This window comes from Musa acuminata, chromosome BXJ2-5, assembly GCF_036884655.1.
Source record: "Musa acuminata AAA Group cultivar baxijiao chromosome BXJ2-5, Cavendish_Baxijiao_AAA, whole genome shotgun sequence".
Taxonomy (NCBI): domain Eukaryota; kingdom Viridiplantae; phylum Streptophyta; class Magnoliopsida; order Zingiberales; family Musaceae; genus Musa; species Musa acuminata.
This window is the reverse complement of record NC_088342.1, coordinates 38594272-38664118: the sequence shown is the minus strand read 5'-3', so window position 1 is coordinate 38664118 and position 69847 is coordinate 38594272. Positions and strand designations below refer to the sequence as shown.

General features: G+C 41.3%; 7 protein-coding genes across 14 annotated transcripts; 1 reads left to right on the top strand and 6 right to left on the bottom strand.

Annotated features, from left to right (window-relative positions):
* Positions 1-14485: 14485 nt before the first annotated feature.
* On the bottom strand, positions 14486-16610 carry LOC135612714 (ferredoxin C 2, chloroplastic-like). Its single transcript, XM_065109320.1, has 6 exons — positions 16207-16610; positions 16029-16092; positions 15636-15724; positions 15197-15265; positions 15026-15070; positions 14486-14721 (listed from the first exon to the last, which is right to left on the bottom strand). Exons 1-6 carry the CDS (start codon positions 16498-16500, stop codon positions 14677-14679), a joined length of 606 nt encoding a protein of 201 aa, XP_064965392.1. The 5' UTR covers positions 16501-16610; the 3' UTR covers positions 14486-14676.
* Positions 16611-16983: 373 nt separating this feature from the next.
* Positions 16984-18224, bottom strand: LOC135612712 (germin-like protein 5-1). The gene is made up of 2 exons (XM_065109318.1): positions 17761-18224; positions 16984-17677 (listed from the first exon to the last, which is right to left on the bottom strand). The coding sequence occupies exons 1-2, from the start codon at positions 17870-17872 to the stop codon at positions 17130-17132; spliced, it is 660 nt and encodes a 219-aa protein (XP_064965390.1). The 5' UTR covers positions 17873-18224; the 3' UTR covers positions 16984-17129.
* Positions 18225-18796: 572 nt separating this feature from the next.
* Positions 18797-29852, bottom strand: LOC135612713 (uncharacterized). The gene is made up of 5 exons (XM_065109319.1): positions 29377-29852; positions 29150-29227; positions 28485-28696; positions 19090-19195; positions 18797-19010 (listed from the first exon to the last, which is right to left on the bottom strand). The coding sequence occupies exons 1-4, from the start codon at positions 29692-29694 to the stop codon at positions 19168-19170; spliced, it is 636 nt and encodes a 211-aa protein (XP_064965391.1). The 5' UTR covers positions 29695-29852; the 3' UTR covers positions 18797-19010; positions 19090-19167.
* Positions 29853-31443: 1591 nt separating this feature from the next.
* Positions 31444-37523, top strand: LOC103985840 (pectin acetylesterase 12). Of its 3 annotated transcripts, XM_009403694.3 has the most exons (13): positions 31501-31835; positions 31912-32181; positions 33385-33467; positions 33661-33790; positions 33913-33986; positions 34860-34946; positions 35015-35139; positions 35272-35332; positions 35521-35574; positions 35662-35739; positions 35892-35997; positions 36091-36236; positions 37172-37523. In XM_009403694.3, the coding sequence occupies exons 2-13, from the start codon at positions 32016-32018 to the stop codon at positions 37286-37288; spliced, it is 1227 nt and encodes a 408-aa protein (XP_009401969.2). In that variant the 5' UTR covers positions 31501-31835; positions 31912-32015; the 3' UTR covers positions 37289-37523. The 3 variants fall into 3 exon arrangements, with proteins under 3 accessions (XP_009401967.2, XP_009401969.2, XP_018682249.2); XM_009403692.3 differs by having other exon boundaries at positions 31444-31835; positions 35521-35739; XM_018826704.2 differs by lacking the exon at positions 31501-31835 and having other exon boundaries at positions 31909-32181; positions 35521-35739.
* Positions 37524-37594: 71 nt separating this feature from the next.
* LOC135611566 (uncharacterized) lies at positions 37595-38038 on the bottom strand. Its single transcript, XM_065107201.1, has 2 exons — positions 37759-38038; positions 37595-37683 (listed from the first exon to the last, which is right to left on the bottom strand). Exons 1-2 carry the CDS (start codon positions 38036-38038, stop codon positions 37595-37597), a joined length of 369 nt encoding a protein of 122 aa, XP_064963273.1.
* A 2886-nt stretch (positions 38039-40924) lies between these two features.
* LOC135612711 (transcription factor MYB34-like) lies at positions 40925-42753 on the bottom strand. The gene is made up of 3 exons (XM_065109316.1): positions 42490-42753; positions 42282-42411; positions 40925-42206 (listed from the first exon to the last, which is right to left on the bottom strand). The coding sequence occupies exons 1-3, from the start codon at positions 42620-42622 to the stop codon at positions 41195-41197; spliced, it is 1275 nt and encodes a 424-aa protein (XP_064965388.1). The 5' UTR covers positions 42623-42753; the 3' UTR covers positions 40925-41194.
* Positions 42754-54361: 11608 nt separating this feature from the next.
* On the bottom strand, positions 54362-58267 carry LOC135584156 (transcription factor PHYTOCHROME INTERACTING FACTOR-LIKE 15-like). Of its 6 annotated transcripts, XR_010487064.1 has the most exons (9): positions 57851-58267; positions 57293-57681; positions 56239-57169; positions 56054-56161; positions 55910-55975; positions 55774-55839; positions 55240-55704; positions 54841-55132; positions 54362-54741 (listed from the first exon to the last, which is right to left on the bottom strand). XR_010487064.1 is itself a non-coding variant. In XM_065109313.1 (8 exons), exons 2-8 carry the CDS (start codon positions 57391-57393, stop codon positions 55049-55051), a joined length of 1821 nt encoding a protein of 606 aa, XP_064965385.1. In that variant the 5' UTR covers positions 57394-57703; positions 57851-58267; the 3' UTR covers positions 54745-55048. The 6 variants fall into 6 exon arrangements, 5 of the variants coding, with proteins under 5 accessions (XP_064965385.1, XP_064965386.1, XP_064965383.1 ...); XM_065109313.1 differs by lacking the exon at positions 54362-54741 and having other exon boundaries at positions 54745-55132; positions 57293-57703; XM_065109314.1 differs by lacking the exon at positions 54362-54741 and having other exon boundaries at positions 54745-55149.
* Between the last annotated feature and the right edge of the window lie 11580 nt (positions 58268-69847).

Here is a 69847-nt window from a genome sequence, read left to right as displayed (position 1 = left end):
CACTCTACTTGTGCTTTTGTGAGTCACTTCGAGTGTGTGCCAAATATCAAATGCGGTTTCACAAGTCGAAACACGGTTAAACTCTTTTTTATCAAGTGCACAAAATAAGGCATTCATAGCCTTTGCATTAAGAGTGAAAGTCTTCTTCTCCAATTCATTCCAATCGATCACTGGAAGAGAAGGCTTTGAAAATCCGTTTTCGACAAGATTCCAAAGTTCAAAATCCATAGAAATAAGAAAGATCCTCATTCGGGTCTTCCAATAGGTGTAGTCCGTCCCACTGAACATGGGTGGACGTGTAATAGAATGGCCCTCTTGGTTTCCGGCGTATGCCATCTCTCTTGGGTTTTAATCCGTTAGAGAGTTAACCACGCTCTGATACCAATTGTTAGGATCAAGAGCACTAAGAGGGGGGGGGGTGAATTAGTGCAGCGAAAAACCTTCTGCGATTAAAATCGAAAACTGCTTTCGTTCGATAGAAGTGATTTTGGTAAGAAAGTCGATTCGTAAATCACTTCAACTTTTGACTAGGAGAGATGCAGCAAAGATATGAACGCAGTTTGCAGTTATGAAGGAAATCAGAATATAAGCGCAAACTGAAATACGATGTTCGTACGATAAAAGCGTTTTCGGTATAAAAGCTAATTCGTAAACCACTTTAACTTAAGATAAGGCGAGATGCAGTTAAAGCAAAGATATAAAGGTAGTTTGTAGTTATAATGGAAATCAGAACGTAAGCGCAAACTGAAATACGACGTTCGTACGATAAAACTGATTTGTGTTTTAAACCACGATTCGGAAAGCACTGAACTTTGAAACACGTTCGTAAAAACACATAGCAGTAAGCTATTGAGGAGGTTTGCAGTAAAGATAAGATGCTCAAAGTAAATGCAAACCGAGATTTAGAGTGGTTTGGTCAATCTTGACCTACTCCACTTTTGGCTTCCTCCACCGACAAGGTCACCGACGTCAACTAGAGGCCTTCCTTCAATAGGCGAAGGCCAACCACCCTTTTACAGTTTCACTCCTTTTGACGGGCTTAGGAGACAACCCTTACAGAATTTTCTCTCCTCTTTTTACAACTCAGAACTTGGAAGAACAGAGGGAAAATAACTTTTGGCCTTTACAACAATTTTGAGCTCTAAGAATCATAGAAAAGATCAAGATTTCGGTGTAAGTTCATACCCTTTCAGTGCTGAATGGGTGGGGTATTTATAGGCCCCAACCCAGTTCAAATTTGGAGCTTAAAACTATCAATTCCCGAAATTCTGGGATCAGGCGGTTGCACCTCCTGACTGGAGCGGTTGCACCGCTTGGCAGAGCTCGAAGACTGAGCCTCTAGGCGGTGCTACCTCTTGTCAGGGGTGGTTGCACCTCCTAACAGAGCTCGAAGACCGAGCTCAGGCGGTTGCACCTCCTTACTGAGGCGGTTGCACCGCCTGGCAGAGCTCGAAGACTGAGCTCAAGCGGTGCCACCTCCTGTCAGGGGAGGTTGCACCGCCCAGTCTCGCTCGGAGACTGAGCCCCAGGCGGTGCCACCGCCTGGCTGGAGCGGTTGCACCTCCCAGTCTCGCTCGGAGACTGAGCCCAGGCGGTGCAACCTCCTGCCTTGGGCGGTTCAACCACCTGGCAGAAATCAGGGTCCGATTGGATTGATCCATTCGGCCCAATTTGGGTTTTTCAGGGGCCCAATTGCCCCAAGATTAAGTTAATGGGATCACCTCACATTTTCAACTTAATCAATGTGCTAACTACGATTTTTCCTAAGACATTTATTGCAACTTGCTCCGGTGCGTCAATCGCTTCTTCCGGCAAGCTTCCGACGAACTTCCGTCGATCATCCGATGAACCCACGGTGATGCTCCTGCGAACTTCCGGCAAACTCCTGGACTTGCGACGATTCACTTGGCGAGTTCCGACGAGCTTCTTTGGCAAGCTTATGGACTTCTCGGATTTGTTCCCACAGAACTTCCGTCGAACTCTCGAACTCCCAACGTGATCATTGTCTTGACTCCAGCGTAACTCCTACTGCATGTCTCACTTTCATCGTAGTTAATCCTTCACACTTATCTCAACATATAGATTAGATAACAAATGACAATTGACTTCATCATCAAAATCCGAGATTCAACAGAAGTCACCTTACGATTGTTTGGTGGAGCTCTTTTAACATTAGATGCTTGTTATTTTATTCTTTCAATTATTAAAAATATTATTTTCATTTGTTGTTTGATAAATAATGGATATAGATTAGGTTTTTAGAACAATGGTTATTTATTAATCCTAAATGATGAGATCATCGATAGAGGAACATTAAATAATGGTTTCTTTATATTAGATGATGCTCTACATATCATGAATGTAAGTTGTCTAAGAGGAAGTGAGATGAGGTAAATAATGCATACCTATGGCGTTGTAGGCTAGGTCATATCCACGAAAGAATAATTTAAAAATTACTAAAGGATGGATATTTAGATCCATTTGATTATGAATCATACGCAACCTATGAGTCTTGCCTTCAAGGGAAATTGATCAACTCTCTATTTAGTAGAACTGAAAAGAGAGCCACTAAATTGTTGCAACTTAAACATAGTGATACATATGATCCTATGTTAACTCAGGCCATAGGTGATTATTCTTAATTCATTACATTCACCAATGACTTCTCAATGTATAGACGTGTACTTAATGAAGTACAAGTCCGAGACCTTTGAAAAATTCAGAAAATATAAAAATAAGGTAGAAAACTAGACTGAAAATAGTATTAAGACTCTTCGATTAGATTGATGAGATGAGTATTTAACTATAGAGTTCACCTAGTTCATCAAAGATCATAGGATCTTGTCCCAATGGACCCCTCCTTATACATCTCAGCTCAATAGTATATCAGAAAAGATGAATCGCACGCTGTTAGATATAGTGTGGCCCATGATGAGTTTCGCTGACCTACTCGTTTCATTCTAGGGATATGCCCTAGAGTTCGCAGCTTAACTTATGAATAGAATTCCAACTAAATCATTAGTATCTACATCATATAAGATATGGAAAGGGAAAAAACCCTATCTTAAGTTTGTTAAGATTTGGGGTTGCACTACCTACGTTAAGAGATACAACCCCGATAAGTTGGAATCAAAGACGGAACAATACAAGTTCGTGGAATACCTAAAAAAAACTTGTGGGTATTATTTTTATCATCCTGAAGACCAAAAGGTCTTTGTTGCCAAGATAGCAGCACATTCTTAGTGGAAACAGTATGAGTTGATAGATATGAGTGAGGTTGGAGAACCTATGTCAAGTACTATTCCGCAAGCCGAGTCTGTTCAGATACCTAGCATATAAGTTCCAACTTTACGTCGGTTTAATGAGTGCCCCACACTCCTAAGAGATATGCAGGATATCAGAATTGAGGATATTAAAGATGTTGATCCTCACACCTACGAAACGGTTATTACAAGCATAGACTCCAGGAAGTGGCAAGGGGCCATGAGTTCTAAAATGAATTTCATGTACTCCAACAAGGTTTGCAACCTAGTTAATGCACCTTCTAGTCATAGGTGCCCTGCAAGCCAATCACATGAGTGATGACATATGTGACATAACACACACTCTTTTTGTTTATTATATTATTTGATATTTTATCACTTTATATTACTTATTATATGCATATATATATTATGATGTCCATGGATATGTGCAATGAGAATCGAATCATGATGAGATCATAATAATTGGATCGATTCACCTTTAAATAGAGACCTTAAATAATCCTTGTCATATGTTACTCGAGAGGGACATCGAGATAACCGGACCGACTAGTGTGCTGTATACCCATCCATATGATAGAGGCAACTGGTCTCATAGCTACTCATGTGGGGACACTAGGGATATAGTGCATGTGCTCATTAGAGAATAAGTTCACTGATTGATCCGCTCATGGAATGCTAAATGGTTGATGATGCCTTATTATCATACGGTGATTCCGTCTTTCCAATGGTGTATATGGTCCTTAGACTGAGATACCAAAGATATCTTGTATGAGTACTCCACTCTTTGATACCGGACTTATAGGCCTGGAAGTTCCAAATATTGCACAACCGGTCATCGAGAGTAGCAGTCAACCTTACAAGGACTATTAACTGTTGATAGAGGATCATCCACTCTTGGTGTCATGAGAGAAATATTACATGTGTTCCTGCTCAGACAAATCCCTAGCCAGGGTCATTCGGATTAAGAGAGAAAAAGTTCTTCGGGAGAATCTGATTAGAGCGAGACTCGAGTAGAAATTGTATGAGCCTGAGAGTACTATACCTGGTATATGGTCTCTGGGATATTAGATGGATGAGAGAATATAGATATATAGTAACTGAAGACAGATAGGTCTAATGGATTGGATTCCCCTATATCATCTAGAGACTGCAGCGTAGTGGCCTAGTACATCCATAGTCGATGAGGAGAGTGAATTATTATGGAGATAATAATTCACTAAGTCAAAAGGAGTTCTAACAGGTATGACTCATGGCCAGCTCGATATTAGGCCTAGAATGTCATACACATATGGTAGGTATTGTGACAAGTAAAGATTCGAATATGAGATATCTATCGGAGCCCCTATCTTATTGGATATCTAATAAGCCCCTGAATTATTGGATTATATGGATGAGATCCAATAAGAACCAATGAGAGATTATTGGATAGAGATTCACTAATCTAAGAGACTTGGGTAGTTGGATAAAGATCTAATACACAATAGGGCACAATCCATTAGGGCTAAGTAGACAGAGGACCTCTATAAATATGAGGGAACCAAATACTCATAGGCTAGAGGCTCCTAGTTCCCACCTCCTATTTTCCTCTCCCTTTCTCCTCCTCAGATAACAGGTGTGGAGTTTTAGGTAGCGATTGGAGGAGCATCATCATAACCCTGCTTTATATATCACCACTAAAGAGGATGACGCTTGACCTCTTTCATCCTCTCCTACAGATCTGTAGGGATTTAGGGATATATGATCTCTCTAGGTAACACAACTATCTCACGCATAGTTTTAAGTTTCATAGGTTCTTGCGCACTAATCTTCGCATGACGATGAATACCTTTTTGAAAAATTTGGAGTTTTTATTTTCTATTCTTCCGCTATGCATGTGATGTCGTCCCTAGATTTTCTTATAGCACCTAAGGGTATCATACCCATTGATTATAGGTGGATCTTCAAAAAGAAGATCTGAGTAGATGGAAAGGTTAAAACCTATAAAGCAAGGCTAGTGACAAAATGGTATCGTCAAAGGCAATGAGTTGATTTTAATGAAACCTTCTCACCCGTAGCCATGCTGAAATTCATCCGAATTCTATTGGCTATTACAACATACCATAATTATGAGATCTGACAAATGAATGTGAAAACTATGTTCCTCAATAGCAACTTTGAGAATGAGGTATATATGATACAACCTAAGGGATTCGTGTCCAAGGAGAGTCCAGATAAGGTATGCAGATTGCTTAGATCTGTTATTCAATGGTGCCCTATAAACCAATCACGTAAGTGATGGCACGTATGACATGATATGCTTTTTTTTTCTTATTATTTATTTGATATTTTTCTTACTTTATATTGTCTATTACATGTATTGTGATGTCCATGGATCTATGCAATGAGAATCAGATCGTGATGAGATCACGATAATGAGATCGATTTGCTTTTAAAAAAAGACCCTAAATAATCTCAATCATAGGTCACTCGAGAGGGACATCGAAATGACCGAATAAACTAGTGTGTTGTATACCCGTCCATATGATGGAGGCGTTTGGTCTTATAGCTGCTCATTTGGGGACACTAGGGATACCGCGTAGGTACTCATTGGAGAATAAGTTCACTAATTGATCCGCTCACAGAATGCTGGATGGTTGATGATACCACATTGTCAAACATCGATTCTATCATCCTAGTAGTGTATCTGGTCTTTAGACTTAAGACACAAAGGGTATTCTGTATGAGTATTCCACTCTTTGATATCAGATTTATAAACTTGCAAGTTTCACATCTAGCACAATCGGACATCAGAAGTGGCAACCAACTTTACGAGAGCTATTGAGTGTCGATAGAAGATCATCCACTCTCGGTGTTATGAGAGGAATATCTCATATATTTTTGCTCAAGCAAATCTCTAGCCATGGTCATTCAGATTGAGAGAAAAAGTTCTCCGAGAGAATTCGATTAGAGTGAAACTCGAGTAAAAACCATATGTGTTTGATGGCACCATGCCCGATATATAATCTTTGGGATATTAAATGGATAAAGGACTATAGATACACAGTAATTAAGGATAGATATATCTAATGGATTGGATTCCCTTATATCGTCTAGGGACTACAACGTAGCGGCCTAGTATGTCCGTAGTTAATGAGTCGAGTGAATTATTATGGAGATAATAATTCATTAAGCCAGAAGAAATTATGATAGGTATGACTCACTGCTAGCTCGATATTGGTCCTAGAGGGTCACACATATATGGTAGGTGTTCCGACGAGTAAAGGTTCAGATATGAGATATTCACTAAAGCCCCTACATTATTTGATATCCAATAAGCCCCTGAATTATTAGATCCTAAAGATGATATCCAATAAAAGCCAATAAGAGATTATTGGGTAGAGATCCACTAATCTAAAAGGCTTGGATAGTTGGATGGAGATCCAATACTCAACAAGACAATATCCATTATGGTTAAGTTAATAAGGGGCCTCTATAAATAGGAGGAAACTAAAGGGTCATATGCTTATCTATTTTAGCTACCACCTCCTATTCTCCTCTCTCCCCCTCATCCTCACTAGCAGCCCCTGCTTAGGGCATGTAGATAGCAAAAAGGGCTAACCCCTTATTAATTGTGTGATGCGCGCAACGAGAAAATTTGAGCGGCAATTTGAGGAGCATCTTCATAACCCCTGCTATATGGATCACCGCTAGAGGGGAGAATAGTTGACCTTCTTAATCCTCTCTCACAGATCTATAAGTTTTTAGGGATATACGTGTTATGATCGAAATCAGCACTAAGAGGGGGGGTGAATTAGTTCTTTTGGAAAACTTTCGTCGATTCAAAATCTCGTTCGATGAAAACCAATATCAAATGTGCTTGACTTAAAGTAAGTGTAAGGCAAACTGAGTAACAAAATTAGTAAGCAATAAAGATAAACAACAAAGAAGAAAGCGTACCGGATTTATAGTGGTTCGATTGTCGTGACCTACGTCCATTCTTGATTCCTATTCTGTCGAGACCATCGACATTCACTATCAATCATCTTTCAATGGACGAAGATCAACCACTCTCTTATAACTCTTTCTCATTTCACAAGTTTAGGAGATAACCTTTACAAGTCTCACACCTCTCTTAGAATGATCACAAAACTTAGAGCTAAAGAAGGGAAACTCTTAAGGGAATTATAATAGTGTTTTCACATAAATTTTTATTCAAGTTCTTTTGTAAATCAAGTAGGAATAAGTGGGGTATTTATATGCCCTAAATATATTCAAATTTGGAGCTAAAATGGTCTCATCCCAGGTTTTTATAATACTTGTGGTACTACCGCCTAAATGCTACTTGGGAGGTCAAGCCTTAGGCGATTCCATCACTAGCCCTAGTGGTGCCACCGCTTGACCTAGCTCTAGGTCACTGAATGGGCCAATTGGCAAGCCCAATTCAGCCGTGATTTAGGGCCGCCCCTATTTGAGTTAGTAGAATTACTCACAAAACTAACTCAAATTAAGACCTAACTATAATAATTAAGGCTTAAACAATTACAATACAAGCAATCTCAGTTGTTCGACATGTCATTTGTTCATTCGAACTCCTAGTGAACTTTTGGTGTATCATCCAAACCTTCGGTGTATTGCCCGATTTATCAGCATGTGACTCCCGCAACATCCGATCTTAACACAATGTTCAATTCTTCCGACCCGATACCCGATCTTTGACTCCGGCTCAATGTCTGATTCTTCTGCTTTAATTGTTTTGTCTTTTCATGATCGTAGTTAGTTCTACATCACTTAAACACACATTAAATTATAACTTCATCAATTAATTTTAATATCAAAATCTGAGATTCAATAATCCCTCCCTTTTTTATGATGACAACCAATTGATGATTGAGTTTAAACTAAACTCTTCCTATCAATATGTCATATTGAAAGAAACTTTGAATTTAGAAAATCATGAGAATTTCATGCATAATTTCAAATTATTAAGGTATATCATAACATGCATGATTCCAAAATTTAAATCATTATAGTTTCTTCCCCTTTGTCATCAACAAAAACGAGAAAAGTGTAACTAGCAAATTTTACATCATTTTAGAACATGCAATCTAACAAGTTTTTTAGATGTGCAAGTTATCAATTTTTGCTTCTCTTGAGAAATGCAAATTTGTAAGTTTTTGCTACTTCTTGAAATGTGCAAGCTAGCAAACTTTTCCTCTCTTTTGAGATATGCAAACTAGCAAGTTTTGCTTCTTCTTGAAATGTGCAAGCTAGAAACCCTTTCTCCCCCTTTGTCATTGTCAAAAAGAAGGAAGGATATAATTGTGTAAAAACTTTTCCCTTTACATCAATTTTCAAATCATGACAAATGTTAATAACAAAGATAAATTTAAATCAAGAGTGATCAATTTGATGATGGAGTATAGATATCATAAACACAAATGAGTCATATGAAAGAAACAAATCTTAAGTTGTGAATATCATAAGATCATGACTCATTTTGGTAAGTCTCCTATTTAGTAAAAAAGAAGAATCATATGAGAACACATAGTAAGATATCTTGATTCAAACAAAAAAAATTCAAGTTATAATTCTGAGAAATCAAGAAAAAAAATCATGATTCATTTGGATAAATATTTTCTTTGGTAAAAAAAAAAAACATAGGCGAATAAAAGATCTTGTTTCATATAGAATAAATCTCAAGTTATAAATATTAAGATCATGGTTTTTTTGTATATATCTCCTCTTTAAAAAGAAGAAATCTTAGAAGATAGAAAAGATTTTGATTCCCACAAAAGATACCTCAAGTTAAGAAATCAAGAGAAAGTTCATGATTGATCGAAAAAATCTCATTCAAATTCAATTTGTCAAATACAAAGTCATCATCAAAATTACTTTTCTTACATTTCGAAAATTCATTGAAAGCAACGTAGATAGATTCCTATATTACTAAAATTCTGTGTGATTAATTTTATACTAGCATGCCCTAGTCTTTTATACAAAAGCCATGCATCATCAAAAAACATCATTTCAAATCATCAAGGTATAAAATGCATAATTCCAAAACATTACAAATTATCATCAAGATCAATCATAAACCATTTTCAATCAAAAGATTTATTACGAATGATTCTAATTCAAATGATCTTTCTTTTATTATTGTTGTTTCAACTAGCGAGCTTTGTGAAGTGTTTTGGATCTCCGGTCATATGCCTTAAGCATCCATTATTATGATATTAATTTGTATTCCTAGCTTTTGATTATAGAGATGTATACAAAAAAGGTGAGTTTGTTCTAGGCACACATTTAACTTTGGATTCCTCATCTATCTATCTTGTCTATTGGCATTAAGTTATTTATAGTTCCTTTAGGAACCCAAACTAATTTATGTGAGTCATAATTTTTTAATGAACATTTATAAGCAAAATGATCATGTCCACAATAAAAACTACACTTAACCTTATGGGTAACATGTAATGTTAGTCCTTTAACAAAAGTAGTTTGCTTTTGTTGAGTGCTGCTACTCACAAAACTGATTTTTACTTTTCTTTAAACATAACATTTGTTAGCAAGGATCATGTTTAAAGATTTGTTACCAATTTTAATTTTTTCTAATATTTCTTATAGTAAAATATTTTCTTTCTTAAGTAAATGTAATTCTTCACACTTAGTTCAAGGAGTTAACATACAATTATCATGCTCATTTTTTAATTTTTTAAATTCACTAACAAGAGAAGTATGATCCTTTTTTAATAATTTATATTTTTTACTAATTAATTTAAATTCATCAAACAAATCATGAAATGCATTGAGTAATTCATCTTCAGATGTACTCGAATTATCCCAAGTTACTTTGAGTGCTTTCTTTTTCTTCAGTAGCTTCTTCACTTGGGGACATTTCTTTTTAAAGTGCCCCGGCTTCCTACTTTCATAGCATATTATTGTGTCCTTTTTTAGTTCATTTTTGTTCTTCGTATCTTATTTTGTTTTGTTCATTTTTAAGAATTTTTAAATTTTCTTGTAAGAAATGCTAAGTCATCATTATCATCATCATCACATAAGTTTTCTCCTAAGTGATCTTCTTTGGTTCTAAGTGTTATGTCCTTCTTGTTCTTTGGAAGATTGTTATCATATTCATCATGTGTCATAAATGTCATTTTATAAGTCATTAAAGACCCAATAAATTTTTAAAGCAGAAAGTTATTCAGGTCCTTTGCTTCTTGCATTGCTGTTACTTTTGAATCCTAACTTTTTGGAAGGGATCTTAGTATTTTATTTACAAGTTCAAAGTTAGAAAAACTTTTACCAAGTGCTTTTAAACCATTGACGACATATGTAAAATGAGTGTACATGTCCCCAATGATTTTATTTGGTTTCATTTAAAATAATTTAAAACTATACATTAAAAGATTGATTTTAGATTCTTTAACTCTACTTGTGCCTTGTAATTTCAAGAGTATGCCAAATGTCATGTGTAGTTTCGCATATCGAAATACGATTAAACTCATTTTTGTCCAAAGCATAAAACAAAGCATTCATAACTTTAGCATTTATCAAAAATATTTTTAAAAAAAAATTACTCCATTTATTCAGAAGTTTAGAGGATTTTTGAAAGCCATATTTGACAATGTTCCATATATCAAAATCCATAGAAATCAAAAAATTCCTCATACGAGTTTTTCAATACGTATAGTCCATCCCATTAAAATAGGAGGATGAGTGATAGAGTGACCCTCTAGATTGTCGGTAAAAGCAATTTAAACTCTTTTAGGTGTTAAACCAACCGAGAGTAACATGGCTCTAATACCAATTGTTAGGATTGAAATCAGCACTAAGAGGGGGGTGAATTAGTGCTTTGGAAAACTTTCGTCAATTCAAAATCTCGTTCGATGAAAACCAATATCGAGTGTGCTTGACTTAAAGTAAGTGCAAGGTGGAGTGAGCAACAAAATTAGTAAGCAATAAAGATAAACAACAAAGAAGAGAGCATACCGAATTTATAGTGGTTCGATTATCGTGACCTATGTCCACTCCCAATTCCTCTTCCATTAAGGCCACTGGCATTCACTATCGATCTTCTTTCAATGGGTGAAAATCAACTACTCTCATACAACTCTTTCTCCTTTTCACAGGTTTTTGAGACAACCTTTACAAGTCTCATACCTCTATTAGAAAAATCACAAAATTTAGAGCTAGAGAAGGGAAACTCTCAAGGAATTACAACAATATTTTCACATAAATTTTCGTTCAAGTTCTTTTGTAAACCAAGCAGGGATGAGTGGGGTATTTATAGGTCCCAAATGAATTTAAATTTGAAGCCAAAATGGTCTCATCCTTGGTTTTCAGGGTACTAGCGGTACCACCATCCAAACATTACTTGGGAGGCCAAGCCTTAGGAGGTTCCACCGCCAACCTTAGTGGTGCCACCGCTTAATCTGGCTCTGGGTCACCGAATGGGCCAATTAGCAAGCTCAATTCAACCCTGATTCAGGTCCAATTGGTCCATATTTGAGTTAGTAGGATTACTCCCAAAACTAACTCAAATTAAGACCTAACTATGATAATTAAGGCTTAAACAATTATAATACAAGCAATCTCAGTTGTTTGGCATATCATTTGTTCATCTAAACTCCCGACGAACTTCTGATATATCGTCCGAACTTTAAGCATATCACCCGATCTATCGGCATGTTGACTCCCACAACATCCGATCTTGGCATAATGTTCAATTCTTCCGACTTGATACTTAATCTTTGACTCTGGCCCAACATTTGATTCTACTGCTTTAATTATTTTATCTTTTCCTAATCATAGTTAATCCTGCATTACTTAAACGTACATTAAAACATAACTTCATCAATTGATTTTATCATTAAAATCTGAGATTCAACAATACGATCTCCCTAAGTAACAAATTTATCTTATATACACAATTTTTGGTTTGGCATATTTTTGCGCACTAATCTTCGCACAATGACAAAAAACTAGTTTTTTGAAAATCTAATATTTTTGTTTTTTTTTCTTCGGCTATGCATATGATGTCCCCCCAGATTTCTCAACAAGATTCATATATGGGATGAAGTAAGCTTCCCAAAGTTAGAACATAAGATTTGATGAGGTGATCAGATCTTATGACTTCGTTAAGAACGAAGATGAGTCTTTATGTGTATAGGAAGGTAAGTGAGAGGGCTATCACCTTCTTTGTGCTTTATGTAGATGACATCCTAATCATTGGGAATAATGTAGGAATATTATCCATAGTTAAAGTTTGGTCATCCAAATATTTCTCCATGAAGGACTTAGGGGAAGCATTCTATATATTGAAGATTCGGATCTATAGAGATAGATCCAATATGATACTTGGCTTGTCTTAGTCGAGGTACATATATACAATTATCAAAAAGTTTGGCATGAAAAATTCTAACAAAGGTCTCATACCGATAAGACATGGAATATCACTTTCCAGGAATATGTCTCTAAAGACTCCTAAAGAAAGGGCAGATATGAATAGAATACCTTATGCCTTAGCGATATGATCTATCACATCTGTTATATTATGTACCAGACCTGATATAGCGCATGCTCTAAGTGTTACTGTTAGGAAATCTAGGGTAGTATTATCACATATGCAGCGAAAGGACAAAAAAATAAAATCTAAAAATTTCTTATAGAAAAAGTTTATCATCATCGTATAAAGATTGGTACACAAAAACTCACAAAACTGAAATTGCACATATATAAAAGATATGTTACCTAGGGAGATTGTATATCTCTAAAAACCTATAGATCTGTGGGAGAGGATGAAGGAGGTCAATTGTCTTCCTCTCTAGCAGTGATCCATACAGCAGGTGCTGTGAATACGCTCCTCAAATCTCTGCACAATCCACGTTTTCAAGCCCATCACACGATCAAGAAAGGGCCAACCCTTCTTGCTATTCACACACCCTAAACTAGGGTTGTTGGCTGAGAAGGAGAGAGAGAGAGAGAGGAGTATAGGAGGTAGCAGCGAAAAGGGTCTAGCCTATACCCCCTTTGGTTCCCTCCTATTTATAGAAGTTCATGTTAACTTAATCATAATAGATCTTGTCCTATTGGGTACTAAATCTTCATCCAACTACCCAAGCCTCTTAGATTAGTGGATTTCTACCTAATAATCTTTCATTGGCTCTTATTAGATCTTATTCACAAAATCCAATAATTGATGGGCTTATTAGATATCGAATAAGATAGGGGCTCCAACAGATATTTCATATTTGAATCTCTATTCATCGTAACACCTACCATATATGTATGACCTTCTAGGCCCAATATCGAGCTTGCCGTGAATCATACCTTTTAGAACTCTTTCTATGTTAGTAAATTATCATCTCTATAATAATTCACCCGACTTATCGACTACGGATGTACTATGTCACTATGCCGTAATCCCCAAACAATACAAGGGATTCCAATTTATTAGACTTGTCTGTCCTCAGTTACCGTATATATATATAGTCTCTCATCCATCTAATCCATCTAATATCCTCTATCCATCAAATTATCATCATCTAAATTATTTTGTAATACTTTAAATAATAAAAATTTAAAAATCATATGTATTTATTAATTTCAAATACATGCATTAATACTTTCAAAATTAAATTAAATAAAGATACATACATTAACACTTATTCTAATCGATATATCCTTCATACATCTTTCCTTTCCTTTCCTTTCCTTATTTTTTCAATATAATTATTTTCCTCCCTTTATTTCTTCCCAATATAAATATCTAATGATATAAGAATATCAAAATCAATTAATTCATGATATAAGAATATAATTATACACTAATCTAATTAACAGAAAACAAGAAAACTCAAAATCATACCTAACATGGTTTTTGTTTTTCGGCTTGATTCGGATTCATCATGTATCAAACCGAGTCATCTGTAAATTTTCTCTTTTTTTGTTCTTTCCTCGGGTGCAGATCAATTGCACTAGCCCTTCTTTTTTTGTCACCATGAGGTAAAATAAGGATTGAAGTGCCACTGAAGTTGATCTAAGAAACATGCTAATGCATTCCCGGCTATGCTTGAAAAGCTTGGCTTTGTCCACGATAATCACATCAAACTATTTCTTCTGTGCAAAAAGCAGCCAACAGCTTGTAGCTCAATATGATCACAGAGGAAACTTCGTATGGGGACTCTGAATGAGATGGATCATCACCCTCTATTGCATACCTTATTGATGAAGGCATAGGATATGAAAGCGGATACACCAGCAATATATAAGCATCTTAAAGAAAAGTCGACACAGCGATAGCAAACGAACGAGATGGAATTCCAAGTAGTTGCACAAACACACAACTCAAAAGTCCGAAAGAAAAGACAGCAAAGGCAGCTCACGTTAACTATCAAAGGTTAAAACATGGACTTTATCTTCCAGGCATCAATCACTCATCACCCATGGCAAGCTCCAATGCATAATCATCTCTTTCCTGTCATTCATGCAATAACAGAGCATCAAGTAGTAAGACTAAACCTCAAAATGAGAAAAATGAAGTTACACTTGTCATGCAATACAAAAAAGAATACCACATAACATTTATTCCAGAGGCAACTAATTCATGCCTAGTAATGCAAGGTTGACAGGTTTCAGGAATCAAATCAACATGCAGTTGGTTGGATTAATTCCTAAAATGAACTCTTACGATAATGCTAGTCCTTCATTCTGTGAATACTAAGACAAGACAACTGAGTTTTCCTATTTATTTTACTGTCTTCTGAGGCTAAAGAACTTACAATTGGTCCTCGTGCAAAATACCGTCCAAATTGGAGCCAGTAAACCTGAAAAGTAGACTACTAGTCAATAGATGCGATTTGTACCATTATCTTCTCAAAAGAAAGGAGGCAAAAATACACAATCTAATAGTGATTTGCAGTTTCCAGGTATCAACTGAAATATAATAATACCTCATCCTCATCTTGAGTTTCAACTTCAATGTCAGAAGATGGAAAACCCACACATAATAATGCATAACCCTGAAAAGATTCAGTGGTCTTCAAAACATCCTCAAGATATTTGATTGCGACAAATATGCTTTAAATTATCGAACTATAGCATCTACCACTACAATAAGAACTTGTCATAGTCTTAAATGACAATGCACATGAAGCTTTAATCTCCAACCTGTAATTTAACCAATCAGGATTATATTAGTTTGGAAACTAATCTTGTAGTAGGACAATTTCGAGTACCAAACTGGTAGCACATTTTCACTATCTCAATCCTGGAGTCGATGAAACAGCTAGCAACATCTATAACTCAATTTAAACAGTACTCTATTATCACATGCAGCAGGGAATTACCACTCGTATGATATAGCCATAATACAAACATAAGGCAACGAACCTTAGCTTTCAACTCCGCAGATATTCCAAGAGCCTCTGGTTGTCTAATTTGACCAGATCTCACTCGAACTGCACAGCTGGTGCAGCAACCTGAACAGTAAATTCCACTTGGGATCATTTGCTTCTGCTTAATTTGGAAGAAATCCTAGCTGATGACACTACATGTATGGATTCTGCAATCCCCATCAACATCCTATAGTGTCCTTGTGATAGCTGAACCTTTTGTAAAATCATAGCAACTCATGCAGAACTCAACCAGCCAAAAAGGTTGCCAATCATTTTCTCAAACAGGTACAAGGTGAGAAAAAAGGCATGAAGATGCCGACATCCTCCCATGCTATTCACACAATAAAGCACTAAATTTGAGGAAAGGGAAGGCCATAAGATGGCATACCGTGCCTGCAAGCAAAGGGCAGGGATATGTTCTGGGACTCTGCAGTGTGTAGGATGTATTGGTCCTGCATCAAATGAAGTAAAGTAACAGCTAATTGACATGGGGAAAAGGAAGTGGAGGTTCTTTGCAGAAGCTCAAGCAGGTGCTTCGACAATGGGGTTAAGGAAATGCCGACTACCTCCGGAACGACGAACTCGTGGACGAGACCCCGCTGCCGGTCATGAACAGTGACCTGGTGAGTCGCGATAGAAGAAGAGGACGAAGTGACCGTCGCGGCCGACGTAGGATTCGTGGTCTGCAGCTCCGCTCGGACCGTCATCGATGACCGGTCGCTGCTCGAATAGCGACGAAGTTGTAAAGGTCGTACTTGCGCCGGGAGGATGATCGTGGAGGAAGAGGATGTAAGGAAGGAGGGACGGCAGCAGTTGTTCGAAGGGATCGGAAGATGCATCACGACCGCCGCTTGCATCATAAGAGCATAGTGTTCGCTTTGTTTCGCTACTTCTCCACCTCCGCCTCCTATCTCCCTCTCGTCTCGCGCGTTCTCAGCCGCTCGCTCCCGGCTAACAACCAGCACGGATAAGACAGCCTGTGAAACAATTCGACGAGGTTAATCGCTCATCACCCACACTCTCCACTAGTCATGCGCCACATAGGCACGCCTAGTAGAACCCTCTCCACACGTGGACGCTTTGAGTCCGTTGAATCGTGCAAAGATCGCTGATGTGGAGCTCTTATGGCCTTTACATAAAAGCTACAGCATCTTGAATCATTTTGACTTGTTTGAGTCACCTCAGCTTGGTTTCAATTTGCCATTACCTTCTGCAACCATGTCTTTTATGTATATTGCTTCTGATAGAATTATTTCAGCCAGAGAGTAGGAAAAAATCCCTCAACTTCTGCAACCATGTCTATCATGTATATTGCTTCTGATAGAATTATTTCAACAAGAGAGTAGGAAAGGGCATTGAATTATTAGGCTTTGATTGGGAGCTATAGTTGCAGTCTTTATTACACTCTCTCATATCTCAATAAGAATTAGAAGTAGCAACTTCATACAAACCATGAATCATAGTGGCCGAGTCCAAGAAATGAGAACTCTCACTTCTTGGGCTGGAGGCGGCTCTTGATCTTCTCGACTTCCTTGGTCCCGATCTGGAAGGCCTTGGTGAGGACATGGTCGGGCACCGAAGGGGTGGCGGCGAAGAGGGTAGCGGCCAGGGACTGTGTGCCTGGGAGCTGGCTGTTGAAGGCGGCGAGGGCGGCGGCGGGGACGTCGGCGTTGTTCTTCTGGAAGTGGACGAGTCCGCGAGGGAAGACGAAGACGTCGCCCTTGGTGATGGTCTTGGCGATCAGCTTGTTGGCGGTGGTGATGAAGCCCACGTCGAGGGTGCCCTCGAGCACGAAGACGATCTCGGTGGCGCGGGGGTGGGTGTGTGGCGGGTTCAGCCCGCCGGGGGCGTAGTCGACGCGGGACATGGACACGCCCAGGGTGTTGAGCCCGGGGATCTTCTCCACGTTGGCGGCGGTGACCAGGGAGCCCATGGTGGTGTTGGTGGCCGCGCCCGGCTTCGCCAGCCCCTGGAAGAAGAAGTCCGCCTCCGTCACGTTCGCTGCCGGCTTGCACGCAAAGCCATTCACCCTCACGCCTGCCGAGGACAGTCGTGAACATGACCAAGAGAAACATCAGATCAAGTAACGAAACCAAGTAGAGCTCAAGAAGGCGCGTTACCAGCGTTGAGATCCGCCACGCAGATATCCTGCAGCATGTCAGGATCCGCAGCAAGGTTGGAAGAAACGAGGAAGAGGAATGAGAAGATGGTGACGAGGGAAGACGTGGCCATGGCTTTTGCTGGTTGCTGCTGAACTATCTTGGTATGAAAGAGAGATTGATGAACTTGCAGGATAAGGAGAAAGAGGTGATGCTATTTGTAAAGGATAACTTGGAGTAGGGTTTGGGTAATGCAGGGGTGAATGACCTTCCAAACCAAGAAAAATTGAGGAAGGCAGATGAAGCAGTATGTCTCAGTTGATGGATATAGCAATAGCTTAGTAGAACTATCTGAACTTAATATAATCGAAGAGATTAAATCAATATATTATCGTTCCAACTAAACTATGAAGCTAAAAGATCTCAAACTGGAATCTTATGGACTGAGAAAACATGGAAGAATACACGGAGAAGAAAGACCCAGTCTTGAGGGGAAAAGAAGTATGAACCTTACGGTCAATGGTCCCCCTTCGAATGGCGTAATAATGCAGCGGCCAACCAACAGCAGGCTTTGCTGACCAAGTTGGGACGCATTTAATGTAGGCTCTGTTAATTCATTAATTAACAACCAGCATATGAAATTATGTAAGATTCTGAAGAGATCAGAGTTCATAATAGAACAAAGATGAAGATAAGACTGGTAAAGCTGCAGTTTAGTGCAGAGTCTAATGAGATTATACCGTGCTCAATGCTGATTGATCAAAAGCATGAACTGCGCTGAACTCCGGACGCTGTCATGGGCTCCTCCAACTTGCAGCAAATGGAGTCAATACTTAACTACAGCTTTAACTTTCAGTGCAAGCCTGAAAGGTGATATTAACACCAAAGCATTGCTGGCAAGCAAAGTGGGCGGGAGAAGACTTCATCAGCTGGGAAAAGATCATCCAGATTCTTCGGTCATGACAGGTTCCTGGAACCTTCTTCACAACTTATTCTCTCTTGTGCTTTTATAGTGGGCTGACTCGAGTTTGAAAAATCTCTTCTCAAAGGCAGGAGGGGTCCAAAGGCATCAGCCAAAGTTATTTTCAAATATACACCCCATTATGTAAGTTCTTAAAACATGTTTAGCTAGAAAGAAGTTTTCATAAGAGCTCTCAATGGTCTCTGTTACAAAGATTGGTTGGAAGCCAATGCTAACCTTGTATCTTCTGCTGATTAGCTTTAGGAGATGCACCTTGAATGATGGCAGGTAGCAGCTTTTTGCATTACATCTGCAATATCAAACATTCAGCATCAGTTGACGATGGCTACTGCATGCTCCATCCCACATAAAATGAAAAAGATCATTACATGCTTAAAAGGGAGCTGCAGTCCTGCTGCCTGTGCAGCAGATAACAAGTGAGGCTCCCAACAAAGTGACCTACTTTATTACTGGCCATTCCTATGACAGGGTCTCCTACAAACAACCAGGTCCATGTCATCTTCCTTGTTCCAGCTAGAATATAAACCATTAAAAAAAGCTTCATGTTTAATTTGAGGTAATAAAAAAGAAAGGATAAACGCAAAGAAGATACACAGAAAGAAGATTTGAGGCAAAGAGTTATAAAAGAAAATTTGAGGTGAGTAATTTCCAGCGATCAGCAATGACCATAGACCTTCTATTCTGATAAAAAAACAGATAAACACAAAGAAGATCCTTGCCTTCAATTAAAATAAAAGTCACAATTACTTAAAACTTGTTAAACAGTTCTCTGAAAGATGATATGCTATTTTTGTTTATTGAATTTCATATCCAATCACAGTATCACACCTTTTTGCAAATTAAGAGATCGTTTTAGAAAAAATCTATCATATTTCGACCTGATAAGATGCAGTCTGTGGCTTTGGAGCAAGTACAAGCAATTCATTTTCTTTATGCAGCAACCAGTTACAGTCATAGGAAAACATCAAGTTGGCTGTTTAAACAAGATATGCATAGTTTCATGGCCCCCAAATAATGGTTAGATGATGGTATGATACATGACATTTGGCATGGGATACATGTCAACAAATATCGACTTTATGCCAGCCTAGTGCTCTGTCAGCATACACTTAGCATGCCAAAATTGCCAGTAGTATTCCACTTGGCATGTGAAACAACTAAGCAGAAAAGGCCAGTATATATATAGAAACAATAACCACAATAAATATGCAATAACTAAAACATAGAAAAGATTGTAATATGATTTGGGACATGGATCTGTATCGACCCCGAAGTGTAACTTACTTTTCTTTCTCGGCACAAGGTTCTTGTGATTTGTGACAATATGACATCATAACAATAACCATAGTGGTGGGTGGCTCAATTTGAGATCTATGGTACATCTTGGTGACCTTCAATTTATGAAAAAAAAAAAAACAAAGCAACAACTACCTGGGAGACATTTTCCATAGATTATTCTGCAAGCATATTATTGCAGGAAAAGTCAAACATCATTGCAAGTCCACAATGCAAAAGTTTAATAAATTAGGTTACAAGTCAATGCTGTTTTTATTACTTCCACTTTGCTGTTTTCTTATCAATACTGGAATAACAATTCACATGCACCATCAACCATCACCCTGTCAAATGAAAGACATTACTGCAATGTATATCTGCCCATTTTATAAGGAGATAGTGCAATTTCTCATTTATCCATGAACATTGTGCTATCGACAGAACCATGCATCCTCTAAAATTTGATCAATCTTTACTGTTTACATGCAAGAGTACCACATACTAACCAATCAGCACAAGTTAACCACTTGTTTCAAGTGTCGAAAGATCTGCAGCCCTGCATCTATTTACAAATATTTAAGGGGATGGAACAAAGGATTAAGGATGGAGCAACAATGTGACAGGGCTGTCAAGTCTTAGGTAGATAGTTCATGAATTCTTAATGATATAGAAAAGCTAACAAAAATGTCAAAGGATTTAACTGTGGGAATTGTGCTATCCTAATAATTTATGAGATGATGCAGCACGAATTCCATCCCCTAAGAGCAATTTTCATGCATTATTTTGGTGAAAATGTCCATGTAACTTTGTTTTTTGGACTATAATAGGAACCATAATAATGTCAATAGATGGATGAATCATATATTAGCAACCATGAAAGAACACCTGAAAATACTTGATATGCCCGTAGGTGCATACATGCCAGATTCTTCAACATTGATACAAAACAAGTGTGTTGTCTACACCTTTTTATGAAACTAAACACAAAATATGCAAGACATTTCAAAACATATCATTGCTAATCAAGGTTCGTAATTTCATATCGTACCGGAATATCGAGCTCAGCTAGGTACGGTATGAGTATACTGAGTGGTACGTTATGGCGTACTGCTTAGTGTATATACATATATATAATAAAAAAGTTAAAAAATAAAAAACGACGCCATCGCCTCGTTTCTTCTCCTCGCGTGGGGAGAAGAAACCTCATTTTCTTCTCCCTGTGAAGCCTCGACTACGTCACCGAGGCTTCTTCTCCTCGCGCGGATGAGGAGAAGTCACCAACGATACCGAGACCTATCGCCTAACACGAGGAGGAGATGACATCTCATCTGCGACGTCCAACAAGGAAGGGTGGCGACGATTGAAATCGACCGTCATCGACCGATTTCATGTGGTAAGGGGGCGAAAACAGCCCCAATCGACGGTACCACCCGGTAGCGGGCTGTCACGAACGGTCGTCGCGCACTCGCAACAACTCCGTTCAACGAACCGTTCGTCGCTCACACCTACATGAACAGTTGCTTGACAGCATGTTTTCTCTTGGTTTTGGGTCATTTTGCTTGTAAAAATGTAAGTTCGAACAAGCTGCAGCGTTACAAAGCGACTGCTCACCGAACCGAGCAAAACAGCCCCAAAACAGCTCCGTTTCCGCGTGCCGCGGGTTGATTTCTGGAATCTGCCTCCGCTCACCAAAATGTCAGCCATCTCAGCCCCTTTGAACCCCCCGGGTGGCACAGGGCTGGATGGGGCTTCGGATATATACCGGGCGTTGAACACTCTTTCGCAAGTTCGCACGTTGCCTTGACGAGAACTTGTTGTCGCGCCCGGGACCAGGTGAGCGGCTGTTTGTGAGCTTGCAGTTGTTCGTTCAACCTTCTAAAGCCCTTGTTTTCCCCCTCTCCCTCTTTTCTATTGTGCACGCAAGGTGCTCGCTAAATTGCTTGTAAAGCTTCCCCTTTTCGCGAGATTTCGGGACTTGTCCGTTGCTCGTTCTTTCGAACTAATCAACTTTCTCTTTTACAGGTCCTTCGGGACCTGCGAGAGGTTACAAGTAGGTTGATCTTTGCGGAGCAATATCGCAAGGGCGAAGCGCGACTTAGGCAACGCAAGCTAAGTTCATATTTTGGCCGCAAGGGTGCCTCAGGCCTTAGGCAATTCCAGCTAAGGCCGTGACATTGTGGTATCAGAGCAGGCAAGCACTTCGAGCGAGCAGCGAACGAACTTCGCAACTTCGCCATGGTAACGCATCGTGGCGAATCAAGCAAGACAGGACAAGCCGGACCCTTGCCCCAAGCAGCCGCAGGTGGGCTGCATGTGCACACTCGCTCTCATGCTGTTGGAGCCGCTCAAGAGGAGCGCGGCAGCGAACATGATGAGCGAGAAGTTGGCTACACTCCGCGAGCGGAGGAAGCACAATCTAGAGCGCTAATTGGGAAAAAGAGTCACAAGGAGGGACTCACAACGGCGGAAACCCGCCTGGATGTTCTTGAAGCGAGCATGAAGGAACTCTACCATGGCCAACAAAGGCTTGTTGGGGTAGAGAGCTCGCAAGAGGAAGCGGAGTCCAGGATCGACAAGGTCGAGGCCCTAGTCGACCGACTATCTGATGACACCAAAGACTCCGTGCAACACTTACAGGATATTGTCGCGGAACTCACTTCAAAGGTGGCCATGCTCACAAGAACACTAAATGCCGGAGAAAGCAACACCCGCGTTGCACCGCCACAAAATTTGAGGGCACCCGAGCCTCATGGATATGGAGGGGCCAGAGATGCCAAAGAGCTCGAGAACTTTCTGTTAGACATGGAACAATACTTCCGAACTACGAGGCCCGATTCTAAAGATACCAAAGTTTCTATAGCAACAATGTATTTGAACGGAGATGCGAAACTTTGGTGGCGAACCCGTTGGGAGGAGATCCAACAAGGTCGGTGTCGAGTCGACACATGGAAAGACTTGAAGCGAGAGTTGAGAACTCAGTTCCTACCGGAGAACACAAAGTTCGTCGCAAGAAGGAAGTTGAGATAACTCCGCCAGAGTACCATCATCCGAGACTATGTGAAACAATTTTCTGAACTAATGCTGGACATACAGGACATGTCCGAGAAGGACAAGTTGTTCAGCTTCCTCGATGGTTTGAAGCCATGGGCTCAACAGGAGCTAAATCGAAGGAATGTTACCGATGTGGTCGGGGCAACCGCCATGGGCTCAACAGCTGCAGAAAGACTCACCGACTTTGTTTCCTCCAAAGACCCAGGGAGAAGGAAACAATCTTCAGGCAATCGCCCTCCAAAACATTCTCGAGGGAAGGAGCTCGGGGGCGAACAAAAGAAGAAGAGTTCCCACAAAGGGCCAAACCCGAAAGGCAAGACCTCAAAACCTGGAGGATGTTTCTTGTGCGGAGGACCGTACATAGTGAGGGAGTGCCCATAAAAATAGGCACTCAATGCTTTGACGGCTTCCATCCACCCCCCCCCCCCCCCCCCGATCGGACAAGGGAAAAATTGTTGCTCTTAGTTCGAGCAGTTCTGAATCCAGCAGCGACGACGATGAGTCGCAAGGACCCCAAATGGGAGCAATGCGTTTGTTGAACGCCATGCGGGGTCAAGTGGGGGAGAACATCAAGATAAAGCTACAAAAAGCAGGAAGTAGTGAGCTGATGTATGTGGACATCAAGCTAAATGGCCAAACGACCCGTGCAATGGTGGACACGGGTGCTGCCCACAACTTCATAGCCGATCGAGAAGCACAGCGACTTGGGTTGATCTTGGAGAAGAGCCCAAGCCGAATGAAGGCGGTGAACTAGGAGGCCAGGCGAATCTCCGGGTTGGCGAAGGGTGTTCCCATCAAAATCGGGACATGGAGCGGGAACACCAACATGATGGTCGTGCCATTGGATGACTTCCAAGTGATTCTTGGAATGGAGTTTATGCACGCGGCGAAGTTTGTGCCAATGCTGTTCTTGAACTCCCTATGTATGATGGGAGGCGATGACCCCTACGTGGTTCCCGTCTCTCGGAGAGGAACCAAGGAGCCCCAACACATATCGGCATTACAACTGAAGAAAGGGGTGCGAAAAGGCGAATTGATATTCATGGCTGCTATGAAGCTAGAGCCACTCAACGAGAAGGCCATTCAAGAACCTACTGTGGTGGCGAACGTCCTGAAAGAGTTCAAGGACGTTATGCCACCCGAGTTACCAAAGACTCTTCCACCACGTAGAGGCGTGGATCACAGCATCGAGCTGGAGCCAGGAGTGAAGCCTCCAGCGAGACCACCCTACCGCATGCCCCCGCCAGAGTTGGCAGAACTCAGGAAGCAGTTAGGTGAACTGTTAAGCGGTGGTCTCATCCGCAGCTCTAAAGCACCTTTCGGAGCTCCAGTTCTCTTCAAGAAGAAACAAGATGGGAGCCTCCAATTATGCGTCGACTACCGAGCCCTCAACAAAGTGACAGTGAAGAACAAGTATCTCATCCCGCTCATTGCGGACTTGTTCGACCAATTGGGCAAAGCTAAGTATTTCTCAAAACTCGACCTTCGGTCGGGGTATTGGTAGGTGCGCATTGGTGAAGGCAACAAAGCGAAGACTACCTGTGTGACCAGGTATGGAGCGTTTGAGTTCTTGGTGATGCCTTTCGGCTTAACCAACGCTCCGGCCACATTCTGCACTCTCATGAACCAGCTATTCAAGGAGTATTTGGATAAGTTTGTGGTCGTCTACTTGGACGATATCGTCGTCTACAATCAAACGCTCGAGGAGCACGTCAAGCACCTTCGGACGATTTTCAAGGTTCTCAGGGAGAACACTTTGTTCGTGAAAAGGGAGAAATGCTACTTTGCTCAAACTGAGATATTATTCTTGGGACATCGAATCGGTGATGGCTCCATTCGGATGGATAAGTCGAAGGTGCAAGCGGTTGCGGAATGGCGAACTCCAAAGAAAGTGCCAGAGTTGAGATCCTTCCTTGGTTTCGTCAATTATTATCGACGCTTCATAGCGGGATATTCGAAGCGTGCAACCCCACTAACGGAGTTGCTGAAGAAGGAGCAGCTTTGGAAGTGGTCTTACAAATGTGAAATAGCATTCCAAGATATGAAGGCTGCTGTTATGAAAGAACCAGTGCTCAAATTGCCAGACTATATGGAGCCTTTTGAAGTCCATGCAGATGCTTCGGACTTCGCTATTGGGGGAGTACTCATGCAGGAGGGTCATCCGGTGGCCTACGAGAGCCGCAAACTCAACGAGACCGAGCGGCGGTATCCAGTGCATGAGAAGGAGATGACAGCAGTGATCCACTGTCTACGAGTTTGGCAACACTATCTCCTCGGATTGCGATTTGTGCTGAGGACGGACAACATCGCTCTGAGCTATTTCCAAACTCAGAAGAAGCTCTCACCAAAGCAGGCGCGTTGGCAGGACTTCCTGGCTGAATTTGATATGGCAATGGAGTATAAGCCTGGGAAGGCAAATGTCGTGGCCGATGCATTGAGTCGGAAGGTGGAGCGTGTGAATGCCGCACAATTGGAGGGCGAAGACCAAGCAAGTCAATTGCACTCCAACTTCCTTTCCAGAATCAGGGATGGACTGTATAGTGACCCCCAGGCAGTTATCCTGATGCAGCTCATCAAAGAAGGCAAGGCACGACGATTTTAGGTCCAGGAGGGACTCGTTTACATAAAAGGGAATAGGGTTTATGTTCCCCGAGTGGACAATTTGAGGCGTGAACTCTTAAAAGAGTGTCACGATTCCCTTTGGGTTGGACACCCAGGCATTCACAGAACGTTGGCTCTCGTGGAGAGGGCCTTCTACTGGCCGAAGATGGGGACTGATGTGGAGGAATATGTTCGAACATGCCTTACTTGCCAACAAGACAAGGTGGAGCAGCGGAAGCCGGTGGGACTTTTGGAGCCGTTGCCCGTACCAGAAAGGCCGTGGGAGAGCATTTCCTTGGATTTCATATCAAGCTTGCCACTTGTAGGGAGACTCGAATCGATACTCGTGGTGGTCGATCGGTTTTCAAAGTATGCAACTTTCATTGCTGCTCCCCTACACTGTTCAGCAAAGGAGGCGGTCAAGCTGATGATGAAGGATGTGGTGAAGTATTGGGGAGTCCCACACAATATCATTAGTGATCGAGATGCTCGGTTCCTGGGACGATTCTGGACCGAGCTATTCAAATTGTTGGGGTCGAAGTTATACTTCTCTACAAGCCTCCACCCCCAGACGGATGGCCAGACTGAAAGGATAAACTCGCTCCTGGAGCAATATCTCCGGCACTACGTGAGTGCCAACCAACGAGATTGGGTGAAGCTGTTGGACATTGCCCAATTCTCCTACAACTTGCAACGGAGCTCTGCATCCAACAAGAGCCCCTTCAAGATCATCACAGGACAACAACCGTCGACTCCGCACACCATGGCAATTGGGTATACTGGGAGTAGTCCATCAGCCTATCATTTCGCAAAGGAGTGGCATCAAAATGCAGATATTGCCCGGGCTTACTTAGAGAAGGCGACAAAAAGGATGAAGAAGTGGGCAGACTTGGGAAGGCGACCGCAAGAGTTCAAAGTTGGCGATTTGGTGTTGGTAAAGCTCCAACCGGCATCACTCCAATTCTTTAGGAACAAAGTCCACAAAGGATTGGTGCGCAAGTATGAAGGGCCCTTCTCAATTATCAGCAGGGTAGGCAACGTCTCTTACAAGTTGCAGCTGCCGGTGTAGTTCAAAATTCACAACGTTCTTCACGCCAGCAACCTAAAAGCCTACCACTCGGATCCGCAAGATGCTTCCCGAAGTGTTCCAACTCGGCTACCTCCCATCACAGCCTCCTACGAGAAGCGAGTTGAAACCATTCTGGCGGACCGCAAGATAAAGCTACCCAACGGAGCTGAGCAGACAGAGTACTTGGTGAAGTGGCGAAAGCTTCCCCGAACTGAAGCCAGTTGGGAGCCTGAAGATGCCCTGCGACATGAAGAAGAAATCATCAACAACTACCAACAAGCGTCGACGAGGGCATCGACAGTTTAAGTAGGGGAGAATGTCACGAACGGTGTCGCGTACTCGCAACAACTCCGTTCAACGAACCGTTCGTCGCTCACACCTACATGTATAGCTGCTTGACAACATGTTTTCTCTTGGTTTTGGGTCATTTTGTTTGTAAAAATGTAAGTTCAAACAAGCTGCAGCGTTACAAAGCGACCGCTCACCGAACCGAGCAAAACAGCCCCAAAACAGCCCAAAACAGCTCCGTTTTCGTGTGCCGCGGACTGATTTCTGGAATCTACCTCCGCTCACCAAAACGTCAGCCATCTCAGCCCCTTTGAACCCCCCGGGTGGCACAGGGCTGGATGGGGCTTCGGATATATACCGGGCGTTGAACACTATTTCGCAAGTTCGCACGTTGCCTTGACGGGAACTTGTTGTCGCGCCCGGGACCAGGTGAGCGACTGTTTGTGGGATTGCAGTTGTTCCTTCAACCTTCTAAAGCCCTTGTTTTCCCCCTCTCCCTCTTTTCTCTTGTGCACGCAAGGTGCTCGCTGAATTGCTTGTAAAGCTTCCCCTTTTCGCGAGACTTCGGGACTTGTCCGTTGCTCGTTCTTTCGAACTAATCAACTTTCTCTTTTACAGGTCCTTCGGTACCTGCGAGAGGTTACAAGTGGGCTGATCTTTGCGGAGCAATATCGCAAGGGCGAAGCGCGACTTAGGCAACGCAAGCTAAGTTCGCGTCTTGACCGCAAGGGTGCCTCACGCCTTAGGCAATTCTAGCTAAGGCCGTGACAGGGCGGTCCACGTACCGGTTTGCTAACGGACTGGTACGTACTACCCGATACGAGCGGCATCATTCGAAATTAAAAACCTTGTTATTAATAATATATACAATGTACATTTTAATTTACTATGTATGTGAAAGTCTCCTTATACATTTGTAAATGTATTTTAATAACTACAGCATGTTAATCATTTAAACAGCTAGTATGCTTGTAATTTTATGGATACAACTTGCACAAAATGCATATTTGTTAGCAAAGTTATACCAATAAATAGAAGATAAATATTAACTCTTGCGTCAATTCCATGCCACAACCTACTTTTCTTTTTTATAATTTTAGCAATAAATATCTGTACCTCATCATGTTTGTGTTCCAAATTCACTGAGCTTTAAAATCTGCAGAACAAAAACATATCAATGTAAATAGGACTTGACTAACAGAATAACAAATAAGATTATAAGGGCTTCCACAGAATGCAAGATGTTTCTTGAATTTGTAACACATTTTTTCTTGTCTTTGTTGCTTTTGTAGCAAATTAACAAAGAGATGCAACTAGCTAATATTTTCAATAAAATGCCACAAAGATATTTTGACCAACCTTTAGATTTGGTTCCTATTCATACTCAGCTTAACAAATATCTCCTAGTTTGCAAATCAAGTTTTCCTGAACTTGAAATCTTAAAATATCATTACATGCATGAGAACAATTGTGAATTACCAGATGTCAAGCATTTCGCCTTTCATTCTTTGGATTCTTTGAGCTTCTTCTCGAACACATAAAAGATTAGTTTTGACTTCCCTGCAAAGTCTCCCTTCAATAAGGCGGACAGGTAACCAAAGCTTTGGCACCAACTCCACGACATAGGACAGTGTCGTCTGGAATTCTTTCCCCGCCAGAATCTTCTCATCTTCATCAACATCATATCCAATCTAGATAGAAGACTGAAATTAGGGTTTCAGTTCAACAACTTAGATTAAACTTATAGAAGTCATCACACACCTCACACACTGAGTGCAACTAATCAGAGACACATGAATGCAACGTGACAAGTTCTATATTATGAAGAGGAATCCCATTCCAATCTTCCAGTTTCTATGGAAAGTCAAAGGTCATGCTTTTCTAACTTTTGCTAAAATAATTAACTATAAATCCCAAGGGCTAGAGTTAGATATCCCATGGAGGGTGTATAATTCAATTACAGGTGACTTGCCCTAAATTCACATCAAGAAGCATTATTTGGAACGGCTGACTTCACAAAAAAAAGACTCAAACAAGAGCAAGGAGACCTCCACCTGTTCAATCGACCACTTCCCTTCAAATATATGGAAATCACCTTCGACCATCATGAAATCGATATCCCTCCTCCGACCACGAGACGTTACCTGGAGATCTCTCTCGTAACAATCTAGGACACCCTTTGCATCAAACTTGAGACCGAGCGCCAGGTTTTGCTGACCGACCTGTTTAAGAAGACAAACCCTTTATGATACTCATTTTAACGCCGCCTCGATGACTAGAATTTACGATTGCTAAACTCAAATATAATGTCTTCCCCAAATCGAATAAAAATCGCAACTTTAAATGTGGCAGCACGGAGAGGATCCATCACCTGATAAAGCCGCGCAAACTTGTCCTTCTTGTCGAGCAGCTGGCTGACGGCCAAGCTGGGGATGAAGTCGGCGAGGCCTTCGTAGTCCGTTAAGACGCTCCACACCGACTCCAAGTCGGCGTTCACACGGACCCGGGACTGTATCCTCCGCTTATTCTTCTGCTCCCCGACCTTCTCGACCTCGATTTCGAACCTGTCCTCCCCTTCGCTGTTTCTGGAGGCCGAATCGAGGCCCGCAAGCACCTCGTCGCCACCGTCGTCGTCGGGACCATCGCGGGGAAAATTGGAGGCGGAATTGGCGAGGAGAGGGTGCCTCATGGGTCGATTAAGAGAGATGGATTTGCCGTGAGACAAGGAGGATAAGGAGGAGAAATATAGAGGAGGACCGGAGGAGAAGGGTGAGAACAAAGAATGGGGATGGGGGTGAACGAGAAGAGGCGAATACACCGCGAGTTGAACGGCTACTACACCCAACATCCCTTCTTTTGCTCTGCCCTTTTCATTTCTCTCTTTATAGCTTTTATTATTATTATTATTATTATTATTATTATTATTATTATTATTATTATTATAATTATGTTTCTCAGATTTTAATGCAAAATTGCAGTTTACAAAAAAAATTTCTCTCTTTATATTTTTTTTCTTATTATCATTTTCATATATCCTTCCAAATTAAATAATTTTGTAGTCGTCTCTCTAAATTTTAGTTTAGCATATTCTTTTTGTTTAACTTTAGGTATTTTAAATTTATATTTTTAACTTAATTAATTAGTGTTGTTAATGAGGAAAAGTGATTAATTCCAGTATCTTGGATATATGAAGACTCTTAATTTTTGAACAAAAATATATGCTATCTAATGTTTGTAGGGCGAATAGATTATTCCAAAATTGTAAGAGTAGATAAGTAAAAATGCGTTTACTAAAAGAGATTATACGTGTATAATATATTAATATCCATGTATTTAGATTATTAGACATCTGGAAAATTAGGGTACTATTCGAAAAAAAAATAAAACTTATGGTTTTTTTCCCGAAAAATTACCTATAGATATAATATTGTAATCAACGAAACTGGCACGATTGGTAAAGGGTATAAATCATTGATTTAAAACCTATCTCATACAAATTGAAATGTTATTTGAATCCCATCTTATAATATGAATTCAATTTACTTGTTCATGAATGACTAAATAGTTTGTGACCTACCTTTTGTCGTTCCAATTCCTCATACGTTGTTGGCCCCGCTTGAATCGTGAGATAGGGTGCCACCTGTTGGCTTCCCCGTGATGTGGCCCTGCGACATCAATCACGCCATGTGTCTAGGAATAAAGACGACTTGGAATGCCAGACCCACCACAGTTTGGTCCGCCCAAGCCACAAACATGGACCCCGAATCGACTCTTGTCCCTGACAAGAGTCAACCAAACATGAGAGAGTCGTCCTCTTTCCATGTGCATGCATCTGCCTTCAAGATTATTCATTGATCATCGTTCTTGGAAGAGAGGGAGACACACACACACACACACAATAATTTACTCCCAACAAGAGGTCATGGATCCTGCAGAAACATGCGTGCTCATCGGTGAATCCACACCACATCACTGTCAGTGGGTGCAGCCAACCCATATGATGTGATCTCTGTAGCCTTCTGGCCTCCATCATCGCTGTACTTGGGAGCATCGATCTGCTTCCTCATCCTGGCAAAGGCGTCGCTTTATGTGCTGTTCCCTGTAGCTATCAGCCTCTCAAATGGCTGTGATTGAGGAGTCGAGAGATGGGAGGGAGCTAAAGATGAACACATAATGTCTTTTGCCTTTTAGAGCTCCATCTTCCGACCATGGTTAGGAGAAGAGCAGCAGCATTGCAGAGAGCTGTTCACGGTGCAGAATTGAATGCACCACAGACTGGTGACTGCAAAGAGGTTCACGTTACTCACGCTGGTTTCATGATACACCACTGGAATCCATCTTTTCCTGCCCTACTACCCAGTCAGCTAATTTCTAGTCATGTGGTCGTCTTTGATTCTTGTTGTTAGTAAATTCGAAGAGTACAGATTCTCTCGAACGAGCATCATCTCACAGATCATGGCAGCTGCTTTTTTAGCTTTTCATGGTGCGTCGGGTTGACTTGGTCAGTCCTTACCGCAGATCTCATATCCTTGCGGAATGGTAAATGGAAACAGTTCAATGAAATCGCAAGAAATCCGCAGTTCTTTCTCTCTTTGAACCCAATCAAACTGAGTCAGAAGCTAAAGGTGAGGAGCCGAGAGTGGAAGGAATCCTAGAAAGCATTTGCACTTGCATTTGCATTTGCATTTGCTTGGCAGCACAGAAGCGGAAGCGAAGTTTCCTTTTGCTTACTGCAGAGAAGGAACAAAAGCCTCCAACTCAACTCGTTAAACCAAAGCACTTGTCGTTAAGCTCTCGTCTCAGTGCGGAATCACTCGGTTTACTCCGCTGGTAATTAAACCCACAGCTATCTTTCTTGTTTGCACATGAAACTTTCTCCTCTATATATGCCTTTTGGCCGCAGCAGGGGACTTCACTGTGCTGCTGTTCCAGATCTGCTGCGGCAATCTGTCTCCCCTCTCTCTTCTTCTGCGAGGAAAGGGCAGGAGGAAGAGGAGGAGGAGGGAGCCTATGAGGGTTTTCTGGTTTGCTGGGTTTTTCCTGGCAAGATGGGCTCATGGGAACGAGTACTGGAATGCGACCGAGTTGGAGGCTGCCTACTATGGGGCTGGGGGCGGCAGTCCCCCTCTGCTTGTGGGTCTGACCCTCATCCAATCTGCGGCAGCTAAGGGTGCTGGTAATACCCATCTCCTCTCCGCATTCCTCCTCCTGTTTCTTGCATTGTCTGATCTCTGCACACTGTTTGGGTTTCTGCGGTTATCTTCTCATCTCAGAGCTGGAAACCAGTGCGGTGCAATCTGTGGTATTGTTTATGGGATGATCACCCATCTCCTTCATCATTGTTTGTTGTTTGTTTGATTGGACTTACTGTCCATGTTGAATCTCCAAAAAAGCCATTTTGGTTATGTCTGCTTTCCTCTGCAACTCATTTCATTTTCTTTTATGAGTCAATATAATGATTGCACATTACAGCTTTGCATATCTTTTTGTCCCTCTTTTTCTTTTTTATGCTTTCCTAAATGAAAGATAGCGGGGTGAGATTACTGGAGGAAGAATCTTCCATCTATTTGGAAACTTTCAATAACATGATTTCTCTTTTCAGATCTAAATAAAAAGAGAGCCTGGTGAATGGTGATGTGCAGCAAGAAAACTTTTAGTTTGTATCCAAGAGATCCATATTTGTGGATCCATTTGAATGCCCTTAATGTTCTGGGGATCATTATGTTTGTCATCCATTAAAAACTGTAATTTCTCATAATACCGGTCATTTATTGCAGCATCCCTGTTTCTACTATGTTGTTTGTCCTTCCATTATTCTGACATTAGGAATTGGTTCATCATAATGGATCAAACTCATAATTATATGAAGAAACTCATCTGATTTATGTCGATCATCTTGCATCTAAAGTAACTTTATAACATGCCTTTTCCAGTTGAATGAGGACCATAAGTAACTCTTCTTACCTTAACAAATACATAGTCTTGGCAGCTGATACTCCTGGCAGAGTACTGAGAATACCCATTTGTTATCTTAAGTTTTGTTGAATCATCTCTCTTAGAGAGTCATAACTTGACTCATCAATTTTAGTTTCACAATATTTTTGCAACTCTGAATCCCCTTGTCACCTTGTAAATGGAAGGCATTTTTTTTCTCCACTTATTTATTACTTAGTTCTTAAGTTTTTGTTAAATAAACTTATCGACCAAAACAGCCATTATCATCCTACAACAATATCCTTTTTTATGGTTTTGGTTAAGAGAACAATCCAAAAACATATGAATTGCTTTAAACATCTATGCATTTTTTAATGAGATCTATTAATACCATCAAGTTATTTGAAGGGAAACTGATTAGTCATTTTGATCTTCATGAATCCAGTATGTTTGGATGGGAGCTTACCCGGTTACCACTTGCATCGTGGCTATGGATCTGGAGCGAATAGTTGGGTTGTCAATTTAGAGGTGATTAGCCAAATCTACAAATTGGAAATTATTAATTCTGAATTTGCTCCAGAAAATCTGGTCTTGTAACATATTATTGGGAATTATTGATACATAAAATAATTCAGAACTTAACATATTAATTGTGGTCTATGCAACATCACACTTCTGTCCAATATTGTTACTGATGTGATTCAAACTTGATACAACTCAGGGAGGAGGCTGGTGCAATGACATCAAATCATGTGTTTACCGAAAGAGAAGTCACCATGGTTCATCCTACTTCATGGAGAAGCAGTTACAATTTACTGGAATACTCAGTGACAAACCTGATGAAAATCCTGGTTTTCCTCAAACCAGCACTTATATTTTCATAAATAGACAGTTTAGCATTTTGGTATATTCGTCTTTACAGAACGAGCATGTTCCATAATTTACTCAACATATAAAATTCCACCTCTTGCAGATTTCTATAACTGGAACAGAGTCAAGATTCGTTATTGTGATGGTGCATCATTTCTAGGTGAAGGATATAACAAGGTTGGTTTAATGCCTTTTCCACTAGGTTATTGACAAAAAAAATAGTGATCTGATTGCCTTGAGTCATCATGGCTACAATTGTTAACTCAGGCATAGGATACATGCATTATCAGTTTGTAGATTCTCTCATTATGTAAATAGGAACCAGAGCAGATGTCCATCCCGATGGATTTGTAACCTAAGGATTTTAGTGTGTATACCAAGGTTTGTCATATCGAAGCGTACCGCTCATATCGGGCGGTACGTACCGGTCCAATAGGTTACCGGTATGCGGATCGCCCGGTACCACTATAGTGCTACAGTATTATACTGTAGCACTACTGCTGTAACACTGCTATAGTATAAAAAGTATAAAATTATTCGGTACACCAGGGTGTACCGCTCGATATGCCCTGATGTACCGCCCGATACACCGGTACCGTACCGTACCGAGCCCGGGTCGAAACGTCGGTATGGTACGATACGACGAACCTTGGTGTATACAATAATATTATGCTCAAAAGTTTTGGGAGCAAAAGAAAATACCAGAAAGATAAATTACACATCTAAATAATGCTTACAAGGTGGGCCTCAGTTCCTTTTCCCCTCCGTTTCCTTTTGAGGAGTTCAGTTTCTTGGTATTTAGAATATGATGGACTAAAATTACCCTTGACTCTGTTGTACATAGAGTTTCTTAGTTGTCTTTATCATGGGACATCATAATGCAACAATCTATTTAAGATCAAGAAGGTAGACCCCATCTTATGCAGGATCTGGTGTCATGTTTTTGAAGTGCATCTAATTTTGCAACAAATATGAAAATTATAGCTAAGCTCTAGGTAAAGGTTTTGGCTGTTGCTGTGGTGTTTAAAATATGTCTATTTGATATTTTAGGCTGCAGGCCTTTATTTTCGAGGGCAGCGTATTTGGTTGGCTGCTATGGAAGAACTGATGTCAAATGGAATGCATTATGCCAACCAGGTTTCTTTTGCACTAATCTAACATAGCTTTGCACATGTTTATAATTTTAATGCTTACTATATTTCCAGGCTCTCCTTTCTGGATGTTCTGCTGGTGGTCTGGCGACCATACAACACTGTGATGAATTTCGAGCATTATTTCCAAGAAACACAAAAGTCAAGTGCCTTGCTGATGCTGGCATGTTTCTTGATGTGTAAGACTCAATGTTTGTCAACTTAATAATGATATTTACTATATCTGAATAAGCTTGATATTTCTTTTGTAAACATAATTTTTTGCTAAATCATCATAGTGTATTTACATATGATTTATGTAAACAATGTAGTGTTGATGTAGCTGGTGGTCACACCATGAGATCCTTCTTCGGAGGTGTAGTAAGCTTGCAGGTAAATGATCACTTCCTCTGCATTTCTGGGACCATCTCATGTTAAATAAATCTAGCTATTTAAATTTATTGGTGCAACTATGATGCATGAGGATTGCACTTAAAAGATGATTGTTTCCCTTGTAATTTTTTGCTTGTTTTAATCATGGATATGTTACCATTCTTATCATAAGAATCTGTCAATTCAAGGGTGCCTGGAGGAACTTGCCAAGGACATGTACTTCCCGCATGGATGCGACATCGGTAATGTTTCTTGTGACACAGAGGTATATGACAAAGATAATGGGTACCAATTTCCTATGCTCAAGCTTTCTTGACCTTCCTCTGCAGTGCTTCTTCCCACAGAATGTGATTGATAATATCCGGACTCCACTTTTTTTGGTTAACACAGCATATGATGTATGGCAGGTATATACTACATCTTGAGGATGTTTAAGTTTTTGAACATGAAAAACCTTGGATTGTGTTCATAGATCTATGCCAATCTCCACATAGTGAGCTTTTTAGTGCATCAAGCTACCAGTTTTGTTTGTGACAAATGCTGTTTACTGGATTTTCAGTTGCAACAAAGCTTAGCTCCCAAAACAGCTGATCCTCACGATTCCTGGGGAGGATGCAAAATGAACCATGCAAATTGCGATGGATATCAACTCCAGTTTTTGCTAGGTTTTCCTTACTGTCTTCTTACTTTCTCTTGATAGCAGATGCATGAGATTCAGCAAATTATAATTCATTCATATGGATCTTCCAAACATGCAGGGTTTAGAAACCAAATGCTTAGTGCCATCAGAGGCTTCTCCATGTCCAGGAAAAGTGGGCTGTTTATAAATTCATGTTTTGCTCATTGTCAAAGTGAGAGGCAGGACACATGGTACGCGAATAATTCTCCACAACTCGGGTATAAGGTATGGTTCATCAAACTGCTCTTGTTCAGTGCAAGTAACTCACATGCAAATATATTTGAGAAAGTTACTAATAACTCCAGTTATGTATATTACATATTGTTTGACAAGATATGCCACCTCATGGATATAGATTCATGCTCAATAAGATGACATACCGAAGAAAATATTAGATGAATAACAACAAAGGCCTGAAGCCTTTTCACTTTCCCAGTAAGACCAACTGTTAAGACAGATGAACTAAAGCTAGCATTTCTTTTTTTCATCTGATTCATCTCCTGTAGCTGGTCCACTATGCAATAAAAGTTTGGTGACAGCTAAAGTCATGAATCTTAGCCTCCTATGTTAAACATATTTAATCAGACTCTTCCCAAAAATTGCTCAAGGTTTTACTCCACAACCCGTAATCTTCACCAATCTTTCTTTTTTCTTTTCAATCAATCGATTGCTTTAGATACTAAGATGTGTTCCATATAAAATTCTCATTTGGATTTTATCTTTGTATATACATGTCTTCAAAATTTCACTTGTTCATGTAGATGGCTTCAAAAATTCTTCCTATCTTAACAGTCCATCTAACTCAAACAGTCAAGAAACAAATGAAACATGTTCGGAAGCTAAGAGCCAAAACCAATCGGATTATATTGTTTAGGGTACAAAAAGAAGAAAAAAAGAATTTTTGTCTTCTTGCCACAAGAACAAAATCTGGAAAAGCATGTTTGACTGGGGAATATGGGACACAACTTCTTGTTCCTGTGGGATCAGGATGGTACAATATGTTTCCCTGGACTAATTATTTTGGTATGTGCTTCCAGTTAATCTTTACTAGTTTGCCATTCTCTTCTGCTTTCTCTCTGTAATCAAAGTCAGTAAACTCTCTGTTTTTTTTTAGTGTACATTTATGAGAATCTAAAACAGCGGGAGTGTTGGCAATGCAGAGAATAGCAACGGATGTTGGCGACTGGTTCTTCGATCGGAGCAAAGTAAATGCAGTAGACTGCGCATACCCCTGCGATAACACCTGCCATCACATCGTCTTCAGGGGAAGACAATGAATTATTTCTTCTATTTCATTTCCTATTCATCCACCAATTCTCACACAATGTCATCGCCAGCCGGCATAGAAGAAGAAGAAGAAGAAGAATAACAAGGACTACACCATCAAGTGATATAAATATGCGTTAGATTTGGAGCTTAGAACACACACCAATTTCCCTGTCAAATTTTGCATGCATTCCTCCGGAGAATAATTACATTGATTTAAACGATCGCTATTGTTAAGATCTACAATCATTGTTTCCTGCAGACTTGTTATCTTGAGAAGAAGACATCTTACTTGCTCACGCGTGCAAGAGAAGAAGCTATTTGCTGCGATGATGGCAGGCGTAGGAGAGCGCCACCGCTTGAACCCATACTTTGATCCTTTCCTTCATCTTCTCGGGGTCTTCCTCTGTTCCACGTTGTGCACACGGTTACTATCAGATCAATTGTGTTCTTCGATGATCCAGGCGAGTAGGGTTCATACCTGGGTGGTTGATCTTCCAGTCGACGAGGGGGGAGTCGCCGGCCACAGTGTTCACCTGCATGTCGGAGAACCCTGGTGGAAGCGCCACCGTCAGATCCTCGAACGGCAACTCGAGCATGAGTTCGTGACACGCCCTCAACTCATCCAAGTTCAAGCTGATCGGCCTAGACCTGCCCGGCTGCAGAACCAGGACCCGGCACTCCGCCGCCTGGCTACTCTTTGCATTCTTCTCTTGCTTCGCCACGTCTCTCTTATCGTCGTCTCCGCCTTCAGACTCCATGGAACGGTGCGATATGTCGGTTTTCGCCACCTCTGTCTTCTCCTCCAACTCTGCACAGCCGTCGTCGCCTTCAGACTCCACGCTTAGGAGCGACGTCGCAGTGGCGGATATGGTGAGATTGATCTGTCTTTAGAGTCGACGATTGATTTGGCGGCGTTGAGAATATTGACGTACGTACATAAGAAACGTACATAAGAAACCGCACGTCTCACGTTTGATATTGAATGAAACGGATTAGGAGAGAAGGTTTATATTGGGAAAATTCTCTTTCATATTTATGCTCCCACTTTAGAAAGTGGAGTTTCCTATTTATAACTCTTACTATTTATAATCTTTATTTTTAAATATTTTTAAATTATTTATTTCAAATGAACTAAAATACTCTCTTTTTCTCTTTTTTTCATTTCCACCGTCAAGTTCTCCTTCTATTGTTCCCTCCTTTATCTCTTCTTTCGATAATAAGACTTCGTGCAATCATATCATTTCTACCATCAACTTCTCCTTCTACGATCCCCTCCTTATCTCTTCCTTCGATAATAAGACTCCCTCGTGTGGTTTACTATTGACTTCTCCCTCTTTATCGAGTTATCCAAACATGAGAATGGTATCTTTGACCTCTCCTCCTATGATAATCGTTTTCTATGGTTCTGAATATGTCAATTGCACCATTCGAATCTGGGATTGTTGATATCATTGAGGGTGAAAAGGAGTATAAGTTGAGAGTCATGATCAACAACTAGGGAGCAGTGGTAGTGACAAGGTGCATAAACGATGATCATAAAGGCTACGGGGAAGAGAAAAAAAGGGAAAAAAATAAAATTAGAGGAGTTATAAATAATAATAAAATATTATTATATTATATTTTTAGATATTATAAATAATAAAAAGGGCTCTAAATAGTAAACTTCTTTTTAGAACTTTTAATATTCCTAATACACCCTATATAAATATAAATGGGTATAAATATCCTTAATTTATCACTTAATTCCATTTTTTTTTAACTCCTTCCCTACCTCCTTTTTCTTCCCTTTTCCCCCTCTATTATTCTTCTTTTTTTACTCCTAATCGCTAGAGAAGATTTTACTAAATGTTAATTGACCGACCGACTGATGAAATGGATTATATGAAAACAGGGTAATTAAAGAGTTGTACTTAGTAAAAATTATTATTATTTAATTATTTTATTAGATGATTATGTGAAGTAAGGAGAATGTCCATAGTAAAAATATGATTGTTAATAGCGATCATATGATAATGAATCAATTTAGATTTCGAATGGTAATCAAACATAATCCCGAAACACACGGAAGAAATTGGAGATAGTAATCATTTTTCATGCACGCTACGTGTTCGATCGTTTGTTGGATTCGCAATCGGAATCGGACATCAAATCGGACTACACCGTAATTACAACCCAAGTCAGGTCAAGCCCAATGGCCCAAATCGGGCTACGGATCAAACCAACGACCCGCCGCCACGTACAAGTAAGCTCGTGTGGGCCTGTTCTTGGGCCGCCTACGTCACAACCCTAAATCTATGCAAGAGCATCACTAACTGTCGCTGATTTGTTAAAGCAAGGAGGCCCCACGTGGGGCCCGGGAAGAAGACGGCGCATTTACGGAACGCAGGAAGCATTCGAAGTATGTGATGGAAATGGTAGACACTCAAGCCGCTCCTCCGCTCCGTCCATCCCTCCATTTTTCCGTCAGCAGCAGCTCCTGTGACAGCTCAACAAGACTGATGGAAGTGTGCAGAAGCGTCAAACTAGTGCACCGAATGGGTTTCCAGCGAGCCCACACGAATCTGTAGCGGATAAGGAGATGAAAAGATAGACGTGGGACATTGCCATCCATGCTACAGGAATTGTCTGCTCGCTCGACGGTGAGTCATCCTCATCCTCACACATTCATGCTGTGTTTGCGCCAGTGACCAGTCATTCTTACGTGAGTGTCGTATGTGAACGGCTAACGCCATTATTGAATCCTTTTGTCTGCTAATGATCGGAATCGATGCACAGGTTTCTTCTCCTCCATGTAGCATTATACTCAAAAGTGAGATACGACAGGGGAACCTTATTATACGTGCTCTACTATCCACATCATGGTACCAAGTAAGGGATTGACGATGGGATTCTGGTCCTAAGAAAAGGAAAGGAAAGGAATAGTAGATCAATCATTCCTCTTTCTTATATTCAGTCTCTTCCTCATGTGACTAGAGAGAGAGAGAGAGAGAGAGAGAGAGAGAGAGAGAGAGAGAAAGAGTGCATACATGACAAAAAAAGTGAGAGAGAAAAAGAAAGGTATCCATGCTTTTTCCCATCCCTACAACGAAGTGATCAGCATTGGGGATGAGTCGCGCTAAAGCTAAGTCCCACTCACAGATAAGTGCCAGATGATGGCCCCCTACCAACATAGGAAAAGGTCGAGCAATATTCGAGGTTTTCAACCCTCGACGATGAGTCCAAGTCACCATCCCTACCAAATTCTCCGTGCCATCACACAGCACCACCACATGTGTTTCATGGCATCCCTCGATTCGCAGATCTTCGGTTTTGCTGACCTTTCGAGATGGTGCCGCGAGGTAAAGATGGCTGGGTGACATGCCTTCGGTCAAGATCATCTCCTTCCTCGGGTCGGATTTAACTGTGTTGATATCCTTATTGTTGTTTTGGATGATTTGCTTTCTTACTCACATCAGTTTCATCACCTTCTCCGGAATATAAAAGGTGTGGTAGCTATCATATGAATAATCAAAGAATTGACAGCAAAAAATCGTGTCTTCAGGGGCATATGCAGTATGCGGAAGCTTTCGTGGACGTCCATGTTGACTTGCATCTCTGAGAGCTGCTGGCTTCATTTCATGACTGCGTTAATTTGAGGCAAAAACTTGAAAGCAAATATATAGCAGAATAAAGTGAAAAGGCAAGGCTCAAACTAGTACAGTTTTTGGTCTACACTTGGCGTGACACTCTGCACAAGATATACAAGGATGAACAGCTGACAAATAATTCCCTATATCATCAGTCCTACATATATCACTGAGAAAAATGTATACGGCCCGCACACCTGTATGAATTTGGAGACTTTATTGCTCAAGCTTTACAGATTGAGATTTCTGTCGAAGAGCGTAATTCTTGTGTTTCTTCTTGTCTGCGATCTATATTTGCTCGAATCCCATAGACACAGAATGGAAATCCTTGGCATATATATCTGAGGCATGTGACTGCTGCTGTAATTGCGGGCTCTGGTGCCAAGTGCTCAAACCATTCATAGCGAATTGGCCGCCTCTCTTGACGTCGAGATACAGAGGTTGGCACTGGGCTTGCGTGGCTGCTGTCGCCGGGAATGCGCCGTGAAGGTACTCTGACCATTTGAGGTCCTGGTTATCTTCCCCGAGATGGACTTGCACATCTTTGTCCGGTGTCAGGTCCGACCAGGCGGAGATGCCGCTGTCAAAGGAGCAGCTGCTCTGTAGCGCCATGCTGGCGCCGTCGTTTACCATGCTCCGACGACTGCTGTCACAGTTACCAGCATACCAGTTGGTGGTGTCGTCTCCGGCGCAGCTGGGTGGGAGAACCATTGAAGTCGAGAGAATTGTGGTTGAGAGTGATGGCGCGTCGGTGGATATCGCGATATTGCAGTTCAGCTCAGGATTCACGTCGTACTGCGTTGCAGTATGATTGAGCCAGAGGAGTGGATTCGAGCTGATCGGTAGAGCGGCCAGGGTTGTGGGATTGCCGCAGAAGTCAGGAGCACGGCTTAATTGAGGAAGGGGGAAACAGCCCATGGAGATGGAGGAGCGGCACGACAATGTGCTCTCATGGGTCGCGAGAAGCTGGTCCAGTAACAATTCTTTGGTTGGCGTCGACGAACCCTTTGGGGTCGTGCTCTCGTCCAAGGGCTTATCCACCGCCGATGTCGAAGGAGTCAGCTCTTTTGCAGCGAGCTTAGCATTCGCCGGACTGGCAGGGAATCGGAGGTCGTTGGAGCTAGAATTTTTTTCACCGTTGCTGGGGACCTTTTCGTCGCCGCCTTCGACCTCGGCGAGCGGCTTGTGGGTGTTGGGGTCAATGCCTCTCTGTCTCAGCTTCTTCTTGATGCAGGAGTTCCAGAGGTTCTTGATCTCGTTGTCTGTCCTTCCCGGCAAGTGCGCTGCAATCTTCGACCACCTGATGGTGTCAATCGGCAACCAGAAAAGAGGCATCAGAGGAGCTCAGACCGGGAGAAGGAGAAGGGGCTTCTACCTGTTCCCGAGGACGGCATGGAGTTCGATTATGAGGTCTTCTTCCTGCTGTGAGAATGTGCCTCTCTTGAGGTCAGGCCTGAGGTAGTTGATCCACCTCAACCTGCAACTCTTTCCACACCTTTGAAGACCTGAAATTTGATGCGAGTGAGAGGTGATGATCACCGTCATTTCAGGACTCGGGGAGGCCGAATTGACCGGTACCGTACCTGCTTGTTTAGGGACAGAGCTCCAACACCCATGACCATACTTGGCAATGTGCTTTATGAGTTTCTCATCTTCCTCAGGAGACCAGAGGCCTTTCCTTAGCTTCTGCTTGTAGCAGCAGGAGTGGCCTCCCATTTCTCAGGAGAGCCGAAGGTGACGCACCCAGGAACTCCTCAGAGACAAACTCTCCCAATTGCCGCGAGTATACAGTCGTCTATTGAATCAGGAAATGGCTGAGAAATCGTAGTTGCAGTGGAGGAGTTGGAAACAAGAGGGAGGCTGAGCTTAAAAATGTGTGTGAGAGAGGAAGGTCACAATCAAGTGGTTGGGACTCATTTGAGGTCCCTTCCCCACCTTTTTCCTCTTCTTTATCAAGTGGGAAGAAGAAGAAGAGAGGTTTCATTATCCGAGTTGCTTGTAGCTCATCACATTCTTAGTATTGAAGTCTACTGTTACCATGGTGGGGATAGTGACTCCGATGTCAACATGAGAGGCACCGAGAGCTTTGGAACCTAATTACTCCACACCCAAACCAGTGCAAGAAACAAGCCAACAGACGTGAGGTCAAGAGAGAGAAATTGCCATGAATTCTCTGCCCTTGGATTGGGTGCGAAGCAAGCCATGCTCACTGCAAGCAGGTAACACAGAGACACCCCCCCCCACATCTATGGGAAGGCAGACAGTTCTGTTGAAATATTTTTGTTTGAATTCCCCTCATGATTCAAACAAGATCCATGATGATCACCATGGAAAGCTCCATCATTGGACACAAAAGAACAAAGTCCTGTATGCTCATCATGCAAGTATCAGTCTTTTATTTGTTGTAGAGAATCAGTGACTACATGTTAGAGAAGAGAAATGAAGCAACATCTAGTGGTGAACTTGTCATGAATCTTTAGACACTGATACTGAAAACTCCCAAAAGCTTTCTTCAAAAAGAAGAAAGAAAGGATATCTACCAAAGTCATGAATGGGGGTATGGTGGGCACCAAGAAAAATAAAGCACTGTGTGTTGGCAAGTTAATTTAGTTTGCGTCAATGATTAGAAGGGTACACATTGCATGATCCATGCCATGTGACTCTGCCTGATTCTTCACCAAACAATGATTAATCTGTGATTAATCTTGTTTAGGTCCATAAGAAAAGGGCAAATTGTTTCTACAGCTCTAATCCTTTCTGTTTCCTGCAGGTTTAGATTGATGTAACTTGCAAGCATAGCCAATTGACCGCAGCATTAAACAATGCATGAAACCATTTCATCAACAAAATACAGCCTATTTGATACATTCTCATATGCCCCCCCCCCCCCCCCCTCTAAACCCGCTGAATAGAATGATACAAGTACCCCCAGAAACAAGCAGAATCTCAACACCACCTCCACAAAGGGATATAAAATTATGCTTATTATGATTTCATAACCAAATTATGAGGACTTAACTTCGTCGGAAAAATAAGAATTTAAATACCGGTTTAATATTCATTTTGATAGATGTTAAAAGCATAAACTGTTTGTCCAACCATGAGACTAATTTGGACCCAATTGAAACGTTATTCTACGCCGGTTTCAACGTAATGTGGTGTCCGATCGAGAGGTTCCGAGACATTTCTATTGGAGTTGTGCCAAACCATACAAAGCTACATCGAGGATGTACTCCACAAAGTCTCTCGAAACTTATGTTCGCTTTTAAATTAGTGGTTTTATTTGGAAAATGTACCTGATGAGTTTTTTTATATAATAATATTTATGATCATCGCACTTAAGATGGTGATTTAATACTGGGAATGGTTATGTGTCTCCTTCAATATTGATATTGGGTGCAGTTGTATTACATTAAATTTGGAGAATATGATATAATTATAAATGATACCATAGTATTCCAAGGGTGACATTGTCAACCATACGACGAAACAATATTGATCATAGGGTGGTGAGATATTGATCGTACAGTGATAAGGTGTTGTCATACGATAATGAGGTTTCGATTATATGGTAATGAGATGTAGCCCATATGTATGACGATGGCGATGAGATTTCGACATCCTTTCTAGCATCATTAGACCATATCAATAATATTTTTGATTGACTCCACAGTGTTAAATGGACATGTGACATCGATATCATTTAATAAACCAAAAAAAAAGATATATTTAGTATAGAGAGCTGCAGCTATTCATGAAAGCAAAGACAAGCCATCAAATGAAACATCACCTGTTATATCAGCCCCAGCAATTGTGTCGAAAGCAATACTTAGCCATCACTAATTCATTGTCCTTGAAGAAAAATCTCACTTGTGCCTCCAAGGTGGTCACCGAAGACGACTAGATACCCAGGATCCCTTCGGGTAGGTTGCATCAAGCTTTCTCAATCCTAGTTTTCTGCTACAGAAATCCGTCTCATATGTTCCATCAATATCATTTCCGACATGTTGTTACACATGCATCTTGACCTTCCATACTCAACCATGTATTGACATGAATTATCATTTTTACTTTTTGTTACCCCTAACTTTGGTTGTCCGATGCGTCGACATTGGGTTGCTCGGAACTGATCGTACCATGAGTTGGACATCATGTCGGGCAGTGAGTGAGTTCGAATGGACGTTCTACAAAATTAGGTCTCTGATGCCGAAGCGAGAAATGCTAGGAAAACTAAAGCCCTTAGTTGTAGTGATCGCCAAACTTAGTGAGAATTTACCCGAACGATTTTACGAAATTATCGAGCATTCCTCGAACGTGAGAGGTGTTCGAAATGTCGAACATTGTGGTTAGCATCATCTTTGTCACTCTTGTATCTAATGGATTAGGAGGAAGCATAGAAATCACATAAAGGGTGCAGGAGGCATCTTCCTGTCTCCCCTGTTAATGAAAAGAATGCATGTTCGTAATTGTTTTCTCTTATATTTTCTGATAGTACTCTTTCTAGAACACGTACGGAGACTGATTGGAAAAAGCAAGAGGGAGTCATCTTCAGCACCGGTGAAGCTCTGAAGAAAATGACTGGCTTAAAAGGAATAGCAATGCATGCATGCAGTTGCCCATATCGAAGAGAGTTAATGGATCCGAGTAAACTTGTGGCACGGGAGCTCGTTGGGATTTCTTTACTTTGCACGTACGTCCCTACCGACAAGAAACAAAGAGAAAAAGACTCCACCCGTACTAAATGCAAATTGGCCCACGTCCATGTGTTGTAGTTCTCACTTAACCTTTCACTCTACTGTAGTTAAGGTGACGTTATTAAGCTCGGAAAGCTACTTGTTCCAAGAATCGGATGCTTAATCTGCGTGCCAATAAATTCCTCTCACACTTAATGTCGAAGACTACTAGGGTAGAGACTTTTTTTTTTTTTTTTTTGACTTTTAGGTTGCATGCATGTATTGGAGTTGTGGCTGTGAATATAAATCTTAGAGAGAGAGAGAGAGAGAGAGAGAGAGAGAGAGAGAGAGTGTGTGTGTGTGCGTGTGTGTGTGTTAGAATCATGTTTCAATGAGGTCATGAATTAGGTGATTCGTATGTATTGCAATCAATTTGTTTATACAAATTCTGGTTATCCGACACGATGTCGATTTGGAATCAACTGTAGTCTTATACTGCATCTATTTCTTGTTAATATCATGAAATGTTGAATTCCCTTGGATGCTTTCAAAATTTGAACTATATAAAATTACATCGAGAGTACTCTCTATAAGATCTCTTTAATATTTAGGAAATAAGGTGTCCGTCAAGTGTTTAGTCTTGTAAAATCGAATGCACAAAAAACTTATGAATTTTTGAATGTATTGAGGAACACACTTGAGGTGGCTTTTTATAATATAGTTTTAGGATTGTTATACTCAGACATATATATTAATGTTAAGGATAATTATGTGCTTCTCTCGATCCTAATAGAAATATATCGCATTGGTAAAGGATAATTATGTGCTTCTCTCGATCCTAATATATTAATATTAAGGATAATTGACCTCGAGAAATATGTAATAATCTAACATTATTGGTAAAGTTTGAGAGATAGTGCCATATCAACCATGTGATATTGAAATAATGAGGATGTGGTGTTGAAAAGTTCACGATGTGAAAAGGAGTTAGAAAATCACGTAGCGTAAAGATGTCGATCACATAATGTCAAAGTATCAATTATGTAATGATAAAATATTAATTATATAATAACATAGTGTCAATTACATAATATCATAGTGTCATCCAGTCAAAAGTGTTGATCTCATGTCAAGAAGGTGTCTATCATGTCTATCATTTTTCTATCGCAATTCAAAGAAATTTAGGCGAGATGTAGTTCCACCGATTCTGCACACCTTGCATGGGATCTTCATGTCTCCCATTGGAAACTTTCACCGGTGCTAACAGTCCCTGCATGACCTGTAACGTGCCTTTGAGGTGCATGCATGTCATGCTACCAAGTCAGTAGCGGATAATGATGTACGTACGGCCTGCAGGCTGTAGTTTCTTGCAAGCTCACAGTTAATTATCTGTGTGCCCTGTAAGAAGTATATACCCAAGTGGAACTAAATCAATCAATCGATCATGGAACAGATTATGGGTCATTAGCAGCAGAATCGTTTGGTCGCCATCGGCTTGTCGTCTGCGAAATGATGACGACGTTGACCCACAGGTGGTCCTCTCCTTCAGGCTATCACGCAAGAAAGCTTCAGCTTTTAGGGACCTTCGTCGTCTAGGTTCAGTGCCTGATGCGCGCCCCTCCACAGCAAGCATCATCACCAAGCTTTGTCTCGCAACTGCACGAGGCATTCGCTGACACGGGCCCTCCCGGAATGTCCAGGGTATCCAGGCGGTCTGAAGCCACCGAACGCCGTCACATGAGCGGCATAGTCCTCTCATCAAATCTGCTGCACATGCACTGCGGAGAAGCAGATTAACGGAGGATAAGGATCTCGGTAGGGACCTGTTGACTCTGTAGCAGGGCATTGTGCCCTACACGGGGACCCTCTGATTTAACGGAAGTGAAAGCTTGCATGGGTTGCGAGAAGGAGATGACTGAAGCCAGTGAGCGCCGTAGCAGCTGTCAGGGCCACTGTCCCATTGTGAAGGTTAGGTTGCATGGACGTCCCATCTTTTAAGGTAATGTTCTGTTGTGAAGGAAGTATGATGCCCGCAGAAGCAGCCGTCTGAACAAGGTGGAAAGTGCCTCAATAATGGCGCAATTTGGGCAAAAGGCGAAGCCGAGAGGCTCCACCCCATGCATGCATATATTTCTTTGTCCTCCATTTCACTTCACCTTACGATATATATAGCATTGCAGTGAACATTCTCCACTGCCCTCCTTTTGCCAAAAGGTTCCTAAAAGACTCCTCCCGTTGACTCAAAGTAGACATAAGTCACCAAATGTCCGGGCCTTGGCCTGACGCTTGAGAGATGCACATAATTCATCTGAAGTGGGGGCTTACATCCCTTCCACTATTAATAATGGGCCAACCTCAAACAGTTGTTGCCAGTGAATTATTGGTAATGAGGTTGCCTTCAAGCTAAATCAATCCTTATTAGGAATTTCTCGCCTATGAACATCATATCGTAAGAAATCTCTTATTTATCTTCAGTGTCTTTACATCAGACAATTTTGCTGTCAATATTGAACGAGGAAGATATCTACTAAAAGAAGAAAAAAAATTATATGCACATAGAGAACAATTACGGTTTGCCTTCATTATCAGGCAATGCATTTGTTTGTACAGTATATGTTCACCTCCATGGTCATTTGGACCTTGATAGATTTGAAAGGACAATTGGCTTGTTCTTGTATTATGGCACGAGAAAGTTTCCATGATGAAGGCAATGATGTGAAGTGTCAATTTCACCTCATTAATAAGAAGTTAATTAAGCGCAGAAATGATCGAAAAAGAAGGTAGCCACCTCTAATGGTTGATATGTGAAAGGAACACTAAATTGGTCTCTACTTCACTATATACTATAAGCTTTTTGATGAATGGCTCAAAAGACATGAACTTATGATCATTCCTTTTCACTACCTTCTCTCCATATATCTTGATCTCAGTGACCACTCTGTTTAAAGGTGAGAAACCTACTGGGCATCAAAAGTTGATATCTTGAGCAAGTTGAAAGGAGATGCAGTTAATAGGAGCCTCAGTTCTATCACCATCCAAGGCAGAAGGATCGAGATCACCGAGACGGGAACCCACCGCTTAAAGAGTGGTGGGGGATCACTCGCACATGCACCTCATCAATTGACCAGCACCGTACCATTTAAACCGTCCTCATCCTCGTGAAGTGCTTCGTTAGATAAGTAGGGACTGAGAAGATCAAAGTTTCCGAGCTTTCATTGCCGCAGAGTCATAGAAGCCAGGTAAAAAAGAGGGGAGGGTCGTCTTCTTCCTTCTTCCTATTGTTGTTAGGTGAAGATGACGAGGTGGCACGGTGGCTTTCAATCAATTCGGGAGTCCCTCTTTCGCAGGGCGCTCGGACATTACGCGCGACAGCCGAGTCGTCGTCCGAGGGCGATGTCCCCCACGCGGTCCGGACACGAAACACGTGCGGGCGGCTCGCGACCGACGCGCTTCGCGGTCCCCAACGTCGTACGCTCGACCCACGTAGTCCGAGCCCACCTTGCCGTGGCGGCCCAGCAGTTACCCATCGCGTCAAAGGGCCCACCGATCCACCTAACCGGAGAAGGTCGCCGTCCTGGGCTCCGCTCCCGCGCCGCCGCGTGTCGGCCCGCGGGTCCCACGAGGAATGCTGCCTTGCCCGCGGTGGCGTGTTCCCGACGGCGAGTTCTCATCGTTACAGGGGGAGGACGGCGCACGTGCCGAGGCGATCTGGGACATCGAGTAGCCCTGCACGAATCTCCAAGCGACCGTTTCTTTCCTTGCTCCTCTCCTTTGAGATTGACTTTTACGAGTCGCAAATGTCGCTTTTCCTCTCTTTGCGTTTTCCCCTCTCTTCGGCGGAATTAGTGAACGGCTCATAACGGAGAGATGATTAGTAATAGCATATGAGCTTCTTTCTTTGGGTAAGGAAACAAGGCGTTTAATGCAATGCCTGCCGAAGCATTGCCGTGCAACACAAAGCCTCACCTGTTTGTGCTATGGCTTACGCTGTAACCTTGGCCTTCTCTGAGTAGTTTGTTGCTGTAGGGTTTGGTTTCCTTCTCTAGTTTTCGCTCTTCGGATTCCACTTCCGATGATCTTGACCTCCTCTTTCATCAGGAGGAGTCGCATTGAAGTCCCCGTGGCCGCTACTCACACAAGCAAAGGTGGGAGGGTTAATTATGACCAGAATGAATAATTCCTCGAGCCTCGATACTATGACGACAAGGGAAACCTCGAACGGGAGGTGACTGTTCACTGCACTATCCCAAAGAATTCATTGCGTGAGCCCCACATGTGTACCCAACTTCAAGGAGGACAACTCCTTGACGATAAAGGGCAACTGTCGCATGCATGACGATGATGCCTTTGTCCGGCTGTTAGTGCGCTCTGCATTAAAGTATATGACAAGCACACCGTGCCAGCAGGAGGCTGAGCAGACTTGGTCGCAATGATTTTTGTTCTATAACGCGATCACGCAGCAGCATTTCACGTAAAACTAGGAAACATCCATCGTTTGACTGCCTACAGATACAGAGTACCACATCCACTAGTAGAGGGAGGTACAAATCGCATTCAGGGAGACACAAACACACGTCAGACAGCACCACAGAGATCTTCTAACCAGTACAAGTCCGCGTGTGAACGTTTCTCTTTCGTCTCTCTTGTAGAGCCGAGCATGTCGTTTTCACCTTTGAACTGTGCAGTTGACTGGTGAATCTACCGATTCAAATTAACCTTGTGGTGGTCGCAGTAGGGAAGCGTCATCTGGTACTCGGTCTTTAAACCGAGTGCTGCTACGGAACCCTAGGAAAAGCTGAGGTTCTTTATCCTCCTCTCACATGGACGTCTTACTGGGGACATAGAATGGTGCTCTGCTCTTCTTTTCTTTTAAAGTCTTTTGAAAGAATGACATGAAAATAAAGAAAACACCCACAAAAAGGTGTTCAACCTTTGATGCAAGAAAGGCACTCTCAAGTCTCCAAGTGTTACATATACAAATACGCAGTGATACTGATCTCCTTTTGAGAAGTGGCAAGTGACATCATTGTCTCATCACATCTTACATCACGGGGAAGAACTTGACCGATAAACTCATTGCTCTAGAACTATTATCTCCTTCTCAGATGTTGCTCACTCATCACTGATCATGTTGACTGTCCTGACAAAGACAAACTGAAACCTCAAGATACACGTTTAACGCACTGATACTTCTTGGAAGAGTGAGCTACAGGAATGGAAGTTGGCACAGGTGCAACTTCAGAGATGGGTAAGTCAATAGATAGGACGTGAGTGGCCTTGACGATAAACTATTAGTCTGCAGTTTGTGCCATCAAATCTGTCGTCTCATGCCGACGAAAACTTTGTATCGATCTCATTATACACAATCTCAACTAAACTTCAACGGTTGCAGCAATTCAAGTAATTCTTCCCGGATTGAGGGTGGGAATCCGATTGACCTCTTCGAAATGAACCATTGATTCACTAACTGGTCGAGATACTTGGGATTTGAATCGAGCATATGAATTCTTGATCGTTCCATGTTATATGCATGCTTTGCCCCCGTCCTGAGGGATTATGATCCGTCTTATCCAGCCTAATTTACAATGAAATGTTGATCTGATACAACAACCATGCATGTCTTGCTTTAAACACAGGATTTGTGGTGGGCCTTGTTTCGTTAGGACTGGTCTGTCAAAGAACTCCATCTGCGGTTGTGGCTTTTCTTTTCTTGATTTTGAAGTGTTTGATCTTTACCTGAAATCAGGCCAAGACAGGTGGTGCTGACACTGTAGTCAAAATGATGCTATCTTTTTACTGAGTTGTATTAAGTCTTTTAAGGGATTTGACATTTCAAAATTTGAAGTTTTAAATGTATTAACATTAAAATAAAAAAACTATAGGGCAGCAGATAGTTTAGATCATAAGAAAAGAACTAAATGAGGAAAAATGCAACCTGCGATCAGTGAAAGGCAAAATCGAATCGAAGAAAAACACACTCAGGAAAGACTCAACTACTTAATGACATTTCATAAATCTTTCAACCAAAACCATTTAATGTCTGCATGCATCTACCCAGTGCAATTATGAACTTTGGTTTAGTGGTCCTAAGGGCAACACGCAGGCTATTCGCTTTTTGGATTGGTAAGTAATTTTAGAAATTTTAATTATATTTAAATTAATTAATAAATCATAATTAAATTAATTTTTTTTTAATAAATTAAGGTTTGTTCATATAAATACATATCGAGTCTTAGGATTTTAATAAGAAGAGAAAATCAAGATACTTTGGGTGCTCCTAAGGGTGATCTATAGGGTTTCTAAAAAAAATTAAAAGAGAAATTCTTTATGTTTATATGAGAGTCGTACTTAATGGTGATAACTTAAGAGCCTTGCAATTAATCTTACATAGTTCCTTAGGGTCTTATGCTACTAGAAAAATGATAAATCTAAAAATATGGATAATGTGGTATTAATTACTCAAGATGGAGATCGATGAAGAGGATTCTCTGACAGAAGTAGATCTTAGCATGATAAGTCGAGATCGAGAGTTAGATTTTTAGATAATGTTCGATGTTATACATGTAAAGAGTAAGAACATATCAAGCGAATTTATCTTGGGAAAAGAAAACATGAAGAAGAGATCAATGAGTGCTCTTTATGATGGACGATGATGAAGATGTCCCCACAATCTCCAAAGGTAATAATGTCTCTATCCAAAAAAAATTAATTTTTAGATTTTATTTATATTACTCATGTTTACTAATATAAGAGTTTTTTGATTCATAAGATGACTAGTAAGTTGAGACGATGACTCTATAGTAGATGTCATGAGTGTTTGGTGTAGTAAAGATCAAAATGATCCGTGGAGTGGTGCATACTTTGGAGAACGTGACCTATATTCCAAAGATACAAAAAAATATAATTTCTTTGAGTATTTTAAATTCTCAAAATTATAACTACTAGGCTGAATGTGAACATGTTAAAGTTACTCGAGGTTTGCATGATCATGATGAAAGGTCCGCAATATTTTCACTCTCATCTCCAACATCAAAGGGGGTCTTTGGAGATCTATGGATCTCTAACATTCCTCTCCGACACTAGCCTACTTTCTTCAACCAGTATGAGTTTGATAATCTCATTTCGAGTCTGATACATGAAGGCAAGTGGAATCAACCTCACTTCCTTTAACAGGATCTTCCACCCACTCCTTATTGATAAGATCACACAAATTCACTAAACCTTTGCCCCCTTAGCTCGCTTGGTTCAGTCACTTCTAGCGGTGTTTACCATTTCATCAAGCATGACCCTGAAACAGAGATCAAGATTGGTCGAGCTGGAAAATCCTATAGCGCACCAATGTTGGGCCACACGTCCAAAATTTTCTTTGGAAACTAAAAGTTGGAGTAGGCTTCCCACTCCCAAAAAGTCTTACCTTGTCAGCAAGATGGACGTTGACTCCCCTAAGCACATCTTCCTCACCTGTCGCACAGCCCAAATATTTTGGTCAGACATCCAGAAAAAAAGTCAAAGTCTCATTTCACTTCTTTGACACTTGGGAGTTGGGCTGATGGCTTGAGCAAGGAAAGATGCTGGACAAATCTCAATCCACTTGGACCCTTGCTATTATTGCCAACGACCAGTCCAATCTTGTTCACAGGACCATTGCCTCCTCTCAAGAAAGCTATAGTGATCACCCGGGGATCAGGGAATCCATAATTCATAATGAGATTATGTCTTCCCCTCCGACCCTGGAAAATGACTGTAGTGTTGAGTGCGATGGCTCTCACAGCTATCCTCTCGACTCTGCAGGAATTCGAGTCAATGGAGAGGTGGCTGCAGCAGGCTGTGCAACTGTTAAACTCACAATGCCATCACAGCAAAAGGAGCAGCAGTCCTGGAAGCCCTTAGTTTTGCCGAGCGTGAGGGATACTGCAACCTTTTGCTCTGCACCGACTCAGCTAACATCGTTAACTATGTAAACAGCACCACAGACACCCCTTGGTTCCTCGAACCCATTTGTCAGTAGTATTGCTAACCTGTGTATGCGACTGAAGGTGGTGACCATGTTCTGTCATATACCAAGGCAACACAATTCACAATCTTGCTGTTTTGGGGAGAACCAATGTGTTCTCTGCTTTTTGGAAGACTGAATCATCATCTTATCCCTAGCAAATTACTATAGCTAGCCGGGGCCTGCGGCTCTTCCTCTTTGCATGTAAACCTCCTCATATCATCTCCTCTTGCGGTTTGACAGATCCCGCCGGAACAAACTTAATTTGGAGAGACTAATGGCAATGGCTACTGAAAGTCTTATAGAGGTTAAAGTTAAATGTCGTTGATGTTCTTGTCAGCACGATGTGATCCTAATCCGTATATGTAAAGTAATTTAAAGTGAAAAGTGCTCCCATCCCATGTATTACATCATTTATTTAGAGTTGAGGGTATGTTTTTATACGTAATCTTAGAGGGAGAATATTCTACGAAGATTTCAGAGGAAAAGTGGTTTGCAATTGACTTGAGCTATATCTTGAATTCTTACGAAATATTCTTATGAATATTTTCTATGAATAAACTATTCCATAAGGAAGATAATTTATAATTGATCTAGCTTACGAAGATCTCGACTCTCCTTAGAGGATCACCGGGCACTTTAAGCTTTCCTTGTTGAAGGTCATAGGTCTTTGTTTGAGGTCTGTCCTCGATGCATGTAGTTGTTCAAAGGCTGCAGGTATTCTAATTGACCATTCAGACACGTGGAGTCTACGTTGGGCCCGCCCATGGGCTAACACGTGGAATCCTCAATAGCTCACGTGCGTATCAGGCCTCTCGTGGGATAAGTGGCCATTTAAACCAAGGACGCGTGCTTCATGCATGCACGTAGTACCATAGCAACGACAACTCGGTCCTCGAAGGCTTTGTCGATCGCACGAGCATTCGCGTTCCATCGGAAGATGATCTGCGAAGACTCGGATGCCGACGATTTCACGTCCCTGCTCGTCGTTGAAGCATGCTGCTCGACAGCCTCGATAGTAAGTGCGGCTGCCATGCGAAGTGTTCGAGAATATGCCGAGGAGGAGACTTGATCTCGCACCACGCAAGGTGTTGATCTACTTGGAAGAACTGCATCTGTCGAGGAAGAAGACGACGGAAGGTTTGGCCTCAATAATGTGTTCGTGGCGGCTGTTATTCCAATGCACAGGAACATGTGATATTTCTGAGTTATGGTAATCAGCAAACAAATGTTAAACGAAAGGAAAATTGTTATGTAGATTCATGAACCTCATCCTTTCACAAACAAAAGGATGAGTCTTTCTACTAGCTTTGAACTCCCAAAACTTCCTGCAATGAAGTTATATGGCTACTCCAGTGCTCTCATAGGGTTCTGCATCCATCCAGAAACATTGACCTAACTCGATCAGTCACCATCTGAAATTTATCATCCATGCCCTGCACCATACGAAACCATAAAGACGATATATTCTCCTATTCATGTTCCGTTCACTAGTTCTGCTGGTTCATCATCACTAATGCTCGGTGTACTCAGACATTGTTGGGACGATCCTTTTGTTCCCTTGCAATAAAAGCAAACTCAGTTTGAAGGAGCATCAGATCTAAGCATCCAAAGCAAGATTGTCATCTAGAACCAAGTGTTCATTACTTGAACAAAAGCAATTATACCTGTGAATCACTAGCGCTAGCCTTTTGATCTTTAAAGCTTGATGAGGTTTCTGCATCTGGAGCTCGTGAAGGATTGCTTGTTGTGGTCGTCGAAGCTTCAGGCACTGAGTTCAAATTTGCAGGGAGGCCTGACATGGATTTGAATGGTGATGGCACACGAGGCACTGGCACAGGAAGTGCTTGTCCTTGTGCAAACATGGGAAGATTCGTAGGCCGAGGCATCCCATATAAACCCTGAGGTGCTTGAAGGGGAGAACAAGGGAACTGTGTGCCAGGCATGGGAGGAGGAGCTGCAACTAGAGAGCAGCCCGGAGAACCATTCATGTTGAGCATCCCCATCCCATAACCAAACGTCATGTTCATTCCCATCTGCGCGAAATGAGCGATGGGGGGAACACGCAGATGCTGCATCCCACCTGGTAGCATCATCGGAGACATGCACAGCCCACTACCCATAGACATCATCTGCGGTATGTAGAGGATGGTGCTTAGAACACAACGAAGAGAGCTCAGAGGATGCTGCAAGGGTTTTACCTGAACTTGAAGCTGAAGGGTCTTGAGATACTCGATGGCCTCATCAAGCATTGACGCTTTATCCACCTTCAAAGTACACAGCTTTAGTTCATCAAAGTTCTTCCATCTCTTAGAACGAAATAGAGTTTTGAGGTACCTTACTACAATTGGGTATAAGCTCTTGCAGCGCACGCATTTTCTCATTGATCCTATCCCTTCTCCTCTAAGCATAATTGGATGAGCAGAAAAGTCAGCGTTCGAGTTACTGCAAATCAAAGAGATCGGTTGAGCTTTGACTCACTCTTTCTGACAAATTATGCACCTCTGCTGCACGGCTTCTCTTTGCATTTCTTCCCTTGGCAGCATCAGCATCGGGCTTTCTTGATGGCGTGGATGCATCTTCAAGATCCTATTTGAAGGACAGTACATTCGAATCACGGTTTGATAGCAGAAAAGCTCACTATCTTTGTCGATATTTTTACTTACTTCTTTGTGGTTACGACACTCTTCTCCTTGATTCTTCCTCTTTGCACCTTGTGCTGGATCGCCGGATGCTGTCCCTGCTGTGTTGCCTGAACCAACAGAAGAAGATGCAGCAATGGCTTCGTGATCTTTTTCGATTACCGACTTGAGATTCTTCCTTGGCATGTCCTGTTCACAGACATCCTCCAGTGGCTCAACAGATGCAATCTCTCGGGGAGTTTCTGCGGATGATCCCATCTCCAACATGGATGAGACAGAGTTCAACTCTCCTTGAATACCTGAAGTACTTTGCAAACCACTACAAGACTGGATTACTGTCGATTCGATCCGGTTGCTGCTTGCAGTGGCAGTGGCAGAATTCTCAACACTCTGGAGATTAGCTTTTCCTTTCATGCCCGGTCTCAAGAAAAGGGAGGAGTTCATTAAATCCATACTGCTTACATCTTTTTTCGGTGAATTCTCAATTCTTGACATGATGCTTGGAAGTGAACTCTGACACGTTCCAGCTTCGAGTGCTTTAGAAACAATTCCATGCTCCACATATGGTGTACTATGACCAAAACTATTGTTCTCATTAGCAGGCATAGAAATCCCTGAGATTTCAGAGAAGAACTCTGAGCAATAATTGCTGGAGGCAGGATCCTCTTCAATCGGATAATTGATCCAGGGAACCATATTGTCGAATTGAGTACTGATGATTCCGGCATTGCCAGAAGGATCAGAGGGAGAGAAGTTGCTGACGAATGGGTCCATGGCCTCAAGCACACCCAGCTTGGGCATGTTGGCGATAGCTGTGCTGTCCTTCCCTTCAGCTCTGTCTGCAGGCAAAGAGAAGTTGGTGGTGGCAATGGAGGTCTTCCGAGGCCTGTTGGACTTGCCCTGCATCACAACCGGACCGTTCTCCCAGAGTAGTTCGACGAACTCGTTATCAGGCCTTGGTCACACATCCATGAACCTCGACTTAGAGGATAATAACTTGGATCGTAGCATCGAGACTAAAAGATGAACAAGGATGAAGGTGAAGGAAATGGGTTAAGCACAGGGGAAGAGCGCTTACATGGAAGAAGAGCGATTAGACGAGCGGCTGGCCATCTTGTTGGACTGGGCAGAGTCAAACTTCTTCCTTGCTGATGCTTGATAGAACTCGGAAAGAGGCATGATAGATCAGGGGAGAAGAAGATGCTTACGGAGTCCCTGAAGATACTGTGTGCGAAGAACTACGGATGCCTGAATCACCGACACATTCCATTGATGGCTCGATTAGACCAAACCCATGGCAGAACAAAGTGGAACCGAAGGTCAAGATCTTCTCAGAACACAAGGTAAAGTTCCATCTTTTTGGCTGACAAGATCGTTCCTTTTCTTCGATCCGAGAGTAGCTGCATCGCAAATCCAGTCAAAAGTCGCATCTTCTTCAACGATTGCTCTCTAGGATTGCCATCCGACCTGAGAATCAAAGATTAACATACTGCAAGCAAGAGATCAACTCAAAAAGCATACCGAACCAGGACACCACGAAACCATTGCAGAAAGATTCAAAGAGGTGAAAGGGGGAGAAAGAAGGAGCAAAATTCCAATCTTTTCGGAAACCAGATGGAAAACACAACAAACCAACCTTTCCTTTTGCTCGCAACCAAACCAAAGTCGCCTCTTTTCTCCAAAATCTCCACATACATAAGACATGCGCATGCATAAGCTTAGAGAAACGTTGGAACAAGCAAAGACCTTGGTTTCAGCGAAGACAATCCGCGGAGGAGGAGGAGGAAGAAAAAGGAACGTCGGATCCTAAGCCTCTCGAGGTAGGAGACGGGCGCAGGCTAGTGCGTAAAGCCGACGTATATAGCTTAGGAGGTGAGACCTGAAATGGCAGCTCCTATTGCGCTCTCCGCCTCCCCCACCGTTCTATCATCGGACTTCCCTCGTGGTTACCGGGTTCCATCAATAATTGGGTGGCGCGGCCCGCCCCGGAGTTGCCATCCAATGGCCACGATCGGTTCCTTGTGCCTGCGGCCAAGTGGAACAAGGGATAAGGTCCGGTGGACCCGTTTCCGTAGGCTAGGATGAATTATATTCTGAGGAGATTACGTTTCCCATACTCCCCATCCCCTGTTTTGACCTGCCCTTCCGAGATCTCTTCTCCGCATCTCCATTCTCACCCTTTTCCACGCCACAACTCATCTTCCTCCGAAAAGCATATCTATGGTAACTCCTGCACATGGTGTTTTCCACTCGAGATTCCTAAGAAGGATTCTAAAACCAGAGATTTGACTTTAATTTAAAGAATGAGATGGGAGTGTCATGTAGACCCAACCGTTGTAAGACTAAAAAGAGTTACATTGAGTGGTATTAGTACTATGTTAATTCCTAAGATAAGTAAGCCAGAATGTTGGAAGACTGATGCATGTCAGAGCTGTTTACTTGTTTCCCTGATGGTGATATTATATATTACTGTGTAGAGACAGCGACACATGAACCACTCCAACCTTATGTGGGATCTGAGTGAGCTTAAGACAAGCAATCGAGACTGTTCTTCTTGCAGAACAAACTGGCATGAGAATTCCCAAGAAGAAACCTTTAAGAATGCCTGTACTGGCATTAGAGAAAGGAGGGAGGAAATAGGGGATGAACCAGTGGCACGGGGATTTGACAGTCACACACAATTCATCACATCAAGCTACAGTATTGATGTGAAGCATGTAAAGGGAGGGAGTGACACAACCTGTCAAAGTTGCCGGAAGCCGCATAAGAAAATATCTAATACCAAACTAATAATAAATTTTTGGATGCTTTTCCTACATTTTGCTGAGAAATCCTTTTCAACCTTTAAAATCTGATTTGATCAGGCAAGCAAAGTTTGAACTTGATTTAGAGCCTTTATGTTTGCTTCCCTATTCATTGTTTTATGATGTGTGTGGTATTCTTTCATTGATAATAAAGATGGTTTTTGACTTTGTGAACATATGAAGGCTTACCATGTTTCTTATATTGTGTATTTTGCATCCTTCATCTGCTAGATTAGAAGCACAATTTGCTTTTATATGCATCATAATATTCTGTGTGAGACTATATTCATAGTGTTCTTTAGTAGAACTCAATTTAAAAAGAATTCATTCATGAATTTATTGTGGAGATTAAGAGTTTGAAACATCAAAAAATGAAGGCAAATTTTCAGTTTTCCAAAGGAAAAGAAAGAAAGAGTGCAATTAAAAAATGGTCTAAGATACTATCATTAAATTAAAGAAAAAAAAAAAGAGTGTTAAAACAGTGAGTTCTTTCTCCCAGTTTTTGTTAAGAACACAGAATGTCACTGACATATATCCTGAGATATGAAATGGGGAAAAGCTAAACATGAGGAAGAAATGGAATGGGTCTGAATAGATGTTGTGAATGGTATGTCACAATTCCAAAAAAACAGGGAGGCTTTTTTTATAGCAAAGACAATTGGTGATTGCAATGCCAATATGTGGACAGGTTGATCATCCCCACCATATATTATATGTGATGCCCTCCCTTTCTTACTATTTGAATCTGAGCCATGTCTTCTATTATTGTACTGTGATGCCTGAATCATCTCACGGGGGATGACATATGATGCCCTGTGAAGTACTTCATGAAAGAGGATGAGGAACTGTGGAGGTTTCTATTTTCTTCTGTATCAGAAGAAGCAGGTTGTCCCCCACCACCTTCTCAAGAAATATAATTGCCTGCCATGGCATGGGCTCCATTGGCAATCATTTGCCACAACCAATTCTTGCATCCAATGGAGATATGTGCAGCAGACAGCAGTAGAGTTAATGTGAATCCTCCACAGTTTTGCAGGTAGCAGTCGCAGTGAAGAAAAGAAAACATCATCTTCATGTATGTTTTTTAAGATAAGGAAAGAAGAGAAAAGGAGATTTGATTGGTGCAACTGAGATTTAGTGACACTGTTGGGTGGGTCCTGCAGCCTGTGCCAGTTGAGTTGGCAAAGTCCACACTTTACTGTTGACCATGGAAACTACAGAAAAATGGCTGTCAGAGCTTTCCTCTTCTGTGAACTTCCTTCGATGCAAGCCTCTGCAAATGGCTTTCATCAATTCCTCTTCATGGCTGATATGATGAGAACACGACCTGATGATTACTTTGAAGAGTTGGATGGTAGCATAGTTACAGATTTCTACATTCCTGCAAATTTTGTATGATAAGGGTGCATCAGAGAACAATTAAGTGGGGTTAGGCATGAGAATAAGGCATCATATCCCAGCATCCATGGCTCTCCTTATCTAAAATCCCACAGCTAGTTGGCATGGAATTGAAACCACAGATGCTTCGTATGCTCATCGCAGGGAATATTATGTTTTAGATTCTTGGTGGTAAAAGAAAATGATGTTCATAGTATAATCCAATCCAATATACAAGAACAGTGTAGATGAAAGAGGACGAACAATAAAAGAAGTTTGTGGCTTATAAATTAAGGATTTGTTGTTCCTCAATAAGACTTTTTGTTTAAGAATAACATCATGCAGCTCCTGAATCAAAATGAATAGTAAGTGACATGGAACAAACAACATGATGCATGTCCGTAATCCACATCTGTGATGAGGCTACATTTCGGGCCTTGATGTCTCTGTGGTGGGCCGTGCTACGTGTTGGGCGTGGTTCCAGATATGACGTGCACACTGCAGCAGAACGTGGTGGACACGTTCCATCAAATGGATGGAGACCGACACGTGACACGCGCTGCAGGCGTTGCTTGCACGTGGTGTTGACCACATGGACCAGCGATACCGTGCGTGGTTCGTACGGTTGACCTCTCAGCCTTATGCCTCACCGGGGACGCAGACGTGGCCCCCTACCAAGTCAACATGAAACTGACGTGTGTGGGCTCCACCCTGTAGGACTGGTCCTGTTTAGCAAGTGGGTCGGGTTCGTATTGAGGCACTTGGGCTTGATTTATCCGAAGCAAGTTAAAAGATTGATACGTAAAAGGGGCAGACTACTAAGTGGTTCAAATTGTATTTTTAATTACTCTATGGGTACAGGTGACTATATGTTAAGTCAAATTTTAATTATTCAATCGAGGCTCATTTCAAATTTGTCTAAAGTTTAACTTATAATTTTTTAGCGAATGGAACCTATAAGATTGAGTCGGGGGTATTCCGATAATGACTCCTTCGATAATTAAGTCAATTTTCGAAATTAAAAAAATTAAAATTTGTTAAACTAGTTAGGCTAATTGGTGAAATCTAAGTAGGTGAAGAATGCCTAGAATGCATACCTTAGGGCCTTTTTATAGGCGATTAGAACGGTTACATTCAAGATCACCGAGCATTAAGATGGGATGTGTGATATATTGGGAAAGGGCATGGCATAATATTTGTGGGTCGATCGTTTGATCATGAGTGACCGATTGAAGCCATGTGTCCTCAGATCCGATCACCACTTATCTACGGGACATGGTTGATAGGTCACTAGGATGGTCGACCTATCAGTCATATTTGGGCTTGTGTGTTTGTCATGTCAGCTTCTCCCTATCATTGCAATCCTCCCCCCCCCCACCCCCCGATTGTGGATTCATCAATCTACAAAGTGTATCAATCATGGTTTTTTACTCAAACATTAAGTTGTCGTGAGGATACCCAATTGGGTAATGGTGCATAGAAGAATATGGGAGATGCATGTTTGAGTCGAGTGTTGTTGTAACATATCGTTGGTCCATGGGTTGTGCATCATCGAAGTGTACACTCGGCCCATGAGATGTGCATTGTTGAAATGTGCATTTGGTCTATGGGCTACGTATTGTCAGAATGTGTGTTTGGTCCATGGGCTATACATCATCGAAATATGCATTTGGCCCATGGGCTATGTGTCATCGTTTGATCGAGCAACAAAAGGGCCAATCGATCGGGTACTCAGTTGGTTAGTACCATGGTAAGCGATTAGGCATAAGGGTCAAGTGGTCAGGTGCTTAGTTGATCGACACAAAGGCCCTTATCCAGAGATGGGCATATGGAAGTTTGCGGGTGTACTGCTTGTTGAATATCAGATTTTGATGATAAAATTAATTAATAAAGTTATGGATTAATATGCATTTAAGATAAGTGACGTAGGAAAAACTTTGATCATGGACTTGAATCATGGAAGCAGAATCTAACGTTAGGCCGAAGAGCATCACATTGGATGATTGGTCGATGTGCTAGAGGATAGGTTTCGTGCCATGAGTTCGAGCATCGGGCTAGAACAATCAGGTATTGCGCTAAGATGATCGGGTGTTGCGGGAAGTTAACATGCCGATTGGGCAATATGCCAAATAAGAGAACGATATGTCGAAGGATCGGACGAAGTGTTGGATGCACCAATGACATGTCGGACAACATATGCTTCATGATTGTAATTAAGTCTTAGTCGAGAGTCTAATTGAGTCGATTTTGGGGTGTAACCATGCCAACTCAATTAGGGGCCCATTGAGCCTAAGTTGAGGCTATTTTGGGCCAAGTGAAAGGCTCATTCAGTCACCCATAAAAGGGTCAGGCGGTGGTATCGTCAAACTGGGCAGTGGTATCGCCCAGACATAATCTTCCAGACTATGTTAGGTAGTGGTACTATCCAAATACAGTCTCCTAGACTGTGTCAGGTGGTGGTATCGCTAGACTTGATAGTGGTACCACCTAGTGTCAGTGTCAGACTAGGAAGTGGTGCCACCTAATGTCAGACTGACATGCGATAGTACCATCAATTATCAGTCTAGTAGGCGATGGTACCACCAGTATCCTGAAAACCCGAGATGAGATCGTTTTGACTCCAAATTTGAATCCATTTGGGGCCTATAGATACCACACTCATCCCTGCTCAGTTAACACATTAACCGAGAATAAAAATTACGGAAAATATTATTATAATCTTGTGTCTCTAGCTCTAAGTATTGATTTAGAGTAGTGAGTGGCTTGTAAAGATTATCTCCTAAACATATGAAAAGGAGAAAAGGGTTGTAAGAGGGTAGTTGATCTTTGCCGTTGAAATAAGATCGATAGTGGAAGCCGGTGGCCTTAACGGAGGAGGAATCAAGAGTAGACATAGATCATGACGACTGGACCACTATAAATTTGGTGTGCACTCTCTTTCTGCTCTTCATTACTAGTGTTTTATATTTTAATTGCTTATTACACTTACTTTAAGTGAAGCATACTTTCGATATCATTTTCGATACGGGCTTTATCGAAATGAGATTTTTGAATTAATGTAATTTTTTCGATAGCACTAATTCACCGCGTCGCCCCACCCGCTCTCTTAGTGCCAATTTCGGTCCTAACACTGCTCTCTCTTCTCATGGGATGGTGACATGTAGAACTGCATGCACCAGCTTGGTCTTAATTCTTGATAAGCGCATCGATTTGGTAGGCTTTGATGTTTTAATTTTAGTTGATCTTCCATGGCTCATGGTGCATGCACCATGCATCCAATTAGTTGAAGCCTTAGCCAATGAGGTGATCAGGAGAATGATCGCTCAGGCATGATAAATATGTTAGGAACGAGTCGGCACTAAGAGGAGGGGGAGGCAGGGGGCGGTGAATTAGTGTAGCGGTAAAAATGTTGGTTTTAAAAAATTTATTTCGATTAAACCCTTTTCGTAAAGATGTTAACTTGAAAGCATATGCGAGTGTAGGTATAGTAAAAGCACAGTAAGGAGGAGAGGCAGTTTGCTATAAAAGTAAATTACTCAAAGTAAATGCAAACCGAGTTTATAGTGGTTCGGTCGTCGTGACCTACATCCACTCCTGATTCCTCCTCTGTCTCCTCCATCGAGGCCACCAGCATCCACTATCGATCTTCCTTCAATAGGTGAAGACCAACCACCTTTTACAGCTCTTTCTCATTTTACTGGGTTTAGGAGATAACCCTTACACCCCCACTTACACCTCTCTCAAACTATTCTAACACTTAAAAGAAGGAGAGGAGTTCACACAAGATTACAGGAGCGTTTCTTTCTTTTTCACTCTTAATTCTTATGTATTATTTAACCAGGGATGAGAGGGGTATTTATAGGCCTCAAGTTTATTCAAACTTGGAGCCTAAAAATGTCTCATCCCTGGTTTTCGGGGTCCTAGCGGTACCACCACCTGCCACTGGGCGGTACCACCACCCAGACTAGTGGTACCACCACCTGATAGTCTCTCAGATACTATGTCTGGGCGGTATGACCTCTCAAACCGACGGTACCACCTCCTGACACAGTCTCAGAGATTGTGCCACGACGGTGCCACCTATTGGATCACTGTTTGGGCCTTCCACTTGGCCTAACACAGCCTAAACTTGGGCCCAACTAGCCTCTAATTGAGTTGGCTTAATTATATTCTAAACCAACTCAAATAGACTCTAAACTAACTCGATCTAGACATAATTGATTACAAGCGAATCTTTGTTGTCCGATATGTCATTGATTCATCTAACGCTTCATTTGATCCATCGGCGCATCGTTCTCTCCTTCGGTGTATTACCCAATTGGCATGTTATCTTCTCGCAACATCCAATCCTCTTGGTGCAATGTCCGATCTTCTTGGCTCAATGCCCGAATTCACGGCCCGAAGCCTTCTACCGATACGTCGATCGTTCCTCCAGCCCGACGTCTAATCTTTTGACATGTTTGCTCCGGCCCAATATCTGATTCCTCCTACTTTAATTAATTTGCCTTTTCTGATCGACGTTAGCCTTGCGTTACTTAAAACGCTCATTAGATCACAAACACATCAATCGATTTCATCATCAAATTCGAGATTCAACAATCTCCCTCTTTTTGATGATGACAACCAATTAATGATGGGGTTTAAACAAACTCCCCCTATCAATATGACATATTTGATAGAACTCTTGGATTCAAAAATCCAAGCAACATGTTATCATAAAACTTATGATAAAACTTCATCATACTTCTCCCCCTTTGTCATCAACAAAAAGGAGAAGTACAACTATCAAGTTTTTAAGACATACAAGTTTAAATCATTGCATAATAAACATAATCTTCAGTTTTATCATCATGCAAGCTAGCAAAAATTTTGAGTTTTGCAAGTTTGTAAATTTTGCTATATGTGCAAGTTTAGCATATTTTGCTTCTTGAGATAGGCAAGATAGCACTATTGCTTCTCTTGAGATTGCAAGCTAGCAAGTCTTAGTGATGTTCAAGATAACAAGTCCTACATTGTGCAAGCTAGCAAATTTTTACATCATTTAAAAAAAAAAATAAGCTAGCAATATTTGAGATGTTCAAGAAAGCAACTTTTGCTTCTTGAAATATGCAAGTTAGCAATATTTGCTTCTCTTTTGAGATGTGCACAATATCAATTCTTTCTCCCCCTTTGTCATTGGCAAAAAGAAGGGAAGAATATAATTTTGTATCTCTTTTTCCCTTTACAACAATTTTCAAAGCATGACAAAGATAAATGATCATTCTAAAGTATTATTTCAGAAACGGATAATGGTTGACTTTCACATCATTTCATCAAAAAATCATACTATTGCATGCATCAGTCCAAATAATAAATATTTCAAATCATGATGGTATCAAAACGTCAAATCAAAATTATTTTCAAAATATTCATAAAAAGGATATAGATAGATTCATTAATATCTCCTTTTTAGAAAATGGTAAGAAGAAACATAGGAGTTCAAAAACAAGATCTTGATTCATAGAGAAATCTCATTTATCAAATATCGAGAAATCAAGATGATGATTCAAATCATTCAACTTGTTAAATCAACAAAGTCACTTTTAAGAAGTTCATAAAAATAATACGAATAGATTCATCAAAATCAATAAGATAAAGAAAAAAAGTTTTAAAAAAATATATTTTCCTCGTTTTAGTTGTTTCAATTTAAGTGATTGATTTCATATAAGTATGCTCAAGTTTTTCGTATGAAAACCATACATTATGGTTTAAGATCAAAAGAGTAAATCTCATCATTGAAATCATCAAGGTCAATAAACCATAAATTACCCAAAAATCATCATACATAATTTTGAAATATAAACTTATTAAGCATAATCATTATGCATTACTTCAAATCAATCATGATTTCATTAATTATAGAGCATCTTCAATCAAAATCAAGAAATAATACGGAAATCAACATGATACACATTAATGCTTCTTAAAAATATACATAGGATTTATCTTAAGCATTAGATTTAAGTCTAACATTTTATTCCTTTATCATAAAGCATGTAATTTTCATTATCATTTTCAAAATTACTAGTATGATCCCAATTTTTACATTTTCATTACATTATTAAACATGTAATTTTCAAGAAAAATAAATTTTCTAAACTAAATTGAAAATAACTCATGAAAAAACATCAAGTAATTTCAAAGTAAACTAAAGGAGTTTCGTTTGAGTTGTTTACCTCGTTGACGAGAGTCAACAAAGCAAAGTTCGCAACTTCGTCTTCATCGGTTTGCTCCTCGTCTTCAGATGCACTCAGTTTTATCCCAAGTCACTTTGAGTGCTCTCTTCTTCTTTGACAATTTATTTTTAAGTTTATTTTTATTCTTTAATTTATATTTAATAAATTTTTTAAGTTTTATAGTGAGGAGTTCAAGTTCACCATCACTTGAGCATATGCTCAAGTAGTCTTCAATTGTTCTAAGTCCGAAATCCTTCCTGTTCTTTGGAAGGTTGTTCTCAAGTTTATTTTGTGCCACATTAGTCATTTCATAGGTCATTAAAAAGCCAATTAATTCTTTGAGTGGAAGCTTATTTAAGTCTTTTGCCTCTTGTATGACAGTTACTTTTGAATCCCAGTTCTTATGAAGAGAACGTAAAATTTTATTTAGAAGTTCAAAATCCGAAAAACTTTTACCAAGTGCTTTTAAACCATTGACGACATCCGTAAAATGAGTGTACATGTCTCTAATAGTTTCGCTTGGTTTTATATAAAAAAGTTTAAAATTATGCATCAAAAGATTTATCTTACAATCTTTTACTCTATTAATGCATTCGTGTGTAATTTTGAGAGTGTGCAACATATCAAAAACCATTTTGTAAGTAGAAACCCGATTAAACTCAGTTTTATCCAAAGCACAAAATAGAGCGTTTATAGATCTAGTATTTAAGGAAAAACTTTTATTTCCCAAATCATTCCATTCTTTCCAATAATATTCCATAAATCAAGGTTTAAGGAAAGCAAGAAAACTCTCATTCGAGTTTTCCAATATATGAAGTCCGTCCCATTGAACATGGGAGGACGAATGAGAGAGTGACCCTCTTGAAAGCCAAAAAGAGCCATTTCTCTTGGATGATAAACCAAATGAGAAAAATGTGGCTCTGATACCAACTATTAGGAACGAGTCGGTACTAAAAAGGGGGCGAATTAGTGCAGTAGTAAAAACGTCAGTTTTGAAAATTTCATTTCGATTAAACCCTTTTCATAAAGATGTTAACTTGAAAGCGTCTGCTAGCGTAGGCATAGTAAAAGTACAGTAAAGAGGAAAGGTAGTTTTGCTAGTCATAGGTGCCCAGCAAGCCAATCACGTGAGTGATGGCACGTGTGACTTGATACATAATCTTTTTGCTTATTATATTTTGGCGTATATCACTTTATAACAATTGCATATGTGCATATATATATATATATATATTGTGATGTCCTTGGATTTGTGCAATGGGAATCGGATCGTGATGAGATCACGATAATGAGATCGATTCACCTTTAAACACATATCCTAAATAATCCCGGTCATAGGTTACTCGAGAAGGACATCGTGATAACCGGATAGACTGGTGTACTGTATACCCGTCCATATGATGGATGCAGCTGGTCTCATAGCTGCTCGTGTAGGGACACTAGGGATACAGTACAGGTGCTCATTGGAGAATGAGTTCACTGATTGATCCGCTTACGGAATGCTGGATGGTTGATGATGCCTTATTGTCAGACAGCGATTCCGTAGTCCTAGTGGTGTATCTGGTCCTTAGACTTGAGACACCAAGGATGTCCTGTATGAGTGCTCCACTCTTTGATACCAGACTTATAGGTTTGGCTGTCCCCAGATCTAGTACAGCTGGTCATTGGGAGTGGTAGTCGACCTTACGAGGGCTATTGAGTGTCAATAGAGGATCATCCACTCTCGGCGTCATGAGAGGAATATCCTATGTGTTCTTGCTCAGACAAATCCCTGGCCAGGGTCATTCGGGTTGAGAGAGAAAGAGTTCTCCGGGAGAATCCGATTAGAGCGAGACTCGAGTAGAAACCGTATGGGTCTGACAACACCATGCTCGATATACGGTCTCTGGGATATTAAATGGATGAGGGACTATAGGTACATGGTAACTGAGGACAGACAGGTCCAATGGATTGGATTCCCCTGTATCGTCTGGGGACTACGGCGTAGTGGCATAGTACGTCCGTAGTCGATGAGTCGAGTGAATTATTACAGAGATAATAATTCACTGAGTTAGAAGGAGTTCTGACAGGTATGACTCACGGCCAGCTCGATATTGGGCCTAGAGGGTCACACACATATGGTAGGCATTGCGATGAGTAGAGGTTCGGATATGAGATATCCGACGGAGCCCTTGTCTTATTGGATGCAGATCCAATACCCACTAGGGAAGGACCCATTAGGGTTTGACACGGGATCTCTATAAATAGGAGGGATTCACAGCCTCATAGGCTAGAGTCTTTGCTTGCCTTTCCTATTCTCCTCTCCCTCTCCACCTCAGAGCAGGCCTGGAGTTTTGAGGAGCGTCGTCGCAACCCTGCTGTGTGGATCACCGCTAGAGAGGAGGACGCTTGACCTCCTTCACCCTCTCCTAAGGATCTGCAAGGAAACAGGGATATACGATCTCCCTAGGTAACACAATCTCTATACGCAGTTTTGTGTTTTGCGGATTTTTTCGCACCAATATTCGCACGACGACGAACATCTTTTTGGGAATCGGGGATTTTTGTTTTCTTGTTCTTCCGCTGCGCATATGATGTCGCCCCCCCATGATTTCCCAACAACTTTGCTATAAAAGTAAATTGCTCAAAGTAAATGCAAACCGAGTTTATAGTGGTTCGGTCATCGTGACCTACATCCACTCCCGATTCCTCCTCCATCAAGGCCATTGGCATCCACTATCGGTCTTCCTTTAATAGGCGAAGACCAACCACCTTTTACAGCTCTTTCTTTTTTTACTGGGTTTAGGAGATAACTCTTATACCCCCACTTACTCCTCTCTCAAACTATTCTAACACTTAGAAGAAGGAGAGGAATTCACACAAGATTACAACAACGTTTCTTTCTTTTTCACTCTTAATTCTTGTGTGTTACTTAACCAGGGATGAGAGGGATGTTTATAGGCCTTAAGTTGATTCAAACTTGAAGCCTAAAAATGTCTCATCCCTAGTTTTCAGGGTGATGGCGGTACCACCGCCTGTAGCACTAACATTGGGAGGTACCACTGCCTAGTCTGGAAGGTACCACCGCTTGACACCCTGCCACTGGATGGTACCACCACTTGACAGTCTCTCGGAGACTGTGTTTGGGCAGTACCACCGCCTGACACAATCTCGGAGGTTGTACCACGACGGTGTCACCTGTTGGGTCACTATTTGGGCCTTCTACTTAGCCCAACACAGCTCAAACTTGGGTCCAAT

Bases quoted from the DNA above. Each gene is read 5' to 3' on its own strand.
- LOC135612714 (XM_065109320.1), bottom strand. From the start codon at position 16,500: ATGATGCAAGCGGCGGTCGTGATGCATCTTCCGATCCCTTCGAACAAC. The intron at 16,093-16,206 runs GTAGTCGGCATT...CATTTGATGCAG, and splicing joins ACGAGTTCGTCGTTCCGGAG to GACCAATACATCCTACACAC. The intron at 15,266-15,635 runs GTTCGTTGCCTT...GAATCTTTTCAG, and splicing joins CTGCGGAGTTGAAAGCTAAG to GGTTATGCATTATTATGTGT.
- LOC135612712 (XM_065109318.1), bottom strand. From the start codon at position 17,872: ATGGCCACGTCTTCCCTCGTCACCATCTTCTCATTCCTCTTCCTCGTT. The intron at 17,678-17,760 runs GTAACGCGCCTT...TGTCCTCGGCAG, and splicing joins CGTGGCGGATCTCAACGCTG to GCGTGAGGGTGAATGGCTTT.
- LOC135612713 (XM_065109319.1), bottom strand. From the start codon at position 29,694: ATGAGGCACCCTCTCCTCGCCAATTCCGCCTCCAATTTTCCCCGCGAT. The intron at 29,228-29,376 runs GTGATGGATCCT...CTTCTTAAACAG, and splicing joins AGTTTGCGCGGCTTTATCAG to GTCGGTCAGCAAAACCTGGC. The intron at 28,697-29,149 runs GTAACGTCTCGT...TCTTCTATCTAG, and splicing joins GTTACGAGAGAGATCTCCAG to ATTGGATATGATGTTGATGA.
- LOC103985840 (XM_009403692.3), top strand. From the start codon at position 32,016: ATGAGGGTTTTCTGGTTTGCTGGGTTTTTCCTGGCAAGATGGGCTCAT. The intron at 34,947-35,014 runs GTTTCTTTTGCA...CTATATTTCCAG, and splicing joins GAATGCATTATGCCAACCAG to GCTCTCCTTTCTGGATGTTC. The intron at 35,333-35,520 runs GTAAATGATCAC...TGTCAATTCAAG, and splicing joins GAGGTGTAGTAAGCTTGCAG to GGTGCCTGGAGGAACTTGCC.
- LOC135611566 (XM_065107201.1), bottom strand. From the start codon at position 38,038: ATGGAGTCTGAAGGCGGAGACGACGATAAGAGAGACGTGGCGAAGCAA. The intron at 37,684-37,758 runs GTATGAACCCTA...AACGTGGAACAG, and splicing joins CTGGAAGATCAACCACCCAG to AGGAAGACCCCGAGAAGATG.
- LOC135612711 (XM_065109316.1), bottom strand. From the start codon at position 42,622: ATGGGAGGCCACTCCTGCTGCTACAAGCAGAAGCTAAGGAAAGGCCTC. The intron at 42,412-42,489 runs GTACGGTACCGG...ATCAAATTTCAG, and splicing joins CTCTGTCCCTAAACAAGCAG to GTCTTCAAAGGTGTGGAAAG. The intron at 42,207-42,281 runs GTAGAAGCCCCT...TGACACCATCAG, and splicing joins CATGCCGTCCTCGGGAACAG to GTGGTCGAAGATTGCAGCGC.
- LOC135584156 (XM_065109313.1), bottom strand. From the start codon at position 57,393: ATGCCTCTTTCCGAGTTCTATCAAGCATCAGCAAGGAAGAAGTTTGAC. The intron at 56,162-56,238 runs GTAAGTAAAAAT...TCCTTCAAATAG, and splicing joins AGTGTCGTAACCACAAAGAA to GATCTTGAAGATGCATCCAC. The intron at 55,705-55,773 runs GTAAAACCCTTG...TACATACCGCAG, and splicing joins CCCTTCAGCTTCAAGTTCAG to ATGATGTCTATGGGTAGTGG.